This window comes from Scomber scombrus, chromosome 10, assembly GCF_963691925.1.
Source record: "Scomber scombrus chromosome 10, fScoSco1.1, whole genome shotgun sequence".
Taxonomy (NCBI): domain Eukaryota; kingdom Metazoa; phylum Chordata; class Actinopteri; order Scombriformes; family Scombridae; genus Scomber; species Scomber scombrus.
Window position 1 is genome coordinate 12994620 of NC_084979.1, and position 67024 is coordinate 13061643.

The 67024-nt window shown below is 38.4% G+C and overlaps 1 protein-coding gene across 1 annotated transcript; it reads right to left on the reverse strand.

The window, feature by feature from the left end:
• Positions 1 to 2518: 2518 nt before the first annotated feature.
• On the reverse strand, positions 2519 to 36681 carry LOC133988081 (neural cell adhesion molecule L1-like protein). The gene is made up of 26 exons (XM_062427621.1): positions 36538 to 36681; positions 35855 to 35963; positions 35547 to 35734; positions 35337 to 35459; positions 31476 to 31646; positions 30787 to 30898; positions 30492 to 30673; positions 30251 to 30385; positions 29214 to 29354; positions 27639 to 27750; positions 26985 to 27154; positions 26081 to 26246; positions 25490 to 25614; positions 25273 to 25377; positions 23456 to 23653; positions 23004 to 23074; positions 22676 to 22898; positions 21613 to 21728; positions 19849 to 20053; positions 19115 to 19237; positions 17188 to 17370; positions 9690 to 9803; positions 9204 to 9365; positions 8694 to 8825; positions 7461 to 7533; positions 2519 to 2868 (listed from the first exon to the last, which is right to left on the reverse strand). The coding sequence occupies exons 1-26, from the start codon at positions 36617 to 36619 to the stop codon at positions 2664 to 2666; spliced, it is 3726 nt and encodes a 1241-aa protein (XP_062283605.1). The 5' UTR covers positions 36620 to 36681; the 3' UTR covers positions 2519 to 2663.
• Positions 36682 to 67024: the final 30343 nt, after the last annotated feature.

Genomic DNA, 67024 nt, shown 5'->3' on the forward strand with positions numbered 1-67024 from the left:
GTGTGTGTGTGTGTGTGTGTGTGTGTGTGTGTGTGTGTGTGTGTGTGTGTGTGTGTGTGTGTGTGTGTGTGCGTGTGCGTGTGTGTTGCTCGCAGTAGTCATGACTGGCTGTTAGTCTCTTTTAAAAAGAATGTTGGTTTAACTCCTGAAACCAATGCCTCTGCAAACACTTTAACTACATTCCTTCAAAAGTCGGTAAAGAGAAGGTCTTCCTTAAGAGCATCTCCGGAAACACCTCTTACAGTTCCCCTCTTGGTGAACCCAATGGTGTTCATTATTGATGAGAGGTTCAAGGCCATCGTGCTACCTTCTTCTTCACTGGGTTGTTGCATTGTAAACTCAATATCTAGCACCCTGAAAGAAACTGCAAATCTTCCCTGCGTGCTACATTTTTTTTGCAGTGTCCTGTCCTTGCCGCGTCTTCGCCTGGTTTACAGTTGTTGCAACACTGAGTGGTCACAGCTCATGGGTATTGGGCCGAACTCACAGCATGTGTGAGCACGCTATCGATTTCCTCCCACCAGGCAATTTCCAGGGCACTTAGCCTAAATATCAGCTCCAATCAAATCGACTAAAACTGAGTGATCTGCTTTGAGCTGGGATCTATGAGTTTGTCTGTGAGTGTGGGGCATTCACCAGCAATAACACAAGAAAAACTCCATGCAACAAACAAGCTTGTTCCATTCAACGTGGTTGCAGGTGATATAAATGTTCTGACCTGTGCTCATTTCCAAAGGCGATTATGACATTTGAAAAGGTCACCTGCACGTCTTCAAAATAGATTTAGTGGAGCAAAAAAGCTGCTTGTGTGACACTCGTGGGGGCTTTGACTAGAGTAATCTTTTGTTGTTGTTTAGAGGTTTTAACGTTCCACGGAGAAAGCAATTTTAAAACGGATGAGGGCGTAATCCCCGACAATACAGGGATTATCTCTTTAAATGACCTTTATCTTGCCATGAGGCATGGAGTGCTTTTCAACTCCACTATCCCAAGTCTGGTTTGATTATGGCTACAATGCCTATTTATAATCACCAGGCTATAGAAAGACTATACATCTGCAAGGAGGCTGTGCATTCAAAGTGTGAGATAAGGGCCTCCAAGGTATTTTAGAGATATGAAAGAAGTCCAGTGACATGTGGGAGGATTTTGAACAACAGAAAGGTTTAGGGAAGGTTGAGGAAGTGAAAGTGAAATAGGCTAATTCTTTTATAAATACAACTGTGTCTGTGTGAGAATATTCTGTAAGTATGTGTATCTTTCTATATTTGAATGTATAGTAAATTTCAAATTTGAATTTGAGTGACAGTTGCGTTTTTGAATTTAAGACAAACAAATATGGTAAGAAGGGGACATTTTTCTTTCTGAACCTCTGAGCTTTTCTTATATTGAGGGGCTCAAAAATAATGGATTGAATCAGAGGGGTAGATGGGCTCTTTTAGGTGGATATAAAGAGGCTGAAGGACGAGTTGATCTACTCCCATCTTCGTTAGTTGGGATTTTTGCCTCAACAAAGGGGCTATATTTTCCCTTCAGAAATTGAAGGGGAGAGGGAGCTCTGCTTTGGTTTGGATAATTGGAGCCATGGGACCTGGTACAGTAATGGGAAAGAGATTGACTACAATGTTGACCGTATTTCATAGCTAAACTTTCTTCCATATAACCATATTTGTTCATTTTTGGTTTGAAGTGAAAATACTCTTTATTGAGTATTGTTTTGTCCTGTTTACTGTGGGAGGATTTTTGTCTTTAATATCTTCAAAGGACTCAACATTCAGTTTGGTTTTTAAGTTTATCTGGTTTGCATTTCTGTAGACCAAATGTTCTCTTACTTCAATATGAAGTACAGTATGTAATTAGCCAGAGTTACACAACAAACTGAATCTCTTTGGCTTTCAAGAATCGCCTTTAGTTTTAAAGTTGTCATTGTAGCTGGAGAGTTCACTGTTGAATCTCAAATTGATTGATTCATCCTGGGATAGCTGGGAGAATAAAGGCACATGATTTTAAATGATTTTAAAAAGTCCCTAACCCTAACCCTTATAAACATAAGTACAGTATGACAAATTTCTTTTGTTTCAATGTATTAATTATAACACTCCAGAGATAAATGCAAGAAAACAACTTACTTCAAAATGTATGTTCTTATATTTGTGTAATTGTCACTTGTTTGATATAAAAAACAATCAAAAGTTTAAGTTTGATAATATGATATAAAAGACAACAGGTATTATCAGCATTTTGATTATAAATAATTCAATTCTCAAATTTTCACGAGTATATAAATACAGATATACAGTAACCAAAAGTAATTTTTGATCTATTTTGTTGAAGAGCACAATCAATGTACATCAGTGAAGATTGTGGTTGACAGGTACAAAAAAACACTTTTTTAATTATTATTATTAATAAAATAATGAAACACTCAAATTATACATTTCATTCTCTTACAGTATGTACAACGTTTTTTCACACGTATTGTATGATGTGTAGGGTGGGTGTATTCTTTCCTTTCCAGCCTTTCGCAGCATTAAAAACTGCAGCACATTTGAGTCATTTTTATTCTTCATATTTGGCCATTCAAGTTATATTCATTGCCAGGGAAGCTGAATTTAAAAAGTATCTTGAAAGGTTTCGAAGTAGACCGTGTCAATTGGAGCTTGGCTTTATGCAGTGACTGGGCTGGGTCCACTGGGCTGGCTAACAGAGCCTCGGTGCTTGGGTCCGGAATATTCTCCGATAAATGAACCGTCCTCGTTGAAATCTCCTCCACCGTCGGCATAGTCGACCAGACTGTTTCTGCTGACACTGTCCCCGACTGCATTCAGGGAATGCAAGCTACTGCCCTTCAGTGGCTTCTCATCACTGTCACTGCCATCAACAACAACAGAGAAGGGTGGGTCAGTGGTGCAGTGCATAAACAAACACATTGTATAGCACATCAGGCAGATGTTCGGAAGCAACACATATTACCCTAGAGACTCTGTTTGACACACAAGCACACACAGAAACACCAGTGTACAGAGCATGTACAATACATAAAGACTATTAAATGCTTGGCTGCTCTAACAGACACACACAGGCTCCCACTCAAAAAGGAAGTTCTTATGGTTTCAATACATCACTACAGGCAGTAGGCAGGGGTGGATGCAGTGGCTTCACACTAGGAAAGGGAGCGCAAGGGAGGTGAGGAGGGCTTGCTACAATCACTTCACTAATTGCTAATTGCCAAGGCTTCAAGACCAAAGGCAATTTCAAATCTCTTTAGAGCCAGTGATGGAAATTGCCAGAGTGCAGCTCATTCCAAACAGTGAGGAAGAAGATGGGTGGGAGGTGTGTGTGTGTGTGTGTGTGTGTGTGTGTGTGTGTGTGTGTGTGTGTGTGTGTGTGTGTGTGTGTGTGTGTGTGTGTGTGTGTGTGTGTGTATAAGTGGGGGGTGGAGGTGAAGGCTGAGATTGAGAAGGGGAGAGAGAAGAGGGGGGGAGAGGTGGGGCATATGCAATCCCAGACAAACAGCCTGTCATTCCTGGTATTCCCGAGGGGCTCACACGCAGGCCAAGGAGATTAGATGCCAATTTAAGGCTGGGCAACTGGCCAACTTGCAGGTGTCTCACTACAAGACGCGGGGTCACCTCAAAACACTGAGGATATTTTTCCTCCCTGTCCTCTTTTCTAATTCCCTAAGCCATCCATGTTTGGTAACACCTCTCTCTCCTTCAGTTTAGTATTCATACCGCAGAGTGTCTGCGTTCCCAGACGACACTCAGGTGGCTGGTATGTGATAGTGCCATTTGCAGCATGCCTTGGTTGACACCTATGGCAAATACAAGCTCGACATTTTGAGCAGCATTTTAGCACTGACGCAGTGGTTCATGCGGTGACAATGTAAAGATGGACAACATGACAGCTCCCCAAAAATTAAGCCAAAACGTCTTAATCACCCCCTGGTGGCTGGCTGCAGTATAGCTCATAAGTCCTGCCCCGTCTATGTTAACAAATAGTACAAGAGCAAAATGTAAAAAATCAAAGTGCACATAAAAAAAATGTCCACAAAGATGCACGCTTTTTTTTTTTATCATACTGAAGTATGTTCATGTGCTAATTTTTCCGATAAGTTTGTTTTCTTTTAGTTATTTGAAAACATAAAAAGGGATGATTAACGGCTGTGATTGACAGATGCACTCATACCTCTTTCAGAAGACGATGATGGAAGACGTTAATGTACACACTTTCATTTTGACTACCAGCTATAGCGGCTAGTTGCTAGCTAATTTTGGCAGGTTTACCTCTCCATGGCAGCTTTTCTCAGTGGCAGGACGCCTGTCAGTGAAATTGAGGGGGTGGGTCCCACAGCCCATCATCCCGGCACCCAACTCTACTGCGCAAACTCTGGTTGCAAATGACATCACACAAGCAAGATGGCAGCTCGAGATATTTTAAGTACTATTTTTGCATAGTGGCAGAAAGTGGAGATGCACTGTCCATCTTTATATACGGTCTATGGTTCAAGCTAAGATTACAAAGTGGGTCTCTTTCACATGGATTTTTAATAACCAATCTTATCTATCCTATTTCATGAGGCGTTTACCATGCAATCCAAATAAGGTCCGTATTTCAGCTCTTATCAAACCCTTTTTCTCTGACGACTCTAGAGCACTGAAGATAAGTGGCTGTTATCTAAGAGCAGAGGAATGCCACAGACGGCGCAGCCCGCCCACAATGACTTTGAATACAGTGATAAATTGGGGCTGAGTGCTTTTGTGGCCTAGCTCATTCAGGAGCTGGTCAGGATCCAGATCAGTCTCAGCTGCTGCCGTGAAAAGGCTTTTCTTCAGCCTCAACAAACAGGTGAGAGATGGAGTGGAGGCACATCACTGGGCAGAAGGTAATTAAATTTGTCTTGCCATTGACCCATGCTGACATGGTTTGGGGGCAGCACAGAAACGTCAGGTGCAAGGAGGACTTTTTTCAGCCTCTTGCACCTGAAGTTGTATTTATTTTACTCTTGAGGTGTCTGTAGGAAAACTTTTTCCACATTTGCTGCCTCCCAAATTGCACATAAAAATATGAGAAGATAAGAGCTGAGATGAGAAAAAAGGAGCAGGGGTAAAACAACAAAAAAGAATAACAAATAAACTAGCTGAGGAAGAAATTGCATCACACTGTTGGCTAACAGCCCACTCCAGCTATGACACCTGCTGCTCTTGCAGTGGACAGTGGGGCGAGGCAGCAGAGGGCTGTCACCAAAGAGAAATTGTCTAAAGCATAATTACCACTTGTCAGCTCCCCAGACACGTGGCATGCCAGTGGGTGGTCTATTGCCTTCAGAGATTCAAAGGGCACAAGAGAGCCCTGAATCTAGCTCTATAGCCAAGAAAACAACATCATAGTGAGGCTTAGGGCACTCTGGGGGGACAGAAGTCAGAACAGCCTCATGAAACCAACCATGAGAGGCATTCTAAACAGAAACTTGCAGCCAAACATCCCCACAAGCTCATAAACACATATTTTTTGCGGCTTCTCCTGCCTGATGACTGCAATAGTAAACTTAGTATCTGGGCTAAAATCAATATCACAATGTCAGTGTGTGTGTGTGTGTGTATATACTGTAAAGTCATAAAAGTGATACATTATTTCCAACATTTTTTACACATGTAAATCAAAAACTATTTTTGTTTTAATTACAGCCATCTCACTATCCGTACAGCAATCACTCATTCATTGATATTGGCTGAAACCCCTATCATCCCAACAAGTATGGTCATTTTGAGATATGGTATGGTAAAAATGTACTTATTACATCTTTAAGCTGTATAATCTATAAACTGGATTGTAGACAATAGATTTTTCTGTCCTGCTGAACAGAATAATAGTCTGGGCAAGAATCACAGGAATGCAATTGGCAGCAACAACGCAATTGTGAGTAATCATGTTCTGAATAATATGATGACGAACAGAATCAAAGCAGACAGATGAGGCCATTTTAGGTGATTTTCTGTTGTATGTGTGCACAAACAAACACGGCATTGTCACACAGTTGCTGCAGTGCTGTCAGGCAAAATAGGATTCAGTCCATTTCCCTAAACCGTCATCGTAGCAGCTAAACAATGCAAACAATGGAAATTCAACAGTCATTATAAAGTACAACAGCTGTCTGCTTCGGGCTTAAAGGTCGAGTTTTTCCACCATTTTGCCATGCTTTTAGTTTATGTCTGTGTCATTGAATGTTAGATATTTCCAGTTACTGTATGTCGAGTATCAATATGTGTGTCTGCAGCAGGAGCTTCCTCTATAGCAATTAAAAGTGTGGCCTGTACTTAATTCCCAAGTAAGCTGAGGCACTAAATTAACTGACAAAAACATTTCATGTTTCGGTAACCTCCAGTCTCCTCAAACAGGTCTTTCTGTGTTGGAAGTGGCTAAGCTGAATAGGTTCAGTAGGCAGCTCATCTAATAGCTTAAATAGTTAATAACATTACAGCTGTTGTCTAAGAAATGTCTTGGAAACTCGAGTGGTCGCACTCGCACCAGTCAGCCAATTTTGGCTCCATCCCCCATTCAAATGTACAGAAAGCCAACATGGAATATTTTGAAGGAAAATTCCGATTTATTTCAATCTGATATATTTCCCATAAATGTGGCATTTGTGACTCGATTTAAAAAGGGAGAACTTATTACTTCAGTGGTGTGCTAATGTTTTGTACAATATTAGACTACCCAACTGTTTTTCTTACTTACAACAACAAGCACTCTGTTCAGTGCCCTTTTTGGTTTGTCTGTTTGTGTGTTTTTGACCCAAGTTGGCCTTGTGACACCACCTCCTTTTTCTCTGTATTGAGTGTTGGACAGTTTTGGACTGAATGCTAATGTGGCCATTCAGTTGAGACTGGGGTTACTGCCATGTCTTTTTCTTATTTGTTTTTGTCAATTGCTTTACTTTTCTTCCTACAGTAATAAACCAACTTTGCTACCATTTAGATATTGATTAATTTATTGTATGTTTGTGTACGTTTTTGGCGAACGGCGAGCACAAACACACAGACATGCACATTCTAGCACACAAAATCACCTAACTATTGCATACAGGGATGAGCTAACACATACTGCTGAGTGCACACAATCTTAATTCCAACTAAAGGGAAACAAAGCTTTAGTTGAGTGTTACCCACTATTCTTAACTAACTGTAACAGTGATTACCTAGCCTGTTAAATGATGAGAACATTGGCTCATAGGCTGATCCTGGTAAAGCTCATGAATGCAAGGTTTGCTTTTGGGATGGGAGAGAAAAAAAATATTACTGTGACACATAACACATGAGTTTCTTATCCAGATCATATTTAACATATGGTTGTTAGATTAATGTTGCAACAACACACAATGCATTTCAACAAGATAAAAAAGTAATATCCTGAGAACACCTTGGCACTGCAGCTTTCCTCTGAAGAACAGGAGTACAACTCACCTGTATTCACAGAAGGTGTCATCATTCATTCCCTGTGACTCCATGTCAGGGTGGAGGTCTTCCTTCTCTTTCACTGCAGGGGGGGCAGAACATGCATTTCAGTAACATTGTGAAAGATCAGCACTTTCATCCATAGATATGATTAAATATTACATGTACTGTTGGGAAGCATAATCATTTATAATGCTTTAAATTCAAACAACTATAAAGCTTTATGTCTGTAACATTTTCCAAAGGGAAATAACTCAGTAACGCCTTTTGTTTTGTTTTAATGAACTTCAGTGATTTTCTGTCAGGCAATGCTTGGAAAGTAGAGCAAAAGCAAAGCTCAATATTTGTGCTTGAATGAAATGAACTTTTACTTTACAACACCTGAGTATATGTAAGAGATAGAATTCAAAAGCTTTTGATAAGAACTAAATATGACTGTGTAAACATGATATCAAGTCTGTACACTGAAAGCCTCTCTCCTGTGTGTTTGCACAAAGTGCAACACATCAGCTCTTTGTGTAAATACGTGTTAAAAACATTCCCAAAAATATGCTATGCTTTTGAGAGAGACAAAAGAGGGGTTTCATGAAAAGAGCTGCCTGGGCAAAGGGGGAGTCCAAAAGAGGTGATGAAAAATTCAGTGCTTCACGTCAAAAGCTACTGCAGGCAAAGAAATAGAGTGGTGGGGAGAAGACGGGAAAGCAGGTTGAGAGGGGTACCACTGTGAGACTGAATTTGGCTCTGATACAAGGCAGCATAAAGGCACAAGGAAAGGGCCCACAAGGTCTGCACAGGTGATGGTTTTGAAGAACAAAGCCACCTGATTCCCACTCATCTGACAAGGTATGTAATCACAGGTACCACGCAGAGAGCAAATTATTTCACATACAGCAAAAACTACACACAATGCCAGTGCATTTGGGAGTTAAATGCATATGTGTCCAACATGCATGCATAATGCATTTCCAAACAGGGTGGGGGGTCAGGGTTGAGGTGCTTTGCACGTTCTTTCAGGAGGTCAACCAAAATCACATCGGAGTAAAATCAAGAACTGGTGATCATTAAAATTTTAGAAAAAAATGTATGTTACCAAATCAGACTGTTATCTTCTACTTGTACATTTCAGGAGTTTAATTTTGGTTCACTTCCTGAAGTGAAACGACATGAGGACCCAACCCTAGTCAAAGACTAACTGACCTTTATCCATGGAGAACATGTCTTGTCGCTGGGGCGGCGGCGTACCTGCATACTTGCCACCTTTGTTTCTCCGCACAAAGCAAGCCATGAGTGCAACAAGGGTGAGGAGTGCCACAGCACACATGGTCCCGATAACCCAGCCCTGGGTCGAAAAGTTTCTCTGCTGACCTGCCATACCTGAGGACAAAAAACCCCCAAAAAGACAGAAAGCTCAAAGATACATTTTACACACACTGGCCTATTTGAGTATAACAATCCCCTCAAGCGCTCCTCATTCAACTTTATCTTTGACTCAAAACAGAAAAACATGATGTATTCAAGTTTGAGAGGATATTCTCATGTCGTATTTGGCTCACATTCCCTTCAGCTACAACACTCTGTCTCCTCTGAAAGAATATGAGATAGGAAGGAAAAAACAAAAGTGCAGAGATGCAAGAAACTCACACATACACCACACTCGATACACAGTTGTCAATGATATGCCGGTATTGTTATGGCAGACTAGAACCTAAATCACTCAGCTATATTGACTGTGACCCCTTTCTCTCTTCTCACCTTTGACCCGTGTCTGGATAACGTCTTCGAAAATGCTAGCATTATCGAGCAGGCTCTTGGACATGAGGCGCACCGTGTACACCGTTCCAGGTTTGAGCCCATCAATAACGTGGAAACTTTGAGAAGTGTTAACAGCCTCTGAAATCCGCCAGTTACCATCACCTACACAGTGAAGCACAAGAAGTGCACAAGCAGCAAGTCTGTATTAGAATTCATACTATTGAAAGCCGTTGCCGAGTTACAGTGTTAAGTTATCGCATTTATTTGTGTTATTTGTGTGTTATTTATTTGAGCTATGTATAATGTTAAATACATCTTAATACATTTTGTAACAATGATGAAGGTGAATGGTGAAGGTACTGTATATGCTAACTTATAATGTATTTTTAGATGTTTACATAAAGCCTTCCCAGTTGCACCTAAACATGATGTCACCTAAAATTTCTACCAATATTTAGCAAGGCGGAGATGGTGAAAGAAGCTTACGGTTATTCATATAAGCCACATAAAGCTGCAAATTCTGCTGCTCCTCTCTGGCAGTCCAGCTGATTTTGGCAAAGGTGTCACTCACATAAGAGCTTATGTTCAACAGGGCTGGAACTGATAAAGAGAGAAGAAATAGGGGGAGGAAAATAGGGAGGAAAGGAAAACACAGACAGCCACAGAGAAAAGGAGAAAGAACGCAGGAAAAGAGGATTAGCAGAGAATAGGATCCCCCCGCAGCTTGAGAACAGTGCAGCTAGCAGAAACCCTTCAAGACGACAGTTCAAAAGGCGATGCTGGGACCCAGACTTAATTGAGTGGAGCTGGATTTTGGCTCATAAAGAGTAGATATAGCGATGGTGGGCGGGAGTGACATCTAGTCTTCACTCTCTCTTAAGCAAAGCTGGCATTTCCTGAAGGCCCCCTGCCTTGAGCGGATATCTGAATAGATTGAAGCGACTCCATGTCTTGAATCTCATTGTTAGTTCAGGTACATCAAGATGAGATCACAAGGATATCATTGGCTGTGCATGTGTGAGTGGGAGCTATATACCTAGAGGAGGATGAGTAGAATTGCCTGGGATAGAGCTGGGAAAGGAGAGAGAGCAGTTGTGGCCTAGAATAAAAGAGAAGCCTCAGATGTTAGATTCCTGTTACCGTACTGTCAGGTCTAATACTCTACTGTGAAAACAAGTAAGCTCTATAAACTACACAATGCAGGATTGTTGGAGCTACTGGGAAAACTGATGGGAGTAACTGTGAAAGTCCACTGCATCTGATTATAAACACACTATAATTATAGCAGGGTCAAGGTTGACACAACAAATCTGAATTGCAAATTCAAACTTCAATGGTTATTTTCTGACATTGTATCCTCACACAAAATGTTTACAGTTTGAATTTTTGGAAAATCTTTCCTGAATTGGTATAAAGGAATTACCCAAAGGAATTATGCTAGTATAACTAACTATAAGCGACAGCTACTCGCCACACCAACACACCTATGACCTTGTCTACTTCTATTTCTATGTTAGCAAGCTGCAGGGGCTGCAGGCGGTGATACATACTGCTCTGAACAGAGGCCACAGCTGTAGTCAGAGACAAATCTTCAGAGGGATAAAAAGAAAATGAAATACAGCAGAATATTACAGATATATGGAAAGCCAGCTTTAAGGTTTATAGACCAGGCACATACACATACACAGACACTTGCATAGGGATATGTGACTGCACACACACTGAGACACACAGATATGTGGGCAATGCATCCTCACAATGCAACCACATGCAGTTGGATGCATCATTTGTTGCTGGTGTTTTTTCACTGAGCACCAAAAATACCATGAACAGTGTCTTCCCAAGTGCATAAAACGTACAAATATTAACTAGGATTTGAATATGTAGTATAATGACGAATGAAGTGTACTTATAGAACTTAACTGTCATGTTGATGACACTAATGTCCCTGGTAGCAAAGCACCAACACAATTGGAAATAGAAAATTAAAATTCTGTGTTCCAGATATTAACTGACCACAATGGTGTTACTCTTGGACCAAACACCTTGTTTTTTCCTCAAAGCATAAGGAGTTAATTTAAGTCAGGAATTATAAAATTAGAGGCGTTTTGTCCTACACAAGAGAGGCAACACTGCAACTCTTGTGCCCAGTATGTGTGTTGGAATGTTATGTTGAACGCATGGCCACCTTTTGGTACACTGAACAGCTGCTCATGTGCTGTGGAGAGGTAGTGATTAGAAAGAGCCCTGTCCAAGAGGTACTAGTTAATTGGCTTTGTGAGTGCATCTCCCGAGCTCACATGCAGGCTGGTTAGGACACCACCACCACTGGCCGAGCACATACCATATCCTAGTTTGTAGCAGCACCTACGGCCTTATTCAGTGGGACATGTCAATGACATATGTACAGCAGCGTCTTGGTCTACCCCACCCTGTTGCAATTATATGGCCACATTCTCCCATGATCCATAATGACTTGTGGGAATGAGGTGTGCAGAGTGTCTGGCGTTTGACCTGTGACCCCTACGTGGTTAGGCCATGGTTTCACCCAGGTCATGTTCATGTTACTGGGCTTTGGTGGGCCCACTACTTCTCCACTTTGAATTTATAAAGTAGCGGGAGGGCCACAACAACTAACGTATAGCCAGTCAGGCTCAGTGATGACATTCATCAGGTGTGTGGTAGAACAAAGGGTACGATATTGTAGTTTAGTCTAATCTAGTTCTATAGACTCAGGCCCAGGCAGCTACCCATGAACCCTGTTGCTCATATGCTGTCCGCTGAAGTTGGTGGTTTCTAGATAAGTGAGGGGCTGCAAGACACTGCTTTATATATGGTGTGAGATACATATAATTGGAAGGTGAATCTTGATTGGCTGGCTATGTACATACAAATTTCATTTGGCAATGACGTGTGTGTGATTGGAGGAAAGTATTGCCCATAGAGTCCAATACAGGGCTCTGCCTGTGTTTATAGAACTAGGGTTACAATAGTGTAACTTGTGTTATGGCTGTCCTATACCTGTCTCTTCAAGGCCTCCCTCCAAATGAGCCCAATTTGTTGTAATTGGTTAGCTGCCAGCTCCAGAGGCCATGTAAACAGACAAGCTTTTACTTCTTTTTCTTGTTCTTTACTCAAAATGTCAACTTCCTCAAGTCCATGTTTGAAGAACAACCTCAGCAACAAACACTATGGAATGGACGGCATATGTTTGTGGGCATGTGTGAACAATCTGATGTCCATTCAATGGGGAAGTCGAGGTCATAACGTAAACAAAGCGTTCAGAAGCCTGGGCTTTTAACTTATAAGTTGATTTTCACACAGGTTCATCTCAAGTTTTGGAACTTTTTTGAACATAGACATCTGACATTATTGAAGTATATAAATTACAGAATATCTCAAAAAGCAAGATATGAGAAAAAAACTGCAACACAATGCAAAATCATATCTTGTTATCTTCAGCATGATCTCTGTAGCTAGTAGCTACACAGTCATTATGTAGCTTTATCATTTAAACATTTTGAGCATTTTTCCTTTAAGACATGACCTAGAACTAGAAAGTGTGTTTAATAAGTTTTAAATGATTGTGTTAACGGTCATACAGTAGATTTAGTTTGGGGGAATGTGTCACTTCCTGCATTCATTTTGTACATTTAATTAGATGTTTAAATTTTTTTTATTATGTTGTTATTGGTCCTTAGTCTTTTATGTGAATAATATAATGCAAGTTTATGATGTAGCTATTACTGTTGTTGTGATAAAGCATGTTCGTAATATGTATGTGTGTGTGTGTGTGTGTGTGTGTGTGTGTGTGTGTGTGTGTGTGTGTGTGTGTGTGTGTGTGTGTGTGTACATTTATACATGTAGCTGCTTATATTAGTAATATATAATATTTTATATTATATTTATGAACTTGTATAAAATATTACTGCTGCTATTCACTGACTGCTGAATCATGGGCTGATCGCAATGAAGATGAAGCCATCCCTTTCTAACTGAACTTTTTCAAACACTGAGTTCAAGCCATTAGCAAACATGTTGGCGATAACAACTTTCAACAATCTCGGGAGGAGCTGGTTATTTTTGTGTGACTTTAGAGGTATATGCTCTTTTGTGCTTTTTGTCTAGTTTGCAACCCGCTTTATCTCTGCTGCTTTGCTATCTCATGAGAGCTGATGGAGGAAAATAGATATTTTTTTCTCTGTCTGCCACACTCTTCTGCTACGGCTGTTAGCTGTTCTCTCAGTTTTTTCTGCTCCTCTTTCTCACAGACGTTTCACCACATCCTTCTATGTTTTCTTTTCTGTCTCACACTTTAGCCACTCTCTTCACATTACAGGGTTTTCAAAACAAAGACACGTGGACACACACATCTACTGATACCTCTATGGCTGTTTTTTGTTCTGCTATGCCATTCTGTAATTTGTCAGGTTTTTAGCCAGACAACCGTTTATACTTACTAAATGGCAATACGCATTAAAAGCTCATTCAGTCACAAAGATGAAATCTAAAAAGAATACTTCAAAGCCATTCATTTTTTTCACTGTCACTCCATCACTCCCTTTTAATGTCTCTAAATTCATGGTGCTGCTGCTCCGTGCTATTGGCATCTATAAATCTACTCCGCTGCTTTGTGACTAACATGCCCTGAGGACAGTGCTCCTAAACAGAACAATTTTATCTCCCAGAGAGCCTTCTACTCAGCCGTATTTACAAACAATGAATCTAATGGCTCTCAGGCTGGGTGTCCACCAACAAAATGGAGAGCCTCTCAGAGGAAATATAAAAGCCAGAGAAGAATGAATAACCTTTTTTAAAACATCAGAGATAGCGAACAGATATGTTCTTACACGTTCATATTTTTTGCCTGCCAAGTATTGGGAGAGAAAGAAGAGTTTTCAGGAACTTTGAACTGTCAGGCTGGCAGTAACACATACATAGGGTCTGTCCCAACACTTACAGTCTGCAATCTTTAATGTAAGTGCACATTCTCACAACCGTTATTTGGCAATTGTGTCCCACATCTGATACATACCAAAACATAGAGCACATAACCCAAACTTGATGCACACTTCTCCTAATACCACTTAAAACTGTATTCTGAGTAGCTGAGTGTATCCCACAATTCACTGTAGTATATTTGCAAAACATCAATCCAGTTGTTAGCAGTTGTGCACTCAAAGGCAGGTTATAGGACTGACAATATTTAACAAAAAAGAATACATTTAAGACATGTTGGAGCAGCATGAATATTATTATAAACATTTGAGCACTAAGTTATGGCAGAACACCCACAGATGGTCATCACCTAATATTAACAATCTGTTCTTATTGATAAGACTGATAAGTATAATATTGCATATCTGAATGCTGTCCAAAGAAACATTAAATATCATATCTATTATCACACAGTTTGAGCACTATATTCCACAAAGTAAAGAATCTTGCACTAAGGACTACACGTCTTTGTAAGCAGTGGTATTGATGTGTAATGACCACACCAGCATCTAAACTAATGGACCTTATATATGCAGGTACATTTACATACTGTTGAATGTGCTGCAGCTAAGCAGCTAATTATTTAGCCTACCAACTAATGTTAGCAGTGCACTTTTCCCCAGTGAATGCATGTTCTTTAAAGTTAGTAGGCTCTACCAACCAGCAATGCAGGTATCATATAATTCATGAAGAATGATTTGATCCTGTCTCAATGGCTATCGCCAGTTTTGACAGAAGAATTTAAAAGGGGACCAAAATATTTGTATTAGCAATAGTATTGACCCTAATGTTACAGAATTCATTAGCCTACTAGAATATATATACAACATTACAGTACAACATTGATGTGGCTACACATTAGCATTGTAATATATACAGTACTAGTCACATCACAAGGATATAACTCTGTTTTCATCATTATTGTGCTTTTTGGTGTATATTTTTGGAAGTAAAAACATCAGAGAAATCACAGTGGCCGCTGTGGTAGGAGGTAGAGGGGTCGTGCACTAATCAGCAGTTTGATCCCCGATCCTCCAGTCCATGTGTCGAAATGTCCTTGGTCAAGATACTGAACCCCAAATTGCTATTGATGGCTGTGCTGTGAGTGTGCGAGAGTGTGTATGAATGATTAGACTCCTCCTGATGAGCAGTTTGGCACCTTGCATGGCAGCCTGCCATCAGCATATGAATGTGTGTGAATGGTTGAATGTGGTTCTAGTGTAAAAGCTCTTTGAGTGATTGGAAGACTAAAAAGGTGTTTTATACATTCAGTCCATTTATCATTTACAGTCTAGAATAGCATAACAGAAGCTACAGCAGAGGTTTTGTTCTCTGAAATGATTAGCTCATTAAAGTACTCAGTGAGGCTGGCTCAGTGGCTGAGAAAGTTGACAACTTGAATAACTATCTGATGGACACCCAAGGTCATTTAAAGGTTGTGTGACACTACATTATTACTGTTTATCAAATCTATTTCAGTGCTAAAGAGATCATTTAGGGAGAAAAAATGGAAATGGAGAAAAGCAGAACTGGAGGTCCATGTTTAATTTATGAAGAGCCCATAACTAATTATCATAAGACTGTATGCACTGCAAGACAAGCCCATTTCTCTAGGATATTCAGAGAAAACTATGGATTTTCTAGTGCATTGTTGTCTATAGTTGATCAGCTCTTAATACCTGTCCTGACCTCTGACATTTACTGTATACTATACATACTTGTGATTATTTCAGCCTCACTTAGGTTTGTAAGTGTAATCCTCCATATGCTGTCTTTATAAATTATAAGCCCATGTCTTTGAATCAAAACTACACTTTAGATCATAGATCGCATATCAGTGGAATTACCAAAATCAGGTTTACATGTAGGTCAATATCTCAAACTATGTGAGAAGTATAGCCAGGGTACAAACATTCCTCAGCATGAGAGATGCCACAAAGCTACTTCATGCTTTCATCTTAAGAGATTTCACTTGTCTTCTTTAAATGTGTATTTAGTAGATAAAAAGTACTCACAATTCTGCTGCTAGACTTTAAAACTATAAAGAGGAAGCCTTAAAATTCCAGTTTTATATGAACTAAACTGTCTCCCTGTATCCTTTAGAAACTTTTCAAATGAAGTCATTTAACTTTTTATTATAAAGCACTAAAGTGCTCGACCGGCCTAAACTGCAGACTCCCTGTTGCTTTATGTGCCTTCATGTTCACTTGCATTCCCTGCTGCAGGTTTGTTAGATGCTCACAATCACTGTCATATGAACACTGGAGATGCTCATTTTTATATGCAAACTGTCGAATTGCATTCTCAAATATATTAGGGATGCAATCTCACTGAGGATTTCTAAGCAGCTGCTTAAAATATAATGTACCTCATGAACCAATATTTTAAGTTGCAATGTGTTCCTTCCACTACTTGGTATCTTATCTTATTTTATTTCAAGAAAACAATTTTTTTTTTTACTAGAGACAATTCAGAGTGCATTGTTACATAAACTGAGAACTCCAGCAAAAAGGTAAAAAAGAAGAATCCGAATAACCAAAAGTGTATTTTCATCCATCTATGCTTAACATGCATTTCTTTCAAAATGTTTAAATCCAATTACCCACATTTGGAACACTGTATTAACATAACAAATTTCCCAAGCCTAGAAAACCCTGATAACATCATCAGCGGGTTATTTTCTCAAATTTAACAAAGCTCATGCAACTATTTTCACTGGCTGATCAGTACTTCCTGTAACTATCAATGAATACATTGATCATGTATGTAGTATGTTAAGCTTTTACAACACTGGAGGGGCACTTATTACTTATTATTATAAATTATGCATACTGCACTGTTTATTCCTAGTCAATTTTGTGTATAGTTGATGTATATTTTTCACTGTATATATTTTAACCGCTATGCACCATAACAACACCAAGTCAAATGGTGATTCTGTTTAACCACACTACTATCCCGAGGTATGCTGATTTCATCTACTCACGTGGTTGACTGATGGTGCTGCTCTCCTGGGTCTGCGGAGGTCCACAGCCTACTTGAGTGCAGGCACTGAGGTGGAAGCGGTAGAGGCTGACCTCCTCTAAACCCTGAAGCTGGCACTGGGTGGTGTCAGCCCCAGTGATGTTCATCTCATGGGAATCAATCACCTCCAGTGAGGTCTCATTAACTATACAGGAAGGAGAAAGATGTCATGTCAGTTTATGTGGCTTGAGTGGGCCTAGAACAGATAAACGCCGAAAAGTCATCAATGTTGGATGTTGTATGTTAATGACACAATTATAATGAGGGTCAATAGTAGAGGGAGGAGGAAGATGAAGAGATGTCATGCTAGATCATGTGGAAAGTGAATGCAGCAGATACATGTCGTGACAGGTGAGCTGAGGAGGAATACATTATGAAGAAAGGCGAGGGAAGATGAAAGGAGAGGATTGAGAGCTCAAGAGAAGAAGGGGTAAAGAGTGTAAACAAGTGGCAATGTATAAAAAGAGGAGGGGGAGGAGAGAAGGAAAAAGAAAAATCAATGGGGGAGAAATGGAAAAGAAATGATGGAGGGAAATCTGAAAAAACAGGAGTATAAAAAAGAAGATAAAAAAAATCACAGGTGCAGCTGGAAAATGAAGAAGGAAGACAAAGGGGAAAAAGAAAAAAAATTAAACATAAAGTGGAAGCGGTAGAAGGAAATCAGAAGACTAGCAATCACAAGCAGCATAACGTATCACCAAACATGCATTATAGATCAAAGTACAGTATGTGTGCAGACTGTAGAAAGCAACACATTTCTCCTGCAACCGCCCTCGTTGATGTCATTACTGTGCCAATGTTGAAATGCAGGTGAGAGCTGCTGAATGCATGCCCAGCCTGTTGTGCCGCTATGGAAAATTGATGTTTGTTTGTAGCACAAAACGCTGGATATTTAATGTGCTTCTGAACACCTTCAGATTATTCATTGACTAATTATACACAGCACTTTCATTACTCAACTAGATTTGGAGGCTGTGCATGTAGTACACCATGTAATATTTTAGTCATGGAATTAACAGAAAGCTAAATTTTAAATACACTTCAGTTACATGGTGAATCAATTCAAACATAAAGCCTCCAACACCCACAGGCTGCATTGTGTGGGAATATCTGTGTAAAGTCTGACATCTGATATGGGAAAAAGCAGAAAGGAGAGGGGGACAGAGTGTATTGAAGAGCTGGCCAGACTCTGTGGGTGCTGATGGAGGCGGCAAAGGGCTCTCTCTGCCTTCACAATTCACACAAAAGACTTCAGAAATGTCAACCAACAAGAGTGTAGGCTTTAAAAAAAAAGAAAAAAAGAAAGCCCCTCACTCACTTGTTCACCCTAACATAGAGGTGGGGTTTTTTGCCAGAAGAAAGGCTTGTGAGTGATAAATACCAAAGAAATTGTGGAAAAGGCACAAACAACATTGGTTTGAATGATCATTTTGGAAAAGACCCTGCAGCCCAGGAGGATATGCGATAAGAAACATAGAGGAAACCATAATCTAAAGCAGTTTGCACAATTGGGCTGTTGCTGACCATTGTGTAGCGTTCAGAATTAAACACTGCCACCTAGTGTCTGATATGACAATACAAGAAAAGAAAGGGGGGTAGGTGAGAGTGCATCCGGATTGTTGTCAGGTTTATCAAACGTGCATCAAACCCCTGTATGTTCAAAGCTAAATTTTAGTATGCCTGAGCAACCTCCACTGCACATCCTCCCCCCTTTTCTCGCCTATTCTCCGCTGGCACTGCAGCTACACTCCTGCCTGTAACACCTCACAGACAGACTGCAGACAGAGCAATGAGCTACAGCTAAATGTACTAATGAAAGAAATCCCGCAGGGTCTGCACTGTGTTAAGACAGTGAGTAATTAGTCATACAACATTGTGTGTGTACATACTGAGGTGGTACTGCAGGAGATAACCAGTGAGGATGCCGTTTGACTCCAGCGGCGGGCCCCATACCAGCAAAATAGAGTCTTTCTGGGCATTTGAAGTAGTCAAGATGGGCACTTGCTCAGGAACTGTGAAAATGAGAGTAATGTTAATGCACCTACTGCATAGATATTTTACGAGCAGCTTTTTGATTATTTGAAGATGATTAAACATTAAAAATGAATGCCAGTTTGTTTTAAAGTTGAATTATTTGTTAGGATCCTTGAATCAAGACAGTCTTAACTAAATGATGATTTATTTGTCTCCAGTCACATATCTTTTCATGCTCGTGTTTTTTTTAATTTTTTCGCTGTGCATTAAACTGTTTTAAAGCCGTCTTACTTTAAAACAGATGTAAAACACACTGTTGCAATAATTTGTCAGTTTACCTGTTTTAAGCAGCTTTATCATCTCACAAGGGTGAAACACTCAGTCATACTATCACACTGCTTACTAACTTTAATGACCTCCTGTTTCTCACTGGCTCTATAAGGGTAAACATTGTGACATATGGCATATGGGCTTTTGTTCAAATTCCTTGTCTCTTTGTCGGACTCAATTTAAATTCCTGCCTGCAAGCTTGAGTTTATTTTCTACATTTTTTTGTGCTTTTACTTATACTTCCAAGTATATACGTGCATGAGCAACATCTACTGTAGATGTTGTGTGTTGTATGTTTGTGTCATCCCCAACACCTTACCTCCCTCCGGTGTATTAAAGGTGACCGGGTCACTGTTGGGCCCATTGCCCTTCTTGTTGAAAACGTTGACAGTGAGTCTGTACTCAGAAAATGGCTTGAGGCCAGGCACAATGGCATGACTCCTCTTCCCAGGGAAGGACAGGGAGTGGCGCTCATCCAAAATCTTGTTAGGATTTAACAGACTTCGGTTTCTCAACCAGTGAACCTGTGAGAGGGGAGAAAGGAAAATGATTAGAAACAAGTCTGAATAGACCGTAGAGAGGAGGGAGAAAGACAGAACAGTGAGATAAAATATGTTGAGGAGCAGTAATTAATTACAAGTTTCACCTGATCTGATACCTGACATCACCTACAAAATGTGAATTTCAGATGTACCTTGTTTCAGCTCAAGTGATAGTATGTGATAAGTAGCTACAGTACTTCACGGAATTTTCATTGTTACTCTGTTAATCATTGTGTTGATTTTTTGCATTTCTGGATTAACTGCACACTTTCAGTATCTGACAGTATACCCATTAATATTGTTTCTGCACTTATGGGTTGAAAAAAGCAAAATATTGGAGGAGAAAGGCGTCTCTTTCCTGAGATGCTATCTTTGGTTATCACACACTGAAGACAAATGCATGACAAAAGTGTACTAATTATAGCAAATAAAGGATTTAAGCAAAATGTTTCACAGTCAAAGAAATAAAATCAAATACAATAAAATCAAATTAAATAAATACACAAAGACTCCAGATAAAATACACAAGGGTAACACTCTTAAGAGTCAAAATAAAACATAAAATACCAAATGCTATCCAAATGCCTGTCTGAACAGATGGATTTTTAGCTGTCTTTTATAAGAGTCCACAGTATCCAAGGCCCTCAAGCTTATTGAGAGACTATTCCAAAGCTGTGGGGCTGCCGAGTAGAAAGCACAATCTCCCCGAGTCTTAAAATGTGTCCGAGGTACACTTAGAAAAAACCCTCTCTCCCTTTTGCTTGGGCTTCTTGGCCAAGGAGCTAGTGGGCGGGATCAGAGAGGACATGAAACTTCCTGCACCTGGGTAGTTTAGGCCTCAGCTCGTTGTCTTTAGACACTTTATTCATGTTTGATTCCAATTTTTGTTGTGGACTCTGAGCCGATTCGTAACACACGATGAGATAGAAGCATGTATTAACATCTCCATTTCATTTCTTGACACAACAGACCTAAGTTTGGCTTTGTTTCTTAGATGAAAGAAACATGATCAGGTCAGCATCTTAATGTGAGTGTCAAAACTCATTGATTTGTCAGAAATCACAGCGAGATTATGCAGACAAGACCACAGAGCTGAAAATAAGGCATTGAATTTCTGCCTAATCTATGAGTGAAGATTATGGTTATTACTTTCTCTAAACTCTTATCTGAGCACTGATTTTGATTATAGTAATAACTATCATTCACTCTCTACAGTTAATAGCATTTTCCTCCAGTTATTATTGATAATTTAGTAAATGAAAACCTACTAGTAAATCTACTTTTAACAAAGTTGTACCAACTGCAGCTCTTTATCTTTTTAGACCAGTATTAACAAGTGATTGATGCCAACCATTGTGCCAATAATTACTGCATAATTACCAATTCAGTATTGGGTTATCACACGCTATGCATGTTAGTACATTACTTCTGCAATCAAATTTCATTTATATGAAGCCATTACTGTTTTTTAAAATATAATATAAAAATAATTTCTACCCCCAAAGAGTTCTCGGACAGTGTTTCAACAATAAAAAACTTACATCGTATCCCCTTAGATGACCTCTCAGTGTGGCAGTTGGAACTGGGGTCCAGCTTACTCTCAGAACAGTGGTGTTGATCACCTCCACCGCTATATCCTGGGGTGCTGCAGAAGGAACTGAGAAACACATGGAGGGAAGGTCAGGAATACAGACAAACAATCAGCAGGCTACCTTTGCAGAGACTCTTTAGCACTACCATAAAACATGTATGAAGAAAGACATTTGGAAAATAAATGCTAGCAGACACAGTAAAACAACAACAAAAAAAGTTGTTAATTTAATGGTCTGAGGCTGTGCAGAAGCTATCTATTTCTAGTTAAGGTGGTAAACGAAAACACTGATGCTAATATTAGCACAAAAAGCAGAAAATATACTTTCAGCTGACCACCTGATAAACCAGCCCATCCATTCAAAGTTGCCTCTTTGTATCAGCAGTGAAAAAAACAAAAGCAAACAAATAACAACAAATGCACAACATGAAATTATTCTAAATATATGCTCTGCTCTACAAGTAACTGTACTGGTAGGAAATGATAGGAGCACAGCAGCAGACACAAGAGACAGAAGCAGCCATCGTGTCTCAGTAGGCCTACAGCGCAAAGCGTGTCAGGATTTTTCAAATCTCCAACAGCCTTTGAAACAGAAGTGGAAATTTGACATCCCTCTGCTCTACAAAGGTTATCGGCCACCTGCTGAATTTAGCAAAGGTGTGTTGGAGAGGGGGGGTTTCAGAGGGGAGGAAATTACTACTGCACACTTGCATGGGGTTAAAACCATGGTCTACAGGGAAAAAATGAAAGAACTTAACCTGACACATTTTCCCGCAGACAATGCCAAAAGACAACTGAAGACAGGGTGGCATACAGTAACAAAAAAAGTTCAGAGTAAGTCATGAGCAAAACAACAGCTATGTGTTCTAGTTCTGGTTCAGGGCATGTTTTAATGAAACAGCAGAACAAAAGCAAGACAGATATAAACATTTTATATCCCGAAATTGTGAATCAAACACCTTAATGACGTGAATACATGAAGTAGAGGAAGTAATGTTACATCTTTAACTCACCATCTTCTCCAGAGTAACCTGTAACAATTTTAGGTTCTGGTCCCCAGCCGTGGCTGTTCCTGCTCTGAATTTTGACCTCATATGGGACGAATGTGGATGTGTTCCTCACGACAAAGGAGTGTCTTTTGACCAGATGCTCCTTCCAGACCTCTTCCAACCCCAATTTCCTGTAGCTCACCTTGTACTCAAGACCTGGGCCGTTGTGTTCGATAGGCAGTAGCGGCTGCAATAGGACAATGTACTGATGATAATCTTTCATGTACGATGCTTTCATGTAATAATAATTTATATAGTACAGTGTTCTACAAAGAGATGCTCATTCTCTTACCTCCCAGCTAATGTCCATTTGATAAGGAAGATGACCTTGAATTTTGATGTTTTCTGGGTTCCTATCAGGGGCTTTTAAAGAGATTTGTGAAGTTGTATAATCATATTATTCAAACTTTAAAAATTGCATAAAGTGGATTTCATCTTACTGTTTTGTAATCTTTCACTAAGAAAATGCAAATCCATCCATATTGTTAAGCTCAATCAAACACTTGTAATTGTAGTAGATGTACATATATTCAAATGAGAGCCTAGGAGAAGCAGCAACATGTGCTGGAGCTAATACTTTAAGAGCTTCCCAAAAATATCAACACCCCCTTCTTCTACAAAGTACTGTGGCCAAATGCTGGCCTCTCCATACAGCCCCTATCTGCACATTTCAAAATAAATTTGTGTAGTTTCACAATAGACAGATAACAGCAGAAAATGTTAATTAAACGGGGCGAGTCTCACCAGCAGGGGGTGCTTTGTATCTCTCACTGGGCTCACTAGGGGGTCCAGGTCCAACAGCATTAACAGCATACACTCTGAACTGGTAGTTAAGGTATCCATGTAGGGCCAGCTCGGCTGTTGCCTGGTTACCAGGGACTTTCTGTAGCTCCTTCCACCTTCCTGGCTCCCATTGGCTCTCCTCATACTCCACTATAAACTCTGTGCTCATGGAGGAGATAGGAGACATGCACATTTAATTATCCCCCTATAAAATTATGATTACAAACGCTGAAAGCATGCATTAGACTCCTTTTATTTTTGTCTAGTTTTAGTCCATTGTAAAATATTGATGGATTATCTTTAATACAGGTTTAATGCTTTCTTTACACCAATAAAGGAATAGCACTCTCATATCACCACTCTCATGTCTGTGTGTTAAGTACAAAGCTGGAAGCAGGAGGAAATTAAACTAATTTAGAATGAAAATGGGAAAAATAAGCTAGTAATTGCACACATTTCTGAGCTTTGGAGGTGCAGGTGGAGAGAGCCAGACTAGCTGTTCCCCCCCTCCCCCTGATTCCAGTCTTTACACTAAGCTAGGTTAACAAGTTCTCGGTCTTGATACTTAATGCACAGTTATAAGAGAGGTGTCAGTCAATTGCCCAAAGCGCTAGAGCTATTCCTTTATGGAAGTTTTGAAATACAGGTGATACATTCACTTTTCAGAATATTACATCTATCTTGCAATAGTGCACTATACTTTCTCACTTTTTGCCATTTTGTGAGAATGTAAAATTGCTTGTATAATGTAAGCACACTGTCAAAAAGTGGAACATTGCAATAACAAACAATAAAACTACATTTGTTAAAATCACACTATTAAGTGCTTCACTTTTGCTTCTGAGATGATGGACATGTAGATTACAACACTACACCCATGTGTAAGTCTCCAAATATCAATGAACTACTTGCTATAGAGAACCTGACAGACTGTTTATCATGTCGGGAGTAATAAACAAGTTAACAAGGGAGTGATTTGAGACACAGCTACAGCTTTTGGCTATTCCATGGCAGATTAATTTATTCAAATGAATATTGAGTTCTCCACACATCCACCTGGTGTTAAGTAGAACTCTGTGATCCAAACAAATCATTCAGAAAGAGCTGCAGTGGCTTTAAGGTGTTAAATTTAACAAATAAACTGACTTTACTTTGCAGTCTTACAAGGGGATATTTCATTTCTAGTCATTGATAACATATATCAGACCTAAGAAACATTACAAACCTAAAAATGGATACATTTAGAAATTGATATGAATTCTTATTATCACTGAGTTCTGAAATTAAATTAGAAGAGAGACAAGGCCCCTTGCCAGGATCCTAAGCACTTTACCGCTATTTGCATCAGTTACCTGTTAAATAACGTTAGTAACCATGCAACAATGATCAAAGCAGCAGAATCTGCTAACACTTATTGACACAGAAGAGTAAACATGACAACATTTTATAGTAATTTTTTATAGTAATTGAATTATGGCCAGAGTTGACATAATTAATTGAAAAGTGCCTCAAAATATTCAGTATACTTGTTTTGTTCCTGTGCAACTACACTGTATTACCCTTTTGTAACTGCACCATAATAACAAAGTAATTAGATCTGAATAATAATCTGAATCACTTTAACAACTGACGGTCATAACAGTAATTTAAGCAATTGTTAATGATCTCTGAGTATTAGCAGTTTTTCTGTTGCCGTATTTTGCACCACCACTTGCCAAATGAGTCATAAAAGTTAAACAGTAAACATAATTTAGGTTTGATTCCACATAAAATTTTACCTGTTACAGAGCTGTTGTGATCACTCCCAGGTACCCAAGACAGTGAAACATTCCTCTCAGTCTTTAGATCAGATATCTGTATGTTTTGTGGAGCATCAGGAACATCTGAAACCAAAAATATACAGCAGCAATAGATGCTAAGTAATAACTGTGAATTTAATCATCAAAACATCTTGAGAATTTAAAAACTATAAAAAAAAACTTTAAACTATCTTACCCAGTACTGTGAGCAGTGCAGAGGCATTGTCCTCATCCAGATTGGTTCTGGCAATGCATGTGTATATTCCCTGATCACTCAGGTTTACATTCATGATATTCAGCATGCCATCATCCACCGAGTACCTGAACATAGAAGCATATTAATTGGGATAAAGCAGGGCTATAACATCAATCAATCAATCAATCAATCAATCAATCAATCAACCAACAAAGGCCACACAATCTTCTACACTTTATCCATTATATTTTTTAAATTTACATCTCAATCTGGAACTGCATCAAAATGTACATGCTGATAAATACAGTCATGGTTTATGTGTGCGAGACTTTTTTATTCAGGTATGTGCAGTAGTTTGTCACTAACACTGTAACACTTGTACAGATATCTTGCAAACAAATGATCTAATAACCAGTTAAACAATAATAAAACCTCTGTTTTACACCCTATCTATTGGTACTGATTAGGATAAGGAACAAATATTTTGGGGCCTCCTTGTTTTGGTTTTGTCTTGCCTTTTTTTCTTCCTATGCATTAGACACAGACACATCTGAAAACTAATGGAAACATTATCAAAACACAGCCACTTACCTGGAATTTTTATCAGAGGAAAGAGGGATCTTCTCCCCATCCTTCCTCCATAACACCTCAAAGACGCCCTGCAGGCTTTTATCGTACTCTGCCTGGCACCTCAATTTAGCTGTGGTCCCACTGGTGATCTGCATATCCTGAGGTGGCTCTATTATTTTTGTAGGGTCTTAAGATAAAAGAAAAGGCAATGAGTGAAATGAGTAATAAAATGGAAATGTCTTGATATTGCTCAATACATTTCCACAGTAATTTCCATTCATGAAATGCCAGTGAAATATATACAGGATTTCTCAATATATTGCATATATCATTGTTTGCTGCACCCTCTTATAACATCAGTGAGGGATGAATTTAAAATTACGAAACAAAAGTTAGAAAAACTCTAATCCAAGTTTTATTGACTATAATTTTAAAGGGACAGTTCACCTGAATTACAAAATCATGCACCACAATGATAAAAGTAACATGGGTAGAATGTAAAATCAAATAATATTACTTTAACATGTTAGCATGCAAATATTTGCTAATTAGCACTAAACATAAAGTATTGCGGGTATTTGACCAAAGATTAATACAATTTTGATCAGATGATGGTGCCAGATGCAGAGTTAGAGCATCACCAAAGGCATTACAATCCATCATATGGGAACATGAATGTCAGTACAAAATTTCATAATAATCCATTGAAAAATATTTTGGTTTGGACTAAAGTGATGGACCAACCAACTAAGTGCCAGTTTGACATTGGCCATCTTTAGAGCCCACACATGTTGCTAAAAACCTTTTCATTTTGGCAGATAATAGGTTTATTTGTCATTCGGAGGAACTGGTCCTTTAATGAATCTTGTGTAATGGATAGGTTAACCCATGTTTAAGGAGAGCACTAACTGTGTTGATGAAATACCTTTTACATCTAGCACAGCAGTGACAGCTGACCTGCCCTCCTTGTTAGAGGCAACACACACGTATTTCCCACTGTCGTTTTTTTCTGCACTGGTGATTTGCAATGATCCGTTCTGGAGAGATAAAAAACGTTCCCCCTTGAGTGTTTCTGGAGTCTCATCTTCTCTGGCCCTAGGAGAGAAAGTTTTCAGACCTCTTTAAGACTGAATACAACAAAAGATGGAAAGGATCATCCAACAGAATCAGATCAACTGTCCTTATATTCTGAGGGTCTTTTTAAAGTTAAGACTGTTTTGTCATGGACTGTCTAAGATCCTATTTCCCTTTTGTAGAGTGTAGCAGAGCTGCAGTGCTACTTAATAGGATTTAATTAGCCCAATTTCAAGGAACGGAAGAGGATTATCTCATTAAACAGACATAAGTGTCAACATCAGACTGTCATGCAGACACCTGAAGCAGTGTTGGATTAATAGTATGACTCACTGCAGTGTTACAGTACATGCCATATTTCATTCTTTAGACTACAGCTCAGATATCTGCAAGCTGCACAGACCTGGCTGATATACTGTAGTGTAAATATATGAATAAAACTATAATAACCTTAAATGTCAAGATATGTGAGGATAAATTCCTGATTTTTATGGTAATCACTTACCAAGAGCTGGTGGATGCTGGACAACTGAAAACACTGCAGTTCATGACGATGTCCTCTCCTAGTACCACAGTGTACTCTTGGTAGTCCTTTGTCAGTATCATTGGAGGGATATCTAAGATCAAGCGGAAGGAGAAATTTGAGTTGCACAAATATTTTTTACAATACATAGGATCACTTTAACATTTGAAATAATGTGAATTATGAAAGTCTGGAGCAAAAACTTTCTAATGTCATAGTTCAGATAACATATAGGGTTGCTTTGCTTTGTTTTTTAAAACACAGGTTAAACTGACAAACCATGGCATTTAATAGGCATGTTGAAAAGCCTCAGCTTGTCCAAACATCAACAGAAAATTGATCGGATACAATGTTTTTATGATAATCCATTAAACATTTAAGTCATTTGTATGCAATAATGTAAAGAATATCTGTGGTTCCATCTTCTAAAATGTGAGTATTTGCTGGTTTTCTTTGTAACTTATGATAGTACACAGAATACATTTGGGCATTGGACCGAGCAATTTGAATAATCTGGGAAATTGTGATGGGTATTTTCCACTATTATCTGACATTTTATACACCAAATAATTAATCAGTTAAACAAGTCATTTAGTTGGAGCCATACAGGGCTGTAATAACAGCAGGACAGAAGACTGAATGGTGCTGAACTGTTTTAGACAGTAGAGATTATAGCTTAAAAGTAAGAAAAAAAATATATATATATATATTAGAAGAGAGTGTTGACGGATAGTATGGATATGGGAGAAAGACAGCTATAATGACAAAAGTAGGAATGCTACAATACCAACAGATATTTTAATGGGAGCTGTGGTCTATTGATATGTTAGCAATTTAAACCTTAGGTTTCAACTTCTAATATCAATTGTTGTAGAAGATATTAACAAACCTCTAATCTTTCCAGAAATACTGATGAAATAAAGCACTGAATGAAAGATTGCACTGAAGTACAGAAGCAAGTGTAACAGAGGTGATATACTCTACATATAGGCCCTCTTTAAACCCCCATTTAAGTCAATATCTCCTCCTCCACACAGTGACTCACATATATATAAAGCATACACTAAGAAATGCTAACAAGTAATATTGAACTAAATGTCATGATGTAAACAACCTTGAATATGGTTTAAATGCTAGTGCTGGATATACACTGAAACTGAAAGGGATTCAGGTGCAGTGCTGTATATACTGTACTATTCCTCAAGAATGATACAATAAAGATAAGATTTTTTCAGTTTATTTCAGGCAATGAGAAGATGAAGATATAGTTAAAAGTAAAAATATATCACAGTGACAAATGCAATCACAAAATTTGGTGATTAAAGACTGAAAATCTTTGCTACCCATATAAATTTTGGGACCTGTTACTGTTTGATAATGGGCCCAAGGATCAGATAGAATGGGATGTTATAATCACACGTTCAAAATCTGAAGGAAATGCATGACCAAGTCCACACAAATTACACAACATTTCACAGACCCAGTTACACATAATTAAGTAGCCTTTATGTTTATGATGTAATAATTACATCCTTGACCTGTGACCATAATACTCACTCATGACCATGATGTTGACGTTTGCCAGAATAGAGCCATGCCTATTGGAGGCTTCACACTGGTAGACGGCACTGTCGCCTGGCACGACGTTGTGGAGCACCACAGTGTCATCAAGCACTCGCCTGTTGTGGTTTGGATCATCTGACAGCAACACACAGACATAAAAACACACAACATGAAATGTATTTCACAAATATACGTATGTACATACACACACACACACACAGACATACATACATATATATAAACACACACATACATTTTTAGGTTCATATTAACGTTAAAATAATCTGAAAAATATATCGGACAGTACTTATACAACCATTTTTGGCAATCATCACTTGAATTTGGTTATGAAAGAGTTGTGACAAAGATACATAGAGACTGACACAGGAAATGTTAGTTGAACAACAAACTTTACTATCAAAGATGATGATGATGATGATGATGACGATGATGATGATCAATTTTCCCATTTAAATATACAAAATAATCATTCTTACCAGGACATTTCTACAAATAATTTTGTAAAACTCAATTTTCTCACATCTTACAGGTACTTAAAATCGGTAAAGAAAGATGACTTTTACTCTTAACCTCAATCTGACCGACTGGGGTACCCGTAGACCCCAGGGGTATACTTTTTGTCATATCTCACAGGTGTTTTATTCTATCACTCCAATTTTTCATGACTGTGTTAATCAATGTGTTCCTGACTTCACATTATTGTTTCTATCCCTGTTTTAATTTGTACTTCTTAAAAATACCAATGTATTTGTATTTGACTATTTGACTGATTTTGAGTGTCAAAAGCACCCAATTCTGTCTATGGAGTTTTAATAGATGGTACTATTTATTAAGTTCATTTTGCCATGGGTCCTAAATTAATCATTCTGAATGTTTTGTGGAAAGATTACATTTGGGATAAAAGCGGTCAACTTGTCAACTTGAACTTGGGGTTCTGTGGTTGAAGGTTGGCATAGCTTCTCAATGCGCAAAACATGTGTAAAACCAGCGCTAGAATTACTGTCACTTACCTTTTAAAATTTCTCCATTCCTCCTCCACGTAATGTCTGGGAGTGGTTTTCCACTGACCGAGCACTTGATGTGAACATCAGGCCCAATCGTACTCAGCTGGCTCTGAGGAGGCCCTGTCAGCCACTTAGGCGGCTCTGGGAGATGTTAAGAAGAGGTGTGTTGGTTTGAGTCAAAACAACTGCCATCACACTCTTTGAAGAAAACAAACGCACATATAATTAGCTCCTGATGTCGACCTACCTTCCACTATTACATCAAAGTAGTGGACATCCTCTCCAGCTGGGTTTTTAGCTGTACACATATATTTCCCTTCATCGCTCTCTTCTACAGCAGATATAGTTAACAGCTTTCCAAAGTTGTCAAATGTTGTCCGTGTAGACAGCTTGTCTCCCATTTTCTTCCATTCCACCTTAGGAGTGGGACTATAAAATGAAACAATGACATACTATGAGCTATAATGGCAGACAAATGTGATTACATATTTGATTCAGTAATAATATGTTTGCAGTTCTGATGGTACCACATTGATACATACAATCCCCCTGGTAAACACTCAAGCTGCAGCGCCTGTCCCTTGAGCAGCACTATCTCTGTCTGAACACCAGAGGGCAGCAGCAGGCTGGGTATTCTCATTGGGGGGGCTTCAGCTGCATTGAACATAGAAAGTGGTCTTCATCACCCAAATGCAAAATTTTAATAAATGGTCATGTAAACAGCAGCTATTTGCAATTTGAAGACTGATTGTGTTATCTGTTCAATAAGGAGTCACAAAACTTGTTTGGAATTGTTGGCTTTGATGTGTTAATATGACTCACTGGCATTGACGCTATCAGCTGATTGATCATATTGCACTGAAATGAAAACAACATACTGTGAGAATAATGCTGGTTGTGGTAATGGTGGTTAGTTTTCACTGTACATGTATTGCTCATTCAGTTTCTACCATGAACATGACAAGACAAGTCTTGCTCTTTGGTATGTGGTAGGAGAATACCAGTAAAAAAAAATGCACCGGAAAAAAAAACCTGGTAAACATTTAAATGTGTTTTTACACTTTAGACTAGAGCGAAAATGGGTTTTACTGATTTGTATTTGTTTGTATTGATATTGTATAATATATGTATCACATTAGCTTCTCAGGGTTCGGTTGCATAAAAGTGGGCAACTGTTGTTCAACAGTTGTATTTTGGGTGATAATCCAACAGACTGTGATTATAAACCTACAGCTCTTGACAAAGACAGACATGGGGTTCTTCTGGACGATGGTGCGTATCTTGGGGAAGGCAGCATTGCAGTAGTAGTCCGAACGACTGTCTTTCTGTAAGGCATTAGAGAAGTACAGGTTGCCATCAATGCCCATGGAAACCCTCTCATCCTGCTCAATGTGCTGGAGACCTGAAAAAGAGCATATTCTTTATCACTGATATGCTATCAATGTCAACATTGTCGATATATATTATATTGTGGCTGGTAAAAAGAGACAAACTGGATTTTCACTCATTCTAAAACACAACAACAAAACATTCTCAAACAGCAACACAATGTAGCCTCATGCTAGACTTTAATGGAAATGCCCTTAAGAGATTCCTTGTATGGAGCCTGTGAACTCACTGTGACAGCATATTTGGTTTACACAGAGCCACCTCTTAAGTCTTAGGTCACTGGCGTTCTGTGTCACTCCTTCGGCAATCCATTCACAGTATTTAAGAGCTTCATTTAAGACATAACTTTAAGTGATTTGCTGTTTTGTCAGTGTTTAAGGCAAACTCATAAAAAGACATGTTTGTTTCTGATTTATGTCCCATTACACCTGAGGGAAAGATGGGTCACTAATGTAAAAAGAACAGTATTTTACTTGTGCACATAGGCTGCATACAAAGAGCAATCTGTGAAAGTATGAATATGTGATCTCTAAAACTGCAATGACCAAAAAATAAAAAATAAAAAATTGAAACAAAATTGAAAAGCAGCATTGTACACAAGTGTTTTCATTATTCCAGACTTCCTTCTTTTTCTGTCTTACTGACATCAGTCAGGTTTGTTGATGCAGTTTGAGTAGCTTCATGGGGTAGGACAGAAAACTCAGCTCCTCTTGGCAAAGCACTTCAGACAGAACAGAGTTGGCCTTTTACACAGTAAATCACATTGTTCAGCAGTGGTGGGAAAAAACGCCCTTATGTGAGGTAAACTTGTGGGACTCAAGTGTGTACTTTTCCTTTACTATTATTCTGCACCCTTCATTGAAGACTATTGGAGGGTGTAGACAGCCATGTGCCTTTGCCAAAATACAAAGTGTTGCAAGCTCTTTCTTTTCATCTGTGAAAAATTTAAGGAGGGTCATGCAAACAAACCTTCAAACTATTGGCACTATCCCAATGACAAGAACGTGACTCATGAATAATGAAGGCCTCCCTATGCTTCAAATTAAGTGCTTCTTTAATCACCAGTTGCATCAGAAACACCCTATCTCAACATAGGAAGCAGTGGGGTTGCTTTTGGCAATTTTTGTAATTTTTCCAAGACAGTGACACCTACTTTATGATTGGCCAGGTGTGTACATAGAAAAGTTTTGAACTCCCCAAATTAAGCGTAACCATGCATGACTCTGAAGGGAGATTTTGTCAAAGGTGTGTACCATTATCCCCGTTGTATGATTCATCACATCTGGCCCCTCTCCATGATGACAGGCTTTTTGTCCTGCTTTCCAACGTGACCATTCATACACTTTTGCCTTTAGATGTGGTCATAATATGTTGTACAGCTCAGTTAATTTACGCCATCCTGAAGCCTTGGCTAAACATTTGCCTACACCTGCACTCTGCAGTTGTGGGCAAGTGTGCCACCCATGCACTAACAATATAAATGAAAAGCTTTACCATAGGGCTTTTTTCCTATCTTTATGTGGTCTTTCACTTTGAGAGCATTATTTATTGATTTCACATTCAGATTTTATCATTATTTCCCTCAAATAGCCCCTGCTTGCACTTAGATTTCCTATGCTTCTACTCAAACGGTGTATTTAAACTCAGATGTATTTTTACTTGTACAGATTTCCTGCGCCAGCTTCAGCCTTTCTCCTTGCACTTGCAATGCTTCTCCTCTTGGATCGTCTGGAACGTCTGCTCTTTGATTTTTTGTGCAACAACCCTGTCAATATTTCTCAACCAATAAAAGACCAGGTGTAATGTTAACCATTGAAATGATCCCTGCCTCCTTGTGGGCGTTTTCACTTTACTTCTTAAAACGTTCCATACAGACAATTACTCTTTATCCGGGTTCACCCAGTTCAGCCTCAAGGTCTTTACTATATGAACTTTCCTTTGTTTTCTTGTACGACTTTTGGTTAAAAGGACAGTTAATGTATACAACTGCCCATACTTTTTACTATAATAGCTACAAATAATAGTAGCCATACAGCACACATATTGGTGTGCTAGAGGAGAAAACAACATCTCATCATAATTCCGAAGCAAGAATCTAGTGGATCACAAAAGTCAAGGAACTCAAATAATTTTTTATTTTAATGGTTGCTACTGCATTCAAATTGAACTGATTAAGTCATATTTTTAGAACAAGAATACATCCATGATTGTATGCTTGGCTTTCAAATGTTGTACGTTCTATGAACACTGCTGCTAGGGAACTAACAACAAAATGGATGTGCCACGTTACTTTTTTTATCCATTAAGACTGTAGAAAACAAGTAACTTTCAGTAAGCAACAGTAAAGACTTTGAAGAGAGGGAAGACACTTCTATATAACTACACAATATATGACCTCTCCACTGTTTAAGAAATGTAGTAAATCATTGAAGTTACTTTTGTTTTCAACTACCTTAATGTGATAGCTAGTTACTTTTGCTGTTGGTTCTTTTACCATTACTGAACACCACACCTGGCCTTCTATTGGCTGGGGAATTTTGACAGGGGTTTTGCAAATTTCAAATTATGTGAGAGCACAGCAGATATCTGAGAGCAGACATTTCATGAGTGCACAGAAGCAGTGTGAGTCCAAAAAGAAGTGCTGAAGCAGGAGCAGGAAATCTGTGTAGGCAACAATACATCTGGGTTCAAGCATACAGTTTGAGTAGAAGCAGAGCAAATCTTAATGCAGGCAGGGGCTATTTGAACGCAAAGGCAGGGTTTTTGAGGGAAAGAGTTACAAAATCTGAACATGAAATTGGTATGTCATGCTCTCAAATTGAAAGACCACATTCTTGAATACAGATAAAATAGGATACAAATCCCACAGTGCAATTAAGCCCCGCCCACCCGCTAGGGGAAAACAATTCATGGCTCTTCACTAACATTGTATTTAGTGAAGGTGCCTCTTTGTCACTTCCGTGTGCTAGCAAACAACAGAAAAATGCCTAAATGCTGCTGTGTGGTGGGGTGCACAACCAACAGGGTAATAAGCCCAGAACTAAGTTTTTATGAGCTGTTGGACTAAAAAATGTAGCGTTTAAGAAGAGAAAAGTAGATAACGTCACAGGACTGAGTCTCACTGATGTAGTGAAAGAGACAGACCTGACCTGAGCTGTAGCCTACAGACAGTCTAACAGTCTATCAGTAAAAATTACACGGATTTGCTGCTAGCCACAGACAACACACAGGTTAAAAGCCAAAACAGAACAGCTATTCAATTGAAAGGTATGTGTTTGTTATAGACATTTAACTTGCTAACCTGAATATAGCTAAAGTGCTAACTGTAAAAAGAGTGTGTAATTTCCTCAACTATGTTTACAAAGTTAACTCACCTACCAGCTGTAAAAAGTGTCATGCCAGCCTGTTATGTAGTGAGTTTGCTATACAGTTGTGCTATCTCGTGACGTGATGTCGGCTCTCGCATTCATGTATTGCATCTAAGCATATGCAACAGGTTTCAGAATATGGTATAAACTAACTAAATAAAGGGTGCTAAAATAATCATTTGACTTGCCAATATCCAATGTTTTCAGCTAGCTGCAGGCATTTGTTAGCGTTTCAGCTCTTGGTTACATACGATTACTGTTTTCCCCTCTGGTGGGTTTGGTTTCACGAGTATGAGGCTCTGTCTCTATGCTTAACCATTTCCTTCTATGCTTACCAAAAGACATCCAGTAGATCTGACGTGGGGCCACACCTTCTGGAGGGTTACACTTCAGGACAACTGGCTCTCCCAGCTTAACAAAAATAGGATCAATAGTCTCCTTTGGAAACTTAGGGATATCTAACCAAAACACAAACAAAATGAAAACTTTATGAAGAAAACTTTTTAATGTGATTCTGAAAAGCATTGGTCCGCAAGGTTACTTACTCGGAACTATCATTTCAATCTCCTCTGTCATGGCAGTTCCTAGCTTGTTAGAAGCATAGCACCGGTATTTGCCCTGGAACTGGACCAGCTGCTTGTTGTGAAGCACAAAAGTGCCGTATCTGTGGTCGGTTTTGATTTTTGTGAGATGGGGAGGGACAAAATGTTTGCCATCTTTTGTCCATCTGTATCTGTTGAAGGAAAATATACAGTGGGTCATCGAATCATAGATATACAGCATGTTTTGTTCAAGTGATCAAAGCTATGATCTTTTAGCACAGTAGGATACAGATCATATTGATCTCACTTACTCTGGTGGTGGGTTGCCTCTGGCTTCACACTTGATTTTAACAGTGTTGTCGAAAGGAAGGCTGATAATGGGACCTGATGTGTGAGTTATTATGGTTGGAACCTGCTCCACTACAATATGAAAACACAAACACACAGAGTTAGCACAGAAATATTAACTGCATGAGTGCATGAATACAACTCTCATGTGTTGTTTCTCTGTTGTTTCCTTTTCTTTTCTTTCCAACTGCCCTGTGTGAAGCCCAGACTGAGAAGACATCAACATGGCAAAGTTGTGTGCCAACAACGTTGCATAATCTCAACAAATGAGGTCCCTTAGATAGACACTGAACTAAAATAGCACTCCACAACAAGCATTCTCAGCCCTAAACAAAGAAACCTCTGGTACAAACAACACTTGTGAAGTATTTACTTCAAGTTGTTTTTTAAAAACTGCTGGCATTTATACTAAAATAGGTTGGACATACAAAAAGTGAGCACATTTTTTTGACAAATGTTATTTTACTCAACAGAGAGAGGGGAAATTAAACATTGCATGTTGAGTAACTAATTAAAATTATAAATAAGGTTGTTCTTACAGTTAGTAGATCTTTCCTTGCATGTGAGACATACCTTGTAAATCCACTCTTTATATTAACTGGAGAATTAAGTGTGCACTAAGTACAACCTCTAGTTACACTCCTACCTTCCAGAGGGATATCTCGGCCTGCAGCCCTGGAGGTCAAGGCCAAAAGCAGAACAAGCTGCAGGCTCCCGGCCAACCTCATCACCCTCTGCTGGTTAAGAGATCAGGAGAACGTGTTGATGCAGATCAGCAGGCGTCACTTGGAGTTCGTAAGGCACAGAGGACCTGGAGAATGAGATTAAAAATGTAGTCGTAACATAGTCCCTGAACATCCCAGGGAAAGAGTTACTTTGCTCTAAATATGCTGCAAATTGTCACACTTAAGGTTGCAATGTTAAAAAAGGCTCTCTATACAATGTGGCTGACTGTCTGCTGAAATATACGAAAACTAGAAGACAAATACATAAATAAGTTCTGACAATTTAAAAATCCATCAAACCTTATATACTATATCATATACTATGATACAAATATAATCCCAATTAAAATAGATACAAGATAACATCTGTTCTGTTTTAGAAAAAAAGGTACTCTCAAATATGCTGAGCCTCAGGGTAAGAATAATGTTCATTTTGTTTTTCAAGTAAATTTGGATTACCTAAAGGGCATTTATTGAATTTACTTGAGGCCTAGTACAAAGGCAGAAGAGTAGAAGTGAGTATCAATGATGGGCTAAATAACTTCTTATATAAATATATAAAATCTGTAATTTCAGCCATTTACACTGTAAATATACTTTATTTTCTGTGTAATATGTGTGATATTTCAGAGTTTTGTAATAAGGTCTTCTTTAAAGAACATGTGCTTCATAATGCAAAATTTCCTGTTGACACCAGCCATTTAACACTGGATGTCCTTCATTGTTGTGATGTTGTAACAACACAGCAGAGCACTTGTTCGAGGATTACCCTTTGAACTGTAATGCCTGGCTGGTGGCATCGCATGGCATGCGTACAGTAAACCCAACTGGCACAAAGGCTAAGCTGCTGTCTGCTATGATCGCTAGATCCAAGATGGCAGACTATAAATTGGTTTAAGCCCATCAGTATTTCACGGCTTAGTTCTCACAGTGCTGAAACTGCGGCGGCAGTATTGGCAATGCCAAATGGGTTCACCCTCCAGCTAATCCGGCTATCAGGAGAATGACGGCGGGGAGCTCCTGCAGTCGTATAGTACACTGCTTAACAATGACTGAGTGCTACTCAGGACAAATCAGTTCAGGGTTCCTTTAAGGACTCAAGTCTGCATGTGTTGTCTCTTCTTAGTGAGAAGGGTTAATGTGGTAATTGTTGTAGACTAGATTCAGGATTAAGCTGCTCGAATTTAGAATCAATTAAACAAATTGAGAGATTGGAGTAGAGTATTATTTGCTATAAAGACTTTTTGTGATTATCTTCCCCCGGATTGAATAGTAAACAAAGCTTGTTAGATGTTTGTTCCAGTGGAGTAAACACACATTTGCATCTTGTAATAAAGCTGTAAGCCTCTCTCATTCTAAGTCTGGTGCGATTGTACACTGTATGTTAAACACAGAGGCTCACACACATACCCACATGTACATGCCTGCACACACAGATACACCTTTGCTTTAGAAACCACCTACAGCACTATTGTACAGACCTGAGTCACAATATTGTGATTTCAATCTCAAAGCACATCAACCCAGCAGAGTCCTAATAAGGTCTGAGGCCCGCGGTCAACCAGTGACATACGAAGTGGGACCTTTTGTCCAGATTTGTTTTGATCCTGACAGCACAGCAACTTTCATTCATGTGCAGAAAATCCACTGTTTGGTGCACACCCAAAGAAACTTGGGCATTACTAAGCCTTATGTGCAAGTGGAGATCTTCAAACCTGCCACTTTAATGATAACTTAAACAAAGCTGACACAGTCTCTCAAAGGCAAAATCCTTGGAATGGAGAAATGGGGAGGAGCCCCTGTGTAAACATATAACAAAGCATTTGTTTTGGGAGCAAAAGGATCTATTACCTGAACACATGGCAGATCATAGTCACAAATCCGCAGGGATTGTATTTTCTAAGCCAATAGTTGGCCAGGGCAAGAAGAGCGTGACTACTACACAACTAATCCTTGCCAACACACACTGTATACAATGACCTCCCCCTTTTCTTAAACCTTAGCACAACCTCCTTCAGACCAACCAGCACCCCCACAAGCTACAATATGTAACTGTAGCTGCAGTATGTAACTGTAGCTAGAAAAGTAAAGACAGAGGCAGAGATTATACCCAACTGTTATGTGTACACAAATGTCACTCTAATCAAATACATAAACATTAAGAAAGTACAGAAATAGACAATTTCACAGAAAACAGCTACGTTTTCAAGTAAGTAACTAATACTCACTGGTTTCTGAGTCATTCTACATCTTACGTCCACTTTTAGTCGAGGACCGGGGCCGCTGCACTACAAGTTCATAGAGACAAGTTTAGGACAGAACCATCAGGAGATCATTCCAACAACTCTCTCTGAACCAACATCTCTGACATGTCCTTCCTGCTGCACCTCACGTTCCTGGTGCACGCCTCCCTGCCCGCCCCTCCACTCAAGCAGCTAAAGGAGCGACAGGAGACTCACTGAAGTGACATATGTCGCCAAAGCCTCTCACTTGGCAAAGAGGTTCTCTAAGCCTGTGACAATGACCAGGACAAAGCCTGCACTGCGGGGCTACTCAGCAAGCATTAAAGAATGGGCGGAGAGGAAGTACAAGCATGTTTCTCCCTCTCTCTCTCTCTCTCTCTCTCTCTCTCTCTCTCTCTCTCTCTCTCTCTCTCTCTCTCTCTCTCTCTCTCTCTCTCTCTCACTCCCTTTTTCTTCAATCCCTCCATCCAGCCTTCCACAATCTATGCACGCCCATTTACACCCGGCTCCATCTCAGTGATTTGAATGCACTGTGTCTTAGCTCCATTGAAAAGGGAAGGAGTCATCTTCTCTGAGAGGACCAGAGCTTTTGTGGAAGTGTGCTTTCATTTCCATGCAGTGCTCCAGGGTATTAATAGATGGAGGCATGGGAGAGCATGCCTGAAATAGACATTATGTTTTTGATAATAAATTGCTAGGATCTTTAGCTACATGATTCCTTACTTTTCTTTCCTACCATTGCTTTATTTTAAAGGTTTTTAACTTTATTGTGCAAGCATAGTTTCTTATCTGGACATATGTAAAGAAATTATTCAGCCCAATATGTGTTTCTCCAGAAGCGAACAAACAACTTAAATATCCCTCTTCCATAGAGGTCTCCAATGTTAACTCTCTGTTTTCTAATCCTCTCAAATGGCCCCATTTATATTCCGAGGAGCAAAATAGAGATTTGTAATGCAAGTAGCATAAAATAGTTTCAAGTGCTTCCATTTTTGTTTCCAGATGAGCATTGTATTAGAAATAATAGAGGTTGCATCTAAACCATAATTTGCTAAGCCAAATAAGGAGCTCACCACTAGGCTAAGCAAAGTTAACACTGCCCTGCAGCATTATATAAGAATTGACATTTACAGTAGTAAATCCTGAAATTAGTTAGTGAAAGCTCCCTGTTAATTCCACATTTGCCAAAGATGATCTCTTCCGAGATTTATAATACCACATAGAGTGAAGAAGGGCAGACTAACATTATAAAGAAAACTTTAGTAAGCATTCCTGGTTTGAAAACCTGCCTAATAAAGAAGTAAGAAGTGCCTTCCAACATCCCGCCTTGTTTGTGAGTTATAGCTATTTGCAGAATAAACATGAACTAGGCCACTATCCTTTTGAACTAGTCTTCTGGTCTAATGTGTACTGTCAGTAAAGAATGGCTGGACCTAATTACACAGTCCATTAAGTAAAAGACTGTTTTCATCACTTCAAATGGACTCATTTCATGTTTAAGAGAGCATGGTTTCTGTAAACAGAAAGAAAAGCCTAACAGACCTTCACGTTCACTCAAAGCCTGACATGTAGGCATGGGACCATGTGCACAAAAGATTAAATCCAAGAGACAATAGCTTTAGCATGGCCAAACATACATTGTCTGGTGTAAGTAAATACAGTATATGCACATAATCACCTGGCTGTATGTTAAACTGACAAGTAAAGTTAATGCCAAAAGTAAAGAACCCCCTGACTATAAGAAACTGCATCTATGAGACATATTTAAATGAGATATACACTGTGAGGGTTGGGACCAAATATTGTCTTTTTATTTGTTCTAATCAATATAAAACATAACCTAAATCTATAAATATGCTAACAAGTTTAAAGTATCATCATTCTAATTGTGACTTGCAACTGACTAATGACAGCCAGAGTCATACAATTAAGATACAATTCACAGGATTTGGCCACGTGTTTTCAGGGTCCCTGCCCATGACCATTTTCATTGTGCTTGTTAAATTAACGTGAGTATTAAAACAAACGAGAGAGACAGGGTCATTTGTGAATTACGACTTCATTCCTCCACCAACATCTCAATCTCCTGTGGTGACTAAGAGGCTGTCACGCCCCTTGCCTTTGTCATTTCCTCCGTAACAGTCCTTGCCTGTTGTGCTTTCAAATAATTACAAGTCAGCTGCTTCTGTCTTTATGTAAAGCTCACAAATACATGGCAATTACAAAATACCTTTCAAACTAACCTATGAAAAGTTTGACATGAGATGACATAGATGACAAGATGATATATATGCGCTTTTGTGTAATGAGTATAATCCAAGAAATGATGGAAGGCAGACCCAAGACACACATATGTACAGTATGTAGCTAGCTTTTGACCCATTCATAAATCTTTTCTCTTCATTAATAGACTCGTAGCATGTCAGTGAGTTAACCCACGCAATGTGTAGACACTTCACAGAAGCACACAAAACAAATGCATTGTGACAAGTTTTGCTGTCAACATAGACAATAATGGCAATGACGGACAAGGTTTTAAACATCTGGAAACATCTGCTGAGCCTTACACAGAGACAGCCAGATTTCTGGCAAACTCTACTTATATACAAATACTAAGAGCTTTTGCAAACAAATAATGTCCCCTGTCTGTTTTGTCAAAGTACAAAAAATAATTTAAACTCAGTGGGTTGGGCTACTTCACGTCTCATTCTTAAAATTCAGGATGTTAAAGTAAAATGTGGCAATACAGAATGTGTAATTAAGCAAATTATCAGGCTGCTCCAGCAAACCTCACTTGCATGTGTTCATGCCTGACTATGCAGTGGAAACATTTACATTCCTTGTCAAGGCATTGTTGATTGACGTGATTTTAGTTTGATCTACAATGCAAAGGACAGAAGAGCAAAACTTGTAAACCACAAGCTAAAGAGTAATGGCTTTGAGGAATGTGCTTCTGAATGTGTACCTGGTGACTAGACTGTGTGTGTTTTACTTGTTGAACTGACATGGTTACCATTCACAATCTTGACTAGATGTTAGCTTAAGCCTGACACAAATCATTACCCTCTTTAAATCTTGACTGATTATGATTCATGTCTTGCTTATCTGCAGATGGCACAAGTCTCATTTAATAGTGTTTGCATACACAGATCACAACCAACCCAGATTAACAAAACAAATAGCCTGAGAATTTCTCCTATCTATATCTTAATGTTTACATTAAATACACTGTCAGGTACAGTAGTCATTCAAGACTAATCAATTATTGTTGTTTATGGTAAAGTGTGGGTTACCTACATACATACAAAAAACAAAGCTTGTGGAGTCATATAGTCTCTAACCCTATCTAACCTTGTCCCAGAGAAGCTAAAGACTTTAAGATCTTGAAAAATGAAAGAATCCATCCTCATGTTATTTTTCAAGCAACAATTGCAAACAATTGATGGTTTCAGATTTTAAAATGGGAGCATTGACAATTTTCTCTATTTATGATGTTTTATACCAAGTGATTAAATATTTGATTGAGAAAACAAGCAGATTAATCAATAATGAAAATAATCACTAGTTGCAGGCGTACCTCAGTGTCATATGAGATTTTAAACTTCTTAGGGTCATAAAATAAGAATTCCCCTTACCTTTAGTATCAATGAGTCTTTTCGTCACTACGTGTTGTTGCCATAACGTGAGCCTTGTCTGTTTTTGTCCCCCGGCATTTCAACAAGCTAGCAATCATGTGTTCCTGGAATTCAGACAAACAGCACTCTGACACATATCAAACCTGTGCTTCAAGTATTATGCAAAGGCAGGAGCCCAACACATTGTGTACGAGCAAAACAGGTTTAAAACTACAAAAGTGCACTCTGTAGAGCGCAGATCTCCACTAGGTGTGAACATTTTCATAGATGTATGCAAAGTTTTTAAAAGTATTTTTGTGCCGTATAGTGCCAGTTTTCTCTAAGATGTATGGAATAGTGTAAGTATTGTAACTGTGTATCCTGGGTTCAGCTAACTGTATAAAAAGTATGAGGAAACAATACAGGTACAATAAATCTAAAATTCTAAATTTAAACATTTTGTTATTTTTTTTAGAGCATTTTGTTCTAACACACCACACAATATGACACCCCTCCCTACTGTACCTCTCTCCCCCCTCCCAAACAGAGAAGAGTTGACTCTCACTCAATAGTTGTTACAGAGTAATTCACTACGTAACCATCTCCATTCAATTTCAAAATATCTCATCACACTGTGTGCGTGCATGTTTGTGTGCGCTGTGTAGTTCTGGTAATGTAGGCAATAGCTTATATGTTTTTCAGAATGAATGCCCAAGCAGATACTGTTTGTACACTTTTATTTTGAACATTATTTTTATAACTTTAAGGGACAAAGAATTACATCTTAATCATAAACCAAACAGTTTTACCAAAATAAACAATATAAAAACAACTCTAAGATCTAAGCAAAGCAAAAAAAGTCACACTGTTTTATCAAATTAATGTCGAAGATGAAAAAAACAGATGTCATAGCTCAGGCAAACACATTTAATTCATTACTGATTAAAGTGTTGCATTTAGCTCAAGAGTTTGAACCTGAAACAAACATTTAATGTAATAACTCCTATGCTGTGAAAGGTGTGCATAAAATCCGTGGTGTACATATTAAATCCTGTAGTGACAACAAGTGGTTTGCCCAAGTGGTGTGGCTGTACCTAGCTGTCCAAGATTGCGAATTCGCTCATGCCATGGATGTATAAAGAGAACTGGATACAGCGTCAAAGGTGGGGCTTGTTCATTCCTAACAAGGTTTCAATTGGTCCACTTCATGTGCAGGCTCTATGCACGTTCTATGGGTCCAATGCACACATGGAGCATGCCAAGTATTCCTGGTAAGTGACTTTTTTGGTTTCACATACAAATTTCATAGGAATGATCAAGGCCCCACCTCCGACACTGTATCCAGTTCTCTTTGGACATCCATGGTGCATGCCCAACTCAAATTCACAATTGACTCTAACATTCCGTGGTGACAGTGCCTAACTAAGACTTGTTTTCAGCCTAGTTGATTGCCCTAAATGCCGTTTGCTACATAATAAAATGGCAAGCACTGCTGAAAAGACGAAAGTCTAAGCTTTACGATAGGATCATGAGGAATCACGTTATAACATAGGTAACAGAAACTGAATGACTGCGACCACAAAATGTCAATGAGAATAGAGTCATAAATGTGCACGAAAATTATTAGGCTGTTTGGTTCTACAGAATGCCAGTTTAACTGCAGGCAGATAGACACACAAATGCGACCAAATACATAACAGAAATATGTAGCTGCTCATATTCAACACTCAAACATAAACAATGTAAGACACTTGGAAAATGTGTGGTTAACAATATAATATATATATATATTGGAAACTAATCCCATTGTAACTTTTCATTTTAAATTTCAGGTGGATGTTTTGTATTTGATAATTATAATCAATTATTACACATATTTGGTCATGTTGACTCAGTTCTCACCACTAACAGTGATTTCATTCCTTAGTCCTTGTTATGTTATTTGCAGAGCACATAAACTGTGTGGAGTTGTCACATTTTTAAGTGCCGCCAAACTCGTTCAGTTGGGGTTTAAGTGGTTCCTGCTCTGGCACATAATGCTTTGTGGTAAGATGTGAAGAGCTGCCTCTATAAACAGGAGCAAGGCTGGCATAACTGTTGGAAAGCTATTGCATTATCATCATTATACCAAAACACAGAGGTTAAAATTGGCCATTTCTTAAATAAAGCTTCACTCCTCCACCAGTCTTTTATTTGTTGGAAATATTTCCCCCTCACATGGAGTTATGGTAATAATTTATTACACAAACTGAATTACCATTCAAACATCCAACTCTGTTGTGTGACAGACTTCAAAACAAAATTAAATACTATGGAAACATGCCCCCTTGTTGAAGTGGAAAGTGACAAAGAGTGGCATTCAGGAGCTTAATCAGTTTGCCACAGCTAGCAGTACAACAGAGAGACAGTGTGGAGACAAGCAGTCACACTCAGCTTCCTCCCTTCAAACGCAGAGGCCACGAGAAGACCTCTTCACACCTTCCTTCACCCTCACACATTGTTCATCACTGTTGCAGCGAGTCAGATAAGCCAGCAGTGTTGTGCTCTATGGTCTGAACTAAGCTGGTAATTAGTTTATGGGATAATCTTGAATGCCTAAAGTGGTATTTAGTTGGGTTGATGCAGTCTAACAAATGGAAGAAATTTAGCTTGAAACTAGCCATTTGAAGAGGTGCAGCTAAAACAGTTTGGTTTCTTTTTTTGGCAGATGATAGTTGAAAATGTATGTTTTATGCTGTATTTACATATTTTACAGCTATTAATGATCATTTTAAATGATCCCAAAAGTACTTTATAATGAATTCAATATTTTTTTGTTTAAGTGTCAGTGTATGTTCAAAACTTTGGGAATCATAGCAGAATTCATTCCTGCGTTTTGCAATATTTTGTTTACATTTGCTAAATGAACTTTATTTCTTTACAATGATTTCCATATGTTAAGTTGCAGAGTTAGTTAGAGGACCTTTAAATACAGTAGGTACATGTCTATTTATATAGAAGATAAACCTCAGTGAGACACTAGATGTGTGAATTAAGTTTTTAACATTTTAATGCATTCCAGCCTAAACACTTGAAAAGTTTATTGAGACTTTCGTACATGATTTGAAATGTTTTTTCACTGTTTATTCATTTATGTGTTTGCTAAATGGATCAAGTGGTTTGTGATGGGTTTATTTTTCCTATGTTGCTCAGCCTGTGTTGTGAATATATAAATAAATTACAAGGAAATGACAATATCATTAGCATTATTTCCAAATACACTGACTGCTCTCCAACTATTGCTTTATCTGTCATCAAGATTCTATATACTATAGAACATGACTGATTATTATGAATATTGTAAGTAAGAACTCACATATCCACCCAATGCAAATTCGTATGGCCTAATTAAGAAAAAAAAGGAAGGCCTACAATGAACACACATGTTGACACACTCCTATCATCTCACTATTCCTCTCATTGGTGAAATGTAAATAAAGAACTGACAATAACAGCCACCCATGAACAAGCACAGGCTTCCATGTACTTAGTGACAAGTTGTAATAAATGCTATTTTATGATGTTTGGAAGTAACAGCTGTTGCTCAATCCTGGGGATTAACATTCATCTCCAAAGAGCTCAGACACGGAAAGTAAAAAAGCCCTCACTTCACTTGCCTGGTCTTGTAGCTCGTACACACTATTGTGAACACTCTTTCCCGTGTCCTCTCCCACCCTCCTCACTCTTTTAAACATCAAAAACAGTTTGTGGACGTCATTCTTGATGCCTTAGATAGACTAAAAGAAAAGAAAAAAAGAAGAGTGATTTTCCTGTCACTTTGAAAAGACGCATTTGGGTCTTTTTCCAATGCCTCACACCTGCAGTCCAGTTTCTTCTCATACAAGACATAAAAGGGTGAAGAGTAATCTTTCCACCTTAACAAGCATTTGCCTGGATGAAGAGAGTCTGAGCCAGGATCTCAATCCCATAATTGTGTGTGACATTAAGAGGTATCCATCATATTATCTGCAGATTAAAGATTATGATACCACTTACACAGGCATGTGGTGCTAAAATGATAAATGATGCCATTGAATGCATCATAGTATTCAACAAAATATAAATAAAACTGAAATATTTGGAAAAAAACTATAATTATAAAATGAGATGGAATAATGTTAAATGTTGACAATTACCTGTTCAAATCGTCTGCACCATGAGATTCTGGGTGAAAAAAAATCAAGGCAGTTTATGTAGAATCTAACTGCCTTTAAAAAAAATCAACATACTTGTGAGAAAGCAGCCTACTTATTATTTTCTGGCAATCAATGAGTTTTGAAGCACCTGCAGCAACATGTCAGGAGAATAAGACTTATCAGGCAACTTAAAGAGCACCCGCCACTACCCAAACATCATTACATCTGCAGCAAGCTGTGACAAGGACTGACAACATTAATCAGATAAGTACAACCTTTCATTTTGGCCTTTAGAGCTACAATGCATAATGAACAAAAGAGACCACTGTTGTTTCATTTGTGAGTCATATACATTTCAATAAGTTAGAAAAGACTACTAAGTGAAAAATATGATCAGGTTCATCTCAATACAAGAATGGCTGATGGTGAATAAAAGCACAAAAATCCAGCTGAGTCATTTAATGGGCTGCTTCAGGAAACTGAGTCCAGTTGTTTTAACCTGGTTTGTCTTTAATATGTTACATTAGAGACTTATCAGCATGGTAGGTCTATATTACACTCGGGACAGTAACCATAGGAGTTGTACCTTGCATCACCCCGTGTGAGTGATAGCCTTGCTCCTGTCTAACATAGACTCATGACAGGCGTACCCCTGTGAAAGTGTCAGGGCCTTGCTTCATTTGCATTTCTGGAGCACTATGAATGAAAGCGTTTGTTCTGGTTTTCTGCACCCAATTGAAAGGGTCCATTAAAGTGTTTTACGGGTTCCACTGTGTTGGGTCGGAAGTTTGGGAGCTGGTGTATGGATTAAAGTGCCAGCGCAAAGAAAAAAAAGTTCTGAAGTACATGGTGGCCCAGATCAATCCGTATGCAAATGACACACCGCTTGACATCTTTCAGCATGTGAACAGGTGAGCCATATAACCAGTGGCAACATGGTTCATTCATGTTTCAACACAGACAATATCATATCAGCAGGTTGTGATTACACTTGGGTGGATGGTGTCACATTCAGTGCCAAATATCAACTGAAACTTTTCACGTTTACCGTAAGTCAGAGATTGCAACATCTCTCTTGGCAACTGACGAACTACTGTCAAACACCAAATTTTCTCACACAAAGGTACAGCAATAGTTAGGAGGAAATTTAGTCACTAGACGGTAAAAGCAGAGTAAAATACTTACAAAAGACTAAACTTCATAGTAACATAGGAGGGATGAACAATAGAACTTGTAATGATGAAGTGCTATCCCCCTCTATTTTTACTTCCCTGCCCCAGCAAAAGCATGTTTTTAAAAAACAGCCATTCAACTATTTAATACTACAATGTTTTGATGTGAATTTGTTATCCTTAACATTAGGACACATGAGTGCATTATCAACAATATACCATGGTCACTTTCTAGAAAAAAGTTAGTTTGTATTACTCATCATTGCCCAAAGTAAGAACTGGTAACTTAGAACAGAGGAGAGGAGAAATATTGTAGTTTAGCACAGATTCATGGTTTGTGGTTTAAGGCAGCGATTTAACTGTTTCAAAAGAAATGTGATTTCAATGTCTTTCCAGGTATACAATTTAAACAGACCTATTAGAGCCAACCAGAAACAAGTATTCTCTGGGGTCATGGCATGATTACAGTTATCAATCCTTCATTTGTAAGGCAAGAAAAATAAGGTATTCTGCACTTTGATCTAAAGAATTTGACCACGCAAATCTATCTATTCACTGGAAGCAAGCATTGCAGATAAGCTGGAAGATGCATGCCAAATTTTCCACAGAACCTGTACACGGCTTGATGGCATCACAGATGCTTATCTACACCTGCTGTAAAGGCAGCGAAATTAACCAATACACAAACAGTTTCGTGTAAGATTACTCAGGGCAAGGTTGGGACCCTGAGAAAAAAAGAAAACTATAGGGAGCATAAGAGGCACAAAAAAGACAGAAAGCGAGAGGGGGGAAGGCAAAGAGTTTTGGGGGTGATATCTGCAGCACAGGAGAGCGAAAAATCCATGGGAATCCAGCTCATTAGCATATGAATTAAATTCCAGCAGTAGGAAAGGACAGACATTCAGTTGAGATCCCGTTGTTGGAATACTAGCAGTAGATGAGCAAAATCATTGCACAGAGTGCAAGGGTCAAAGTTGATCCTCTCATGGTATGCTATAAAAGTAGAGCTAAGGATTTCAGAGGCCTGGAGGGGAAAATTACATGATAAAACAACGTATATTACCATGACAGACTAAAGGAATTCAAACAGGCTTGTACAACGCTTACATGACATGCTCGCCATAGTAGTAAAACTCTGAGCACATCTCATGCGTGATTCCCTTTGTGTTCGATGGTTTGATGATTTAACACATGAATCCAGATCACAATCAACAAATGATGATGCTAACAGATAACAGTAGTGGTTGTAAGTTACTCAAGCACTGTATTTAAGTACAGTTTTGACATATTTCACTTACATTTTATGCTACTTCATACTTTTACTATGGGAAAATTGTTCTTGTATAATATTGACAGCAATAATTAATACTTTGCAAATTAGATGCAAAGATGTGATGTATTGTTACAGTAGTCCCAAACAGAAGTCTGTACAAGATTTTTTTTTTTTTAAGTGGTTAGATGAAAACATATCCACTTTTAGTGAAATAAATGTTTGAGTGCAGAACTTTTACTTGTAATTGAGTACTTTTATAATTGTTCTAATTTTACTAAAGGAAATTATCTACATACTTCTTCCACAACTGTCCACTTTATACATTACTGAAAATTAAGGAGTACACTTAATAGTAATACTAAATACTGCACGTCAGTAGAAAAAAAAGATAAACCATTAACAGAGACATGTCTTGAACTTGGCTTTAGTTTCTTGTCAGTGGTGTGAAATTGTTGTCTTGTACAGGAGAACATGTAAGAGCATGAAAGCCGTGAGTCAGAGCCAAATTCTTTGCTGCTATCAGACAAGGAAGGCTTCTTATCTTTATATCTCCAGAGACATGTGCCTGCTGCACAGTCAGATTTGTTTTGATTGTATGACATGCCCTGATTTTGCAAGTTACCCCCTCTCCACAGGTTCCAGAACTGAAACAAAACTGAGTTTGCAGTGATCCACGGAGAAATCTGTGGGAAGTGACCACATGTGGAGAGGATGTTTACTTCATAGTCTGGCAGTGGGACATGCTGTAACTGTCAAAAGGGAGATGCGCTGTATATGTCACAGCTTATTTCTGTATTTCTCCATCAAAGTGAGCGTTTGTCCTGAAAAAGGGGTCCAAACAGTGAGGGCACTGTTCAAAAGCAAGGGTCCAGATGAATGGCGTGAAGACAATTTCAAGTGCCAGCAAACCATGTTCCTCATTCGCTACGAGGAATGCAGCCTATTGTCAATTGGATTTGTGCAAATGCTCCTGAAAATGCAGTTCAGGAGGTGGAGGAAGACTGAGGACAGCATATGTGACCTCCCTCAAAGCCAGATTATCCTCTGTCCTCTTGTGCTTGCCAGAGAAACTTTGGTTGCTCAAATTCAGAAAGGGGGGAAAGTTATTTGTGCCCCCTGAGTGAGGCGCTGATTTCACCAAACAGTTGTCGGCTGGAGCGGTCATGACCTTTGCTCCTAGTAGTTAGGAACTGCCAGGGCTGAGAGGCAGAAAGCCAGACACCATGGTAACAAGAGTGCCGGTATCTATGCTGAGGAGATTCACTGGGAATCCTGAAGGAAATTTCCACAGGATACAAGCTTAATCCCTCGGCGGGTGAAAGTCTGTCGATAACAAATCTTTCAACAAAAAGTTTAAGATGGACAGGCTGAAGACACAATCATTTTCTGACAGTGACCCCTCTATTTTAAACCACAGTGTTGACTGTGGCGAGTTCCAGTGTCAATGACTCCTGTAAATATTTCACAAGAATTCCAAATGTAGGCTGGCTGTCCTTGGAGGAGAGCAATAAATACCCTCAACAAATACACACATCATTACTCGTTTCTCTTTCATGGACATCTTCTGATTAAACTCAACCAAGCATCAATAAATTATCGAGCTAGAGGTGGAGAAAGGATTCCTGCATGGCCTTTTATGGCAGAAAAGCAGGGAGTTATACTACACAAACTAATACTCACAGCAGGAAGGACCATGGGAACGACACAGCAGAACCACCCGCCATTCTTTATGACATGTAAAAACATTCTCCTTTAGATTATTTTTAAATTTCAAAGATAAATTCTGACACTATGTTATCTTACATTCTGAAGAGCGGATTGAAAAGTGCACCGATTCACTTAATCTATTCATGTATGCAGTTTTCTCAGATGATCTGCTTAAACAGTACTCAAACAGTTAATCCACATGAATGCTTTCTTTGAGACTATTGATATGTAAACTATGTGATTATTGTGCTTCTCTAAAAAAAAAGCAAACACACATTCACATTTTATTTCTAATTGATTCTAGAATGTAATAGATATTTTGCAGCCTTTGCAATCAACTTTGAAGGACTAATTTAATATATGCTTTATACTTAATTGTTGTTACTTTTCATATGAAATAATTTATCATCTTATACCTGTTTATGCCTTTTTATATTTTGCAGTAATAAGAAGAGAAGAAACCTTAAATTCCTTTATACTAAGCAGCTACGTCCTAGTCTGATGTTATGGGTTGTTTGTTGTTATAACATACTTAAACACTGTGATTTGGTATGTGTGTTATGTATTGAGAAACACCGGGAAGCACCACAGCCTCTGCTTAGCTAGAGACAACAAATGCGAACATGAAACCATCTCAAATCCGTCTAGAAGTGACAGAAGAGCAGATTAGGTTACCAGTAAATTAATTTATTTGGTCACATTAAATGTATTTTCTATTATTTCATGCAGTGGCTGCATGTTGATAGCAAAATGTTGTTGACTATAAGTGACTGGCATGGAGTTTTTACTCTTCCCAGCGCATCACTGATTAAGTGGCTGAGAAACTCACCCCCTGCCTGTTAAGGCTCTTACACGGCACTAGCTGCTCCTAATGGATAACAATGAGCTGCTCAGATGCTGACAGCAGCTAAATATATTCTATTCTGTCACGACATGTTTGGCAGTAGTTCAAAGCAATGTACAACATATACAACATATATTGCACAAATATACTAGATACTATATACTGTAATTCATATAATAATTATAAGACTAATTTCAAATTATGGAGATGTTTTTGTCAGCATGCTACTTCATAGTTAATATAGTGAAACTCTGACAAGCTTCAGTTATACAATTACAGAGGTTGCTGAGAGGCAATTATCTCCTCTTTTTCTCTTACGAGCAGAACAGATAGGTGGAGACCACATGCCTGGCATGTGGCAACACATGCTGGATCTACCTGGCTGTCCGAGGTTGATGTTGCATGCAACCACTGAGAAAGTAGTAGGAAGTGTGATTTACTGGAGCAGTTTACATTTGTGGTCTCTCGTCATTGCCACCCAGGAGCTGTTTGCTGTGGAAAGTTTTGATTTTCATTTCACGGTGTCAAAGCATTATGACATTTTCAGCGTGAATCCACTGTCAGTTTGCATTCAAGTGCTCACTTCATAAGAAGTGCACTCAGACAAACCACTCACCGTCTGACATGAAGAATTTATCATCTTTTCTCTGCGTTTCATTAACTAGAAAATGTCAGTGAGCCACATGGATGTGGAAGGTTCAGCTCATACTTGTTACTTTTGAGTCAAAACAACATCCATGATACAGCTTTTTTTAGAGAGATAATAAGCTTACATTTTTAAGAAGAATATTGCTATATAATAGTATATAAGACACTGTACATTCGATGGGGAAAGAATCAGAGAGGCAGCACACTGCGCCTGAATGAGCATGTAACTGGATGTTTTTCATGGTCTAAATTAAAGGCTGACCCTATTCTCATGTAACAATTTGTGGTACTATAAATGAATTTTCTGAAAGCTTGGTCCAAACATCACCACAGGGAGTAAGAATTCCAGGATTCCCCAATTACCACATTTCAGTCAAGTTGGGTCACACAAAGAAAGAGGCACGACCCATTTTACTATGACAAAGCCGCAGAGGCTTGAATAGGCCGGCTTCACAGGACCAAGCGCGGTCAGTGCTCTGGGCAACTCACCCTCCACCACTCCTCTTCATTCTCTGACCAGCCAAACAGAAGAACAGGCGGAGAGAGATGTCACTATAAACAATTTGTATTCATGGCAGAGGTTTTGACTTTTGAACAACTTAGATAGCATGTGAGTAGTGATCTAAACATGATTGTGCAGCAAAATATCAAGTTTATATAAGTCTGAACATCTTTAAAAGTCACACAGATCCAAATAACTGTCAATGAAAGCCTGAACTTCCAACAGCCTATGTGGAAATCAGACAGAACATCTCTATTATAATCAACACAGTCTGCTACAGCAGTGAGAACATGTTCCTGCCTCACTTTCAAACACTTTAACAAACCATGGGCCAGAAAATCCAAAAATCTTTGAATAAAATTAATAATAATAAAAATCTACAGATTCTAAATAGCATAGTTAAAACATACAACAATATCGATTAATCTTGTCTACTGATTATTTTCTTGATTCATCAATTACTCATGTGGTTTGTAAAATGTCAGTAAATTGTGATAAATATCCATCTCAAGTTCCCAGAGGCCATTAATCTCCAAAATGTCTTCTTTTCTCCAATTATAGTCCAAAACCCAAAAATAATACATTTTTAGAGGATTTTTACAGGATTATGAAAACCAGAAAATATTCATATTTGGGAATTTGAAACCAGTTAATTTTAGCCATTCTTTCTTAAACATACCTACTTTAAACTGATTATTTGCCAATTCATTTTCTGTTGATCAACTAATCAATTAATCGACTTAATGTTGCAGCTCTACTTATATTTTACAACTTTATAACCATGTCCTCAGCATAAAAATGCCTGACATAGATGAAGAAGGAAGCTATATTTCAGCTCTATCCAGCACTAAACAGCATCAAAAAGTCAATAACAAAATAGCAATATAAACTTTTCATCAAAAGTTTTCAAAAACTTTGTTACTGACTTTTGATGACTGTTAGATTTTGCTCTGTAAGCTTGTAGTTGATTGGCTCCAATGCAGCGACTAGTCTAAGTCCAATTACTTTAACTGGCACAGGTCAAGTTTTGATTGTTTTGTCTACCAGCTCAGACAGAGGTCAGAGATCAGGTAATGTCTTTACCTGTGGCCAGATCACAAGTAAAGACTTTACCTGTGAACTACCCTGCCTGGTTTAAGCTGAGGAAAAGACACCCAATTTGCAGCTGTGGAAGTGTGATGATTGGATTAATGCGGTGTATTTTAGAAGTGCTGACTTTAGGCTGACATCCCATCATCCCATCACAGCATGTTACAAAGCCGTAGGCCTATGCTTTTTTTAACACCCACAAACACAGATAATATGACATTCACTCAGCTTACCCATAAGACGAGCAACTGGAGAGATGAGGCTCCTACCTACGCAGGTTTCTTCTTCAATTCCCTCAAGCCCGACGTGTCAGTACTTTTCTTCTTCTTTTTACCTCAGACGACCAACGTGTGAAACTCTTGACTGACGGCCAAATATGCGCAGTCAACAACTGCAACAGGGACTCAAGTCCCGGCAAGGTCGTTTCTCTATTTTAGAAGCAACAGAGTTCAAAGGACACGCAGAGTCTGTGGAATGAATGTTGTCATATACTATAACAGGCATGCGTCCAAATGCTCTGAGACAAATATGTGCCTACTGCCTACACAAAACGTGGTTAAATATTTCTTTCCGAGTGTTTGTGCGTGCGCGTGTTGAACGTCAATCAAGGTAAACGAGCGGCGTCATCACTTTTTCACCACCATTCAAAAACGTCCCCATTTACTCACAGTTACAGCTGAGCCTCCGCATCAACCTGAGATATATGATTGATGATGATTGCAATGAACAGCCACTATTCATTCATTCGGCTGCCATTGCCTTGCATATGCTGAGTGAACTCTTCCCTTTTCATCTCTTCTCTCTGACATTTGCTTGATCCAGTTTCAAGTTGATAAAGCTCAAGAATAAATATATAATTCAACGGAGCGGTGAGTACTGTAAGCTTGCTTCTCAAACCTTTTCCCGTCAAGTACACTATAAATTGAGCCCCGTATGATATATATTTTGTCCCAGAGTCCCCCATCTGATAAGATTTTTGCTTCTTTTTTTGTTGTTTTTTCCAGAAAGTATATGAAACCCATGACCAAAATAGTCATACATTATTTCTATAACGTATGGATGTAATTATAGTGAAAATAAATCATTCCCCTTTTTTGCTAAGGGCCCCAACCCCCTCAAGGACTCCTGGGGGTCTCCGGACCCCACTTTGAGGTTCAGTGGGCTACAATATGATATTGCTCATATCTCTCACACATTGAAAGAGCGAGTGCAAAGGTGAAAACACATAGGCTAAAACTATGTCAGTGTTTGTAAGAATGAGTCCACACCCCTCTGAGTTATATTAATACTCCAGCTCTGTCAGTGAAAAAACACAATGAATACTTTCCATAACTGAAAAAAAAATGTATTGTGTATTTACTGTTTCCTCAGGTTTAAACATTCTGTCACCTGAAGAGCTTGTTCACATAGAAGAAGGAATTTGAAGTGCAAGTGTGCAGAGATATTCTTAGTGAACAAAAAGGCTCACATACACACACTTGAAGAAATATATCACACAGTGTTCAGATGTTCTTAGCTATAAATCTGAACATTTCCATCCAAGTCAGAACATTTTAATGCATCATTAGCTTTAATTATCTAACTCCTCTCATGATGTTGAAAGGTTTTGAAGAGTAGAGCTGAAACAATTACTCACTTGATTTCTGGATCAACAGAAAATTAATCAGCAGCCATTCTGACAACTGATGAATAGTTTCAATCATTTTTTAAAATAATGTCAAGAAATCACAGGTTCCAGCTTCTCATATATGAATATTTACTGGATTTTCTGTACAAGACAAGAAGTTCTAGTATAGGCAACTTAGGCATTGGGAAATTGTAATGAGCATTTGCTATTTTCTGACATTTAATAGACCCAACAATAGATTAATTAATCAAGAAAATAATTGTGAGATTAATCAATCATGAAAGCTATTATTAATTGCAGCCCCATCTCAGGCATTTACAGCTCCCACAGCGAATATTAGAACGTTTTGATACCTAGAAGTTACTAAGATTCTGAAAAAAAATATTCCCATTTTTCTATTCTTACTTACACAACTTAATCTTACTGATGTTAACAATTATTATTGGCTTCTTTTATATAACAGTGGGAATAGCACACCATGCTGTGATCAATACTTCACATTTCAGCCTCTCATTTAATGTTTTGCTTTTGATTCAGATTCTACATGACTTTTGAGATTTTTAATGTTTTTACTTATTTTGTCATAGACTAAGCACATCATTCTGCTATATGATTCACTGTATATCATTGTGTAATCATAGGTTCAAATCAGTAGAAGATGTTCACTCTACCCTGTAAACTCCTGCCATAAAAATAGACTTAATTAAAGTAATTTAAATATAGGAAATTAATTAATTTTGAAAAGATCTCAAAATATTTGACATTATTATGATTGCATATCTGTTAATTTAGTGGTGAAAGTGTGCAAGCATCAGCATTTTACAACACAGTCCTTGAGAAGTTTTACCTGCAAGAGTCTTTCCTTTTTTAAGTGTTTTATAAGTTTTAATGTTCGAAAACTTTTTTGCTTCTTAAAGATTGCAGATACGCAAAACAACAAAAGAAACAATGTAAAACATAACCCGCATATATCACATATAGACTATAAAATAAAGCTCCACACTGTTGAGTTGTCCATGCCGTGCTCCATTCCCACAAGGTTAATTGTAATGCTTTAGAGAAAAACTTACATTCCAATTACCACTCAAACCCGCAGTGAACACTGTGTCTTGAACCTTGACATCACCCTCCTTTGAGAGAGACACAGAAGACCTGCTTGGAGATCACACATGTTCACCCATTAAAGCCATTATGCTTCTCTGACCTGTAATCTTGACCTCAAGTTGTGTTTCTCTGGTTCGAAGCACTTCACTACTGATAACTGAGATCTGGAGAGTCCTCTGCATATCTGAGTCACAGTATGTATTAACAGAAGCAATTCTATAGTTGCTGCCCTACATGCTAGTAGACATAAAGGGTAGTAAGTAATTCTAAACTACATGGAAAAATAATTTTGCGCAAATTGAAAACTCTTTATTCAAGTGTTGACTTTGACAACCAATAGCAATTCATTTCTATCAATATGAACAGTCCCAGTGGTAGTTCACATTGACCTATGCCCTTTGTTTTTGAGCAACGGAGAAAACGTGAAAAATATATATTTCACAGAGGAAGGAGTGAAGTAAATCCAGTTGCCATGGTAATGGATTTTTATTGTCTGCAGGTTTTTCCTCCTGTGGTATAACAATGCCCCCTAGTGACATGTCAGATGGCCTTGCACACCAAGGAAGCTGCAGTACAATCCAGAAATAGTACTTTCACAGCCAGCTCAAGGCGCTTTAACCAGACTTTCATTTCAATTTAAGTAACTACTGGATATTCAAACATAGTTTTTGATGTCATCTGTTTTCAGAGAGGCAATGACATGTGAATTGACCAATTAAGCCAAACAAATGCATTTGAAAGGTCTGGATTTATAACCAGCTTTGATGTTACAGGAGATGATTGGTGATCTCTATATTGCAGTGTCAGTCTCATGCAGTGAATTGTCTTTTCTAAGGTGCATTTGAGCATGAAATATAATTTCTACACCAGCCACAGAAAACCTGCCTTTGTACTGCTTCTCCTAGTGGTCTCCTCGGTTACATGTGGAAGATCTGTACAGCAGTTGCTTAAGCAAGAAATATTCTTCAGGTGTTTCTACTACTGGGTCTGTTGTTTTCATACTGCTGTCCGTGTGGTTATTTCAGCCATCCAGGTAGTGATTTAACATGAAATCAAATATTATATCAAATCACTAAATCTTACAGAAAATAGTTCATTGAAGAAGATTTCATCCCAGGCTGACAAGTTGCAAATATCTGTTAAAAGATGTGTTCAAATTCATGAATTTTTAAATTTTTGATTCACTTTTTTTATGTTTTCTTTTTCTTCATGTTTCAGCATGGCCCAAAAATATCATTCACCACAGAAGAAAAGACAAAAAAGTATTGTTTCCATTTTCAGGGCAGTGGAGACTTTTAAGGGCAGAACCTTTTAAAAACAATTTTATGTGCACTTGAAATTTATTGCGAATATTATCTTGATGTTGGCTATGTTGTCTTTTTTCTAAATGACACACTCATAATATACAATGATTCTTACTGGTGCAGTAAAAATCTTAACAGCCAGTGTAGAATTGATGGAGATCAATCTAGATGGCAGATAACTGGCTGAAATGCAAACTAAATACATTTTGTATGAATTTTGTTCAGATGAAATATGAATTATAGACCATAGGATCCAGACCTATAAAAGTTATTTCAGTCGTATAACCAAAATTCCTATGAAATTCAGCACTGCCAGCTGCTTTGACTGATAGCACTTTTGCCATTGCAAGGCCATCATTCAGACTGTGAATATTAGCAGCGCTTCAAGGATTATCCATAGTACAAGGCTGACCTACTGCTCACTGTATGAAATTATCCAATTATGAGTTTCTTTGTATTGGGGCCCAGCATGTGTGCACATCGACCTGAAGATGCCAGGGATCTTTCTCTGCATCCATATCCTTCAGTACAATTGTCAGTGTGTGCCTGCCATGCAGTTCTTTATGTCGTCTGATTCGACCAACCTTACCTTTAAGCGTCACCATCATAAAAGTAGGAAGAAATAAAGATGGGTGTGGAAAGAAAGAAGATGATGCTGCGGGGAGCAATGTTCTATCTGAAGAAGAATGCTTCAGAGAATACAGAACATGTGTCTTGTATCTGAGGAGAATGCTTATGCTGCATTTGTTTTTAACGGCTGACTGTATTATGCAGGCAACACTGGGAACATTGAATGCCTCATGTAAAAATTCAGTTTTAGTGGCAACGGATTATCTTATATTTGCTGCCCAACAAGATAACAGTGTTGCAATGGGTGCTAAGTGGAGATGGACTAGGAATAATGTTGACTGATAAGTGCAATCAAAGCCAGCTGCCTTCATTTATTGACTCAAGACCCAGGGGTGTGAATGTGTGTGAGAATGTGTGTAATATCAGTGTTGCAGTGGAGTACGAGGAGTTGCATCATCACCACTTAACAGTATTACAGGCAGCTTGCTAGACTATGGGCGCCCAAGGGAGAAATTTTAAATTGAAATGTTAAATGACTTTAATACACGTGGCGTGCACTTTGGGAATATGTGACTACGGGTTGCATTTATGTTTTGCTGTGTTGTTCTGGGCTCTGCTTTGTTTATTAATGTGAAAAAGGTGTGTGCATCAGGCAGATGAAAATAATAGTATATATAGCACTACATAGGAATATCACTTGTGTGTTGTTTATGCAGTGCTGAAAAAGATAAATGAATATGTTTTAAGGAACAGGGTGCTATAAATGTTGCTGCTACATGAAGTCCAGCTGAGAGGCATGAAGTAACTACATATAGTAACGACACTCCAAACAACAGGCTGCTGTCATCTTTGGTTTGAGATTGTATTTTCCAGATTGGTGCAAACTCAATTAGCAAAGTTCAAATAAGTATGAACAACCCTGTGATTAATACAAGTACATCAAAGCAACATTGCATAAGTAACAAATCTCAATGAAAATGGCATATCGTATCATTTCAATCTGGCCTGGAGAAAGTTTTCTTTAATGTACATTAATTATTAATGTATTCATAATGAAACGTGCTGTGCTAAAAGACATGATAAAAAAACATGATCTAAGCTAAACATTAGTTTCCTTACAGTGTCCCAACAAAAGTTATCTTCATACACTTGTAACATGGATTTTCTGTTTCATGTAAACTAATAAGTCAGCATGTTGACCATTAAGTGATCCTTTATGTTAATTAAGATGTTTGAATAATTCATGTATTTGACACCCTGAAAGCTTTGCTCGACAAAGGCTTTTGGAAACAGATGTGTTCACCCTTAACCAGCTACTGATTAGCCATGAAAAGCTGAGAACCTAGCAGATGTTGCTGCGGTTCATGGTGAAAACTTTGCCTTTTCACACTATTTCTACTTCATTTGTCACCAGAAAATGTGCAAGTAAACACTTGAGAACTGCAGAGTAGTTGCTTATTACCAGCTGTTTGAGGTTGATTGTGTTTCGCATTTCCTTGAGTGTGCTGATTAGATTGCTTTGGTGTCTAATTGCAAGTAAAGAAAAAAAAATCCAGCGAGATATGTTTTGTTTTTAAACATAAGCTAGTATTCTTGTTGCTTTTAAGCACATGAGATCATTGAGTCATTGACAAGAGGAATGTGAAAACATTCATTAGGAAGAGACTATTGAAAATCCATACAGTGGTCTGCACCTTGGACCTATACATAACTAAACCCCAATCACTGAGGATAGATCTTTTCATTGAACACTTGAGAACAATGTGTGAAAACAAATGCCAGCAGCACTGGGCTGCACAATATGCTGTGCAGGAACCTTCTTTAGAGTATGGGAGAACCCACTTGGGTGACATCCCCATTGTTTGTCCCATTATACTGCAGAGTTCACTTACGTATAAGCCTGTAATACTCTCAAAATGAAAGTAAACACATCTCCCAACTGCCTTGTTTTCTCATGAAGGAGGCAAATATTTCATTAAGGAGGCACACTACAGAGCCAGGCCACACTTGTTGGGTTAAGCGAGTTGGGTGAAGCTGAGAATCTTCCAAATTGTGTTGTTTTTTTTCTGCTGACACCCTCTTTCATGTAAATAAGCCTTGTCAAGATATGTCTGGATGTACTTAAAACATAATAGTAGGCATGCAAGTTGATATTAAATGATGAATATTAATACATCCCTATGCTCAATTTGTTGAGTTTTTTGTTTTTGAATGAATGAAGTACCTATTAGCAATTTTATATAAGAGAAGAAAATGTGCTTCTGCAGCTAAGCAAAGACTACGTATGAATGTGTAGATCCATGTAGATTTTTATAAAAAGGAAGAATTGCCAATCCAGTGTGAGGTAGGCTGACCTTGCTGGTTCAATGGCTTTATTGATTACAGATGTCAGACAACCTAATATTGGGTAGCAAAACTGAGCACTGAAAACAATGCACTCTCATGTATGCACACACACAAGATGAGTCAATGGAAAGCTGGTGAAATGAAAGATGAAATATTTATAGGTAATGAATATTCAGCCAAGAGTACTTTTGTATCATCGCCCCACAACTATTTTACAGTTTAAATATTTATAGCCGCTTAAATAAATCGAGCAGCCTCACAACGTAAACACTGGGAACGTCTAGGTGAGTATAAACAGGTGGTACATGAGGTTTGTCTCTATGGATAAAAACATTGTCTAAAAGCATGATTTAAATCTGTATCTGGATGTCCATAATGCGGTCAAATAAAGCATCCCTGATTATGGAAGGAGGACAGACTTCCTGTCTGGAAATTGATAACACATGGCAAGTAGTTCCATCTAACAATCCTCTCCTCCCACCCTTAACCATACTTAACACCTCGCCTCCTTCTATCCTTACTGAAACGAATGCATTAAAGCCATTTTGATTCGGTTATCACTTAATGTGTTGCCATTGGCAGAATTTATAACCAAATGAGCTGTGTGGAAAATGTCTGCTCAGATTGGCATGAGGGCGTGGGCAGTAATGTCTGCTGCCACCTGCTCCTTTTTCAGTGTTTTCTTCTTAGCAGTACAAGGCCACAGGCAGTGAGACTAATTCTGTCTGCACTGCGAGTTCAGGATTTAGGGACCTTTTAGTCTGGCCGCAAAGGCATCAGGAGATGATGATGTCAGTGCAATTTAATCTTGTCAAAACTTCCATGTTGGCCTAGAGGTATAGATTCTGACCATCAAAAAACTATGAAGCTCTGTTAGGTTCCTGGCACTGGGGTGAGGAGTGAAGCCAAGTGTGAGGTGGCTGTTGTTACAGACCATAAACACTGCTAAAGAGCCATTGAGTAAGACACTAAACCCCAAATTACTAGGAGGATTATGTACTGCTGCTAATAGTGACTACTGTAGTCTCTTTGTGCCTCTGTAAATTGCCTTCTGTTGACTTGAAAACTCCATAAAAAACTGTGTGGATGTGTGACAGTGAATAGTAACTACTGCTGGTTACTATTCAACTTGAAATGACTCATTTATTTGAAGCTGCCTTTTTTTTTGTTTTAACAGTTATCACTGCCAAAATTGTCAGCGCATCAGTCACAAACATTGTAAAATTATACAATACAGCGAAGGGAACTTCTCAATAAACATTTTCCCCACACTGGAAAACTGCTTTAGCAAAGAGCACCAATGGTCACAAGTAGACCCTCACCAACGCTGACTAAAAAACATTAAACAGGACATTTGCTTAATAACACTACAAAGCCTCCGAATGACCATTGAGTTGAATCAACACCTTTGACAGTCTCTAGCACAACTGACCATTACATGGTACTTTGTTATTTTGCCCATTGTGGGTTTAAGAGCTGCAACTGAACAGTGTGGCATTTTAATCAGGCTATTTTTTTTTTTACTGTAATCAATGTATACCATAGCCACAGTAAATGATTTGAATTATCTTGGTGTAATTAATGAACTGTGGTTGAGATAAATAGTAATATAGCCTCTGCTGCACAGCAAAAATATTGAGAGTGCTGGTAAATTATGATCCAGATTATGACCACATTTCCAATAAACCGTATTGCTTCCTGTTGTAATGGAGAGGGCCACTATTTGTTCCCCCGGGCATCACTCTGCATGAGTTTGTTTAATAGAGCAAAAAGGATAAGAGCTCATAATGGATGGAGTCACTTTTTCCATCAGTCTTTCACTCACGCCTGTTGCAGGAAAGCTTTAGTGTATGAATACTGTCCTGTCCAGTCTTTGTGCCATTATGCAACCTCTTTGTGCCGTAAATGTAGCATAGTACATACTTCCTGTATCCATAAGTGAAAATGTACATGTAGAGCAAAGAGACGTGTAGGGGCTTAACATTTTGGAACAGTTTTTCATTTGATATAATGTGTAATCAATGTTTTAAATAGATGAAATAATAATTAGTTAATTGTGAAATACAGTACAATACAATATGTGCAATACGATATGTGGTATTGTTATATCTAATAATAAAGGTCTAGGTCTCTGAAGCCATAAGTATAACAGATTTCCCTTTTCCCAATGGACACATATTCACCACTAGTCTTGATAAAGCAAAATAAGCCTCTTTCACCTTCCCCCAGAACATCTTCCCACATGTTTAACCTCACTGTGGGTCTTACCTGTGACAAGCATTACACGTACAGTAGCTGCCAAGGAAAACAAAACAGCCTTAGTGGTGCTGTTGCAGAGAAAAAACACACATCACAGTCTTTTTTTCTCAAACAGATAGATATAGAGATAGATAGATAAATAGATAAATAGATAGATAGATAGATAGATAGATAGATAGATAGATAGATAGATAGATAGATAGATAGATAGATAGATAGATAGATAGATAGATAGATAGATAGATAGATAGATAGATAGATAGATAGATAGATAGATAGATAGATAGATAGATAGATAGATAGATAGATAGATAGATAGATAGATAGATAGATAGATAGATAGATAGATAGATAGATAGATAGATAGATAGATAGATAGATAGATAGATAGATAGATAGATAGATAGATAGATAGATAGATAGATAGATAGATTTCTAATGCAATAGTTTCTAATTGCAGGAGTCTTCTGTGGCTAAGCAAGAAATCTCAGAGTGGATCTTTCCTTTCGTTAGCCTGTAGCAAGGCTTCACTATCAGTAAATTCTTGATCCTCTCTCCTCTAAAGTAATGGACCTCCACATCCATGGAACTGTAGCATGCAATAAAAGGTATGCTGGCCCATTAGTCTTCTATGCAAGGCTGTTGAAAACAGTCTGGCTAATGAACTAAGGCTGAGTAAAATAAAAAGAAATAAAACAAAGAGGAAAGCGGACTAAGAGAGAGAGAGAGAGAGAGAGAGAGAGAGAGAGAGAGAGAGAGAGAGAGAGAGAGAGAGAGAGAAAGAGACCCTTTGATATACGCAGTTCAAGTGAACATGCTGCAGACAACAATTTGTTATAGATTGACATCAGTGTAGGTTTTATGCAGACATATACAATAGAGAAAAGGGATATTAAAAAAGCAAAAAGGATTTATGGCTTTGTAGAATATGATTACATTGAAAATGAAAGTGGTGTAGGTTTACATATTTGCTGCATTAGCTGTTACATTTTTTTATGAAATAATAAAGTATGCTGTATATTGTTTCCTCCAGTCCTGACAAATTGTCAAATTTTCAAATTACTTTCCATTTAGAAGTGACAAATTACCTTCCCTTTCTCCCTTTGTGTGTGTGTGTGTGTGTGTGTGTGTGTGTGTGTGTGTGTGTGTGTGTGTGTGTGTGTGTGTGTGTGTGTGTGTGTGTGTGTGTGTGTGTGTGTGTGTGTGTGTGTGTGTGTGTGTGCTTGGCGCGTGTGTGTGTGTGTGCGTGTCCTTTTCATTTTTCCACAGCCTTGAAAAATTCTGTCAGGTGTGCAATATTCTGTGATCAAACAACTTCGTAATTAACATCGTAAATCCAATTTGAGGTTTGTGCAGTTGTGATTTGGTGATTTCCTCCATTACTTTGTCAACAATTGCTGTGTTTTTCTGTCTGTTAACCAGTCTGCAGAGTGAGCAAATTAAGCGTTAATGTTTTCCTCTGTAAAACTGGGTTAAACGTGGGGGTCGCTGCATTGTGCGATAAGCACAGATCTTGCAGCCATTTGCACTTTTCTTTGTGCTCTCCCAAAATAAGACAAGCTGGTAATACAGGAGAATTCACATTGAGTCCACTGAATGGTTGAGAAGTAAGACCTAATGACTTTTGCGGCTTAACACGCGCATTCAATGCATAACGTTCATTGCCATCATACACACACATGTGCAGACACACTTACACACGGTGCAGGAAGTAATACCTTCAGGGGTTTGCTATTAAGATGGTTAATCCGTGGGCCTCGTGAGGAGCTGGATAAAATATTCCTGGAGGAAGCTTTTCACAACAAGCTCCTAGGATCAAGTGCATGAATAAATTACGGGCATAATTAAAGGAAATGTCAAATGGCTGCTGTATGGAGCATTATTAACGATGCCCTGGCCAGTTTAAAGGATCCTGGGCCTGAAATGAAGATGATCAATGAGGGTTTAATGGGGTTCCTAGTAGACTGAGGGACTATGGGACATACAATAAGACAGTTAGGCTTCACTGAGGCCCAGAACTGATAATGACTTGTGTGCGCAGGTGTGTGTATGTATGAGTGTCTGTGTGTGCCTGTGTGTGTATTTTGTGTTTGGGAGGGAGGGGTGATATACAAAAGGACAACATGATTGTGATAGTAAAGAAGAGCGTTGCAGAAATAGTGTGTTAGAGAAAGAGAAGAATGACAGAGAGAGAAGAGACAGAGAGGGGTGAAGGGTAGTTGTGCTTGTGAGAAAGTGGTAGAGTGGGAATAAAAAAAGAGAAGGGGAAGGGAGAGAGGAAGAGCAGCTTCTTTCCATTCTTGTCATGGGAAATACATCTTTTCACCTTGACCACAAGCTGTGCTCGAAAGCTTATCAAAAACAGGGAAACATCAGCCTTCTGCAACTCAGTGCATACAGAAACCCAGTCGTTCCCTCAGATGGTGAATGTAGTTTTAAATTACAGTTAAGTAAAGCAGAGAAGATTTTCCTCATAGAGCTCCACCACAAATAAGTCCCAGAGGGCTTTGTAATCTGTACAACAAACAAAACCCTCTATTTATCTTTAGATCCTTCAGATAAGAGGGGGGGAAAAACCTAAACTGACAGAGAAAAGAGAGAAAATCTCAGATGAGTAGCAGAGTACAGGATGTGCAGATAGCAATAAGTGATGTAGACGTAGCTGCTTTAGAATCACAATGTGAAGAAACAGAGTTATAATATTGAGTATAAACTATAAACTTATATCAGTGTTATTTGGATCAAATATTCCTATCAATAAATAGCTTGTTAGTATCATAAATAGGCCAATTCACAGCAGACATAGTGAGAAAAGCACAGGTGTTACTAATCACATTAATGATGGCTTTGTTCTATTCAAGTGTCGTGGTAAGCCATGAAGGTGTGAGCCAGCATGCACAATACACCCTTTTCATGGCAGACATTTTGACTTGTCAAAGCAGGAGAAGCAAAGGTGGAATTAATAAAACTAATGATAGCCACATTCCACTTAGGTGATGCAGTTTCAGCGTTCTGGTATGGCTTACTAGGAGTCATTGTTAATGTTATTATTTACAACTGTTTTTCCTGTGTTTATAAGTCAAAAAAGTAATTTTGCCATCCAGCATGACATAGAAGTATTTTCTAATCCAGCCCCACTGTAGCCAGTAATTGGAAAGACAACATAATTTGTCTGTGTTACAAATCACTGTTAAAAAATAATGAGGTTTTATGATGTGACAACCTGATGGTTAAAGTCTGGTTAGGGTTAGGCAAAAAAACACATGGTTAAGTTGAAGGAAAGCTCATGTTTTGGGCTAAAATTATCATTTCATTAAGGTTAAAGAAACGGGTGTGGGTTAAAGTTACAACTTCCTTGAATTTGGTGACCTTGTAAAATATGGTAAAGATAAGGGGATGAGATCTGCCATTAAATGGTCAGATGGCCCAATCTCCATACATATCCCTAAAAACAGGGGTTTTCGGAGGCAAATATACATATGTTTAAGAAATATAAACATAATGTGTTTAGTTTTTTAAGGGGTGGTAAGCCAAAAAAGATTAAAAGAGCTTGTCTATATAATGATTACAAATACACACGTGGACAAAATTGTTGGTACCCCTCTGTTAATGAAAGAAAAACCCACAATGGTCACTGAAATAACTTGAAACTGACAAAAGTAATAATAAATAAAAATTTACTGAAAATTAACCAATGAAAATCAGACATTGCTTTTGAATTGTGATTGAACAGAATAATTTTAAAAAACAAACTAATTAAACAGGCCTGGACAAAAATGATGGTACCCTTAACTTAATATTTTGTTGCACAACCTTTTGAGGCAATCACTGCAATCAAACGATTTCTGTAACTGTCAATGAGACTTCTGCACATGTCAACAGGTATTTAGGCCCACTCCTCATGAGCAAACTGCTCCAGTCTCAGGTTTGA

Coding starts and splice junctions, on each gene's coding strand:
- LOC133988081 (XM_062427621.1), bottom strand. CDS start 36,619: ATGAGGTTGGCCGGGAGCCTGCAGCTTGTTCTGCTTTTGGCCTTGACC. Junction 30,899..31,475: donor GTCTGTCTTTGTCAAGAGCT/GTAGGTTTATAA, acceptor TGTTCAATGCAG/CTGAAGCCCCCCCAATGAGA. Junction 29,355..30,250: donor GAATGGAGAAATTTTAAAAG/GTAAGTGACAGT, acceptor TGTTGCTGTCAG/ATGATCCAAACCACAACAGG.